This window comes from Gossypium hirsutum, chromosome A01 (assembly GCF_007990345.1).
Source record: "Gossypium hirsutum isolate 1008001.06 chromosome A01, Gossypium_hirsutum_v2.1, whole genome shotgun sequence".
Lineage (NCBI taxonomy): Eukaryota > Viridiplantae > Streptophyta > Magnoliopsida > Malvales > Malvaceae > Gossypium > Gossypium hirsutum.
The window spans coordinates 82927090-82999178 of record NC_053424.1 but is presented as its reverse complement, the minus strand read 5'-3'; the positions used below and the strand labels follow the sequence as shown (position 1 = coordinate 82999178).

At 33.6% G+C, this 72089-nt stretch overlaps 1 protein-coding gene, 1 long non-coding RNA gene and 1 pseudogene across 4 annotated transcripts in view; all 3 read right to left on the bottom strand.

Annotated features, from left to right (window-relative positions):
- The window catches only part of LOC121228795 (uncharacterized), a 5787-nt gene extending 1495 nt beyond the window's left edge, over positions 1-4292 (bottom strand). Inside the window, exons 1-5 of one of the 3 annotated variants that reach the window (XR_005926380.1) lie at positions 3999-4292; positions 3565-3764; positions 3371-3424; positions 2927-3288; positions 1-2294 (exon numbers count right to left, since the gene is read on the bottom strand). The exon at positions 1-2294 is cut by the window's left edge and continues 1495 nt beyond it. This is a non-coding gene — a long non-coding RNA (uncharacterized lncRNA). Of the gene's footprint in view, positions 3289-3370; positions 3425-3564; positions 3813-3998 lie in introns of all 3 variants that reach the window. The other 2 variants (XR_005926374.1, XR_005926386.1) reach the window with 2 other exon arrangements.
- Positions 4293-38121: 33829 nt separating this feature from the next.
- LOC107903727 (endoglucanase 8-like) lies at positions 38122-45690 on the bottom strand (annotated as a pseudogene).
- Positions 45691-70119: 24429 nt separating this feature from the next.
- LOC107902306 (translation initiation factor eIF-2B subunit gamma-like) lies at positions 70120-71214 on the bottom strand. The gene is made up of 4 exons (XM_016828517.1): positions 71159-71214; positions 70806-70872; positions 70427-70507; positions 70120-70344 (listed from the first exon to the last, which is right to left on the bottom strand). The coding sequence occupies exons 1-4, from the start codon at positions 71212-71214 to the stop codon at positions 70120-70122; spliced, it is 429 nt and encodes a 142-aa protein (XP_016684006.1).
- Positions 71215-72089: the final 875 nt, after the last annotated feature.

Here is a 72089-nt window from a genome sequence, read left to right as displayed (position 1 = left end):
GCTCAAATATAGGTACTAAAGGTTAATGAACAATGTTGGCTTTCTAGAAACACAAAAATATATGGACTTTTTCAGCTCTGTTTTAGCTTTAATTCATGCAGTTTTGTAGTAATTTTTTTCAAAATTTATACTTTAATTATAAAATAATTAAATTCCACTCAAATTAAGAACATATTAAAATTTATTTATTTTTATATTGAATTGACACAAATTTGATTTATTTTCGACAATTTTTGCACAAAGGGTAAAAATAGACTCAATAAGCACCTTGAAAAGCTTTAACTGTTAAGGCAATTTTTGTACCAAGCGACCTAAGAACATGGCCGGTTATTTTTTTCCAACCCCTCCTATTTTCATGCTTTCTATTTTTAGCCACAAGCTAAAAATAACAAGTTTGATTCAATCAAACCTACCACCTAGCATGGCCGACCATGGGAAGGGGGGCTGGCTACTATTTTTAGCTAATTTTAGCAGTCATCTCCCACTATAAACCCCTTCACTCCATTTCTTATCCTCATTTCACACATCTCTCTCTCTCACACATTTTCTGCCTTTCTCCCTTCTAGTTGCCTTTCAATTCCCTTCTTCCCTTGTCGATTTCCCCTCTTGAAAAAGAGCTTGCATGCATCTTGGAGTAGCAGCAATCGAGTGTTCGTGAAGGCACTGAACCAGTAGAACAAGCAGAGAAGAGAGGAACGTACTAGTCTGGCTTTGGAAAACCACCGAGATTTGTTCTTCTAGTTCCCTTCTCTTAATCTTTGTTTTAATTTTGTTTTGATCATGAATATGAATATTTTTGATATTGTTCTTCAATTAATTAAAATGACTTAAATTCCTTTCGTGTTAGATTAATTGCATTCTATCTGCTTAAATTATGAAAAATGTGTTTGGTGTTGTTATTATGTCATAGTAAATTGTTCAATTAAATAAAACCATACTTATGTTATGCTTGCATTTTAATTGTAAGGTAACAATTGAATTAATTATTTAAATGAATTGAAATTGTAATTAATTAACACAATATTTAATTGGTGCATGTTTAATCTTCTAAAGTAGCTAAGGGTTAAATTAACAACGATATTAAACAATACATTAGCCTTGCGTAACTTGCAAGATTATTGTGATTAAATTGTTTCAATATAGAGATATATTGTTGCTTCACTTAATCTTTTATTTTCTTATTAAAATTTGATTAACCATTTGAATTTACATAACGATATGGTCAAGAGGTTATTGGGTTTTAGTAGGTAAGTATGTGTATTAGTTAGCAAATTATCGAGTTGCCGTGAAATTATTCGTAACAACATGAACACAACTTTAATTATTCTAGGTTAAATAATACAATTAATCTAACACATTTATGTCATATTGATTAAAACTCATGTTTTAAAAATGAAATATTTTTGCTTTTAATTTTTTCTTAGTTAAATTACTTAGTTAATTTTTAGTTTTTATAAAACCTCTTCAAATCAATATATTTTCCAACACCAAATTGTTTAATTTTGCATTTCATAAATATTTTCTTGCACAATCCCGGTGGGTACAATAACTTGACATTACTTGTCACTTTATTACTTGTTGTGATTGTATACACTTGCACTTTATTACAACTTTAATCATTCTAGGTTAAAGAATACAATTAATCTAACACATTTATGTCATATTGATTAAAACTCATGTTTTAGAACAATTCCTAATCGTCTTCAAGTATTTATGGAAAAATATATTGACAGTGCTCAAAGTGCGTTTATTCCGGGAAGGCTAATATCTGATAATGTGCTAATAGCCTATGAAATTCTACATACTTTACGTCAAAAGAGAACGGAAAAAAGGGATTTATGGCAGTGAAACTAGACATGAGTAAAGCCTATGATAGAAGTAGAGGCAGGGTTTTCAAACCTACTGGAGGACTCAGACATGGTGATCCACTTAGTCCCTTTCTTTTTCTGATTTGTAGTGAGGGACTTTCATCCCTAACCAGGCTGACAATAAGAGAGGGCGAGCTAAAAGGAGTGAAGGCTAGCTAAAGAGGTCTGATGATTTCACACTTATTATTTGCGCGAAGCTACAAAGAAAGGAACAGAGACCTTAAAAAATATTTTGAAGGAGTATGAGAATTGTTCCGGCCAATATATGAACTTTATTAAATCCATGATTTTCTTCAACTCTAATATAACAGCAGGAATCAAAGAAACATCTCCAATGAAATGGGAGTGAGACAATCAACAAACATGGAAAAACATTTAGGCCTTCCAAATATGGTAGGAAAACGAAAGAAGGAATCTTTTCAAAACCTGAAAAATAGAATTAAACAGAAAATTGAAAACTGGAGTGCACAATTGCTATCTTAAGAGGGGAAAGAGGTTTTCATAAAATCAGTACTTCAAGCAATTCCAACTTATGCGATGACATGCTTTCTCTTACCAAAATCACTATGCGGAGAGTTTGAAAATACTTTTGCTCAATTCTGGTGGCACAAAGGCCAAGGAAGAAAAGGAATTCACTTGTGCCTATGGAAGGTCATGTGCAGCTCGAAAGAGGAGGGTGGTATGGGTTTTAGAAATATGGCCCAATTTAACATTTCTTTATTAGCCAAGCAAGGATAGAGGATTATAAATAATCAGAATGCTATTGTTACGCAAGTATTTAAAGCCAAGTATTTTTCGAATGATCATTTTTTAGAATCTCGTTTAAGTAATTCTGGTTCTTATATGTGGAAAAGTATATGGGCAGCGAAAGCTACATTGACAAAGGGGCTATGCTGGAGGGTTGGTACGGGTCTGAATATATCGATCAATGGTGATGCGTGGATTCCAAATACAGTTAATTTCAGATTATCTACTACGATTAATTATATGCGTAATGTTAAAGTTAATGAGCTGATTGATAGTAATAGATTGTGGAAAAAGGAGTTGATAAAGGATACCTTCGCAGAAGAAGACGCTGAAAGAATTCTCCGGATCCCCTTGGCACGAACACCTCATGATGACTTCCTTATCTGGGGGAGTGAATCGTCGAGTGGATTCTCGGTCCGAAGTGCCTATAAACTATTACAGAGTTCTGATGAAAACCCTAAAGCTTATGCTTTACAAACCATCTACAGGAATTTTTACAAAAAGCTTTGGACTTTGCATTTACCAACAAAAATAAAGATTACAATCTGGAGATTCTCATAGAATTATCTACCTACGAAAGTAAATATGCAGTACAGGAAGCTAGCAACCGATACAATTTGTCCCAGGTGTGGTGCAAGCGCTGAAACCATGGACCACTTATTTCGAGAATGCCCTGTTACAGTGGAAGCATGGACAGCGTTGTCATTACAGCATATTGTAAGAATACAAAACATGGACTTTGTACAGTGGCTTACCTGGGTGTTTAATCAGCTAACCCCTTGTCAATGCTGCCTCTTCTGCTGCGCACTCTGGGCCATATGGGGAGACCGAAATAAACGAATACATGAGAAAACAGTTAGTACTGGGAAGGACATTGCAAAGTTAATCAATAGTTTCATCAATGAACTTAATGTTTTCAAAAAAAGAAAGTTAGCAAAAACAACAGAACCTAGTAGATGGAGACACCCAACTGGCGAGTTCATAAAGATTAACTTCGATGGTGCCTATAATGAAGGTCAAAATTGTTTGGCTTCGGGTATCGTGGCTCGAGATGCAGATGGGACAGTTCTTCTATCCTACTTAGAAATCCACCAAGGTATTGCCTCTGCATTTGCTGCTGAAGCCATAGCCTGTTGGAAAGCGGTACAACTTGGAATCGAAAAGGGATGGCAGTCAATCATAGTCGAAGGAGACTCACTCACAATAATAAAGAAATACAACACAGAAGGTCAAGATCGGTCATTGATAGGAGCATATATATATGATATCAAACAGCAAATAAAGGAACCCATTAATATCACATTCAAGCACATATTGAGATCTGTTAATACTCTTGCACACATTCTGGCAACAGTAACTCTAAGAAGAAAGGAAGAAATATACCTGGAAAGGACAGTCCCTGAGTACGCTGAAGAACAGATGAGACGCGAATGGGAGCCTAACTAGATTAGGGAGTTTCTCAATGGAGCAGAAAGAAGAAAATGAAGCTTTAAAACAAAAGAAAATGAAACGTTCTGAGAGGAAAAAGCTTTCTGATGGAGTGAAATCGTCAAAAAAGAAATGAAATGATGGACTAATGGGATGATAGATTTTAGAGAACCTGATTGGGCATTGGTTCGGTGCAATAAATGCTATTCTAGACTATTCTATTATATTATCTAGATTTTTTTCTGGCCATTTGAATTCTTTAGGATCAGTTTTATAATAATTTTGAATTATTTAGGGGCCTACTGAATTAGTGCGCCGGTTAGGATAATAAGCTTGTATTTAGACTTTGTAGTTTGGTTTATTTTTTAATATGAGCCCAATCTGGAATAGTTTAAAAAAAAACTCATGTTTTAGAAATCGTGTATTGAAATATTTTTACTTATAATTTTTTCTTAGTTAAATTAGTTAGTTAATTTTTAGTTTTTTTATAAAACCTTTTCAGACCAATATATTTTCCAACATCAAATTCTTTAATTTGGCATTTCATAATTATTTTATTGCACAGTCCCTGTAGATACAATAACTTGACATTACTTGTCACTTTATTACTTGTTGCAATTGTGTACACTTGCACATTGTCGTCGTTCCACTTTCTAGCTTTATGTTTATACCAAAAATGCCTTAGGGCATCCCTAGGTATTTCAATATTCATGAATTTAACCGACTAAATAATCACAATTCTAGTCACCTATTATCCATACTAGCATGTGTGTTTCCCTATATTTTCTCTATCATTTGGTATACTGAATTACTTAATGTCTATTCATAGTGTAATATGTAGAACAAATTAGTCTAATAATTGATAATTTAAAATCATTCACCATGGCCGCCTCCGGACCTACTAATGTCTAGAGTGTCAATATTGCAACTAAAGATATGAAATTGAAGCGGTGTCTGCAAGTATATGGATCAGGTTGTAATATAGTTTATTTACAACGAAACACGTGATAAGCATTCCGAGGATCGTACCCAAGAGATAGTAGTTTGGAAAAAACTTCTATTAGGCCAATTAAAGAAAATAATTACTAATCTACTTGAGTCACGAATTAGTAATGTTAATCAATAATTAGGATGATAATAATAATGACCAAATAAATTGAATTAAACCTAAATCTATTCCCAAGGTCATGTATCGGCTTCTCTTATTCCTTATTTCCACTATTCGAGTTCCTTTAGCCTAGATTCAATTGTTTTATGTAATTAACCATTTATGTAGGATTCTAAATAGTTGGTTCCTAATTAACCTAGCAGGGCTTCTCAACCTTCTACTAACCTAACTAGTTGACAAGAACTACTCACCTCTCGATGACACAATTCAGGTCTGGTAGGGTAAGATTTTCATGTATAGGCAATACTAATTTCAAGTTAATTCCTACCAAAATGAATTCAATGGATCATCAATCCTTTAAGTTCTTCATTCCCTAACCGCAGATCTAATAAGTGATGCTTGGTAGCAATACAGATTTCGAGTTAATTCCTACCTAAATTGTAACGCCCCCTACCCGTATTCGCTGCTGGAATAGGGTACGAGGCATTACTGGAGTTTACAAATTAATTTTTTTTAACTCAATATAACCCCTTTATAGATATCTAACCTTCCCCGCAATTTTAAACCGAGACCAATCCACATCAACCAATCCAATTCAACATATTTTCAAGATAGATTCATGCATTTTTATAAGATAACCTCATCACATACCAAAACCAAGATTTGTTAGCCATACCAATGGCTAACCTTACATTCATTTCACATCAACATTTACTTTATTAGCTTATACATGCCATTGATTTCCAAAATAAAGTTTCTTTATATACCGATATCTTATGTTGATAGTGTGATGTGTCTCCGACCAAATCCGACCTCCGAGCTCTTAACACTACAAAACAGGGAAATAGGAAACAGGGTAAGCACTTTGTTCTTAGTAAGCTCATGTAACAGGAATTATACTCACCTAATATTTTCAATACAATGAAATAAACATTCATATATCTATTCAATGCATTATTACCCTAACATGCACAAACTCAACATTCAAGTTAGTCTAATTATTTCCATGTATCAATAATATATACCATGATTGATGAGTTCATCAATACTATGATTTCCATTCCCTTGTTATTTTTCCATATTTTTCCTGTTAAATTTCTCGTAATTTCGATGGATTTTTAGAGGTACACTTTTAGTGTACAATTCCAGGTCCGTCAATTCATTTTCATGTGCACACATTTTCATTTTAGAGAGCACACTTCTGTGAACCTCATTCTTATAGTGGGATTACCAGTCCAGGCTAAATCCCCTGTAATATAAACTCATTGAGTATTGTCGGGATTACCAGTCCAGGCTAAATCCCCTGCAACAACAATTACTCTAATGAGCTTGGATCTGAATTACAAGTCCAAGCTAAATTCAGACCCTAATTTGGATTACCCGTCCGGACTAAATCCATTTTACACATATTCTTTAAGAGGGCTATATTAGGATAGGATCACCTGTCCGGACTAGATCCTTTTTACCGTCAATTCCTTTTCAGAGATCCATCGAAATTTTCTTTTATTCAATTGGGACTTCTTCCCCTTTTTATCAAATATATCAATGTTTCATCAATTTTCATACAATGAACATTCCAATTATATTCACATCAATAACATACATTTCAAGCATTTAAGAATATAATTCAAGTTACACGAACTTACCTGGATACTTGTTCGTATACAAAAATATACTAATGTCGAACTTTTTTCTTTCCTCAATCTAGCTTCGTATTTGAATTTTTTGGATCTAAATAAATAAATTTAATTATCAATTTAATTCATTTCATGTTCATATGCAACATTCTCTATAATTCCACTATTATTTATAGTTCATTCAAAGTTTCCTACTTGAGTCATAGTCACTAAATTATTTTTATCTTGAGCTAAAGAACTCCAAATTAGAATCCGCTAATTTTCCCTGAAACTAGACTCACATATCTTCTTTCCATAAAAATTTCAGAACTTTTAGTTTATCCAATAAGTACAGTTTATTCTTTAAAGTCACCCCTGTTCTGTTGTCTGATAGTTCTAACCCTTCTTCACTAAAAATTAATTATCTCTTCATACAGGATTCGGATGATGTTCCTGTTTGTTTTTATTGAAAATAGAATCATTTAGGATTCTAAAAAAATAAATTTAATCCCATAATTATTTTTATTAAATTTTTTATGATTTTTCAAAGTTAGAACAGGGGAACCCGAATTCATTCTGAACTTGTCTCACAAATTTTATTATATCTCATGATTTACAATTTCATTGCTTACACAGTTTCTCCTATTAGAAACTAGACTCAATAAGCTTTAATTACATATTTTTTTCATCTTCTAGTTCGATTTCTAAAATTTATGGTGATTTTTCAAAGTTAGCCTCCTACTGCTATCTAAAACTGTTTTAGTGTAAGATGTTTATTACCATTTTCCCCCTAAGCTTTTAATAAATAATAATTTCATCCCTACTCAATTAGCCTCTCAATTGAGCTGATTTTTCTTAATTAACACTTTATTCTATCACTTTAAACTACTTTATAACCTTTGGGAATCAGAATTTCAGCACTAGACTTTAATTCCAAACATTTTCACAATTAGGTCCTAAAAATCAATTTCTATTGAAATTACCTAATAAAATCATCTCATAAACAAATTAAAGCTTCAATTTCATGCTATTTCATCATAAAATTATAGAACTAAACCATGGTGACTTTCAATTTCATCCATGAAATCAAAAACTAATGAATTTAATAGTAGGACCTAGTTGTAAAAGTCTTAGAAACACAAAAATTACAAGAAATAGGTAAGGATTAACTCACTTGGTGCAAAAAGTATGGAATACCAGCTTAAAGAACCTCTCCTATGGCGTTTTGGTTGATGAGAATGAAGAAAAATGAAGAGAAATCTAGATATTTCCTATTTAGTTCTATTTTTATTTAGTTAATTATGCAATATTCTAATTTTCCCCTTAAATCATCAATTTTCCTGCTAATTTCATGCCCTTGCCGTCGAGCCCAAATAAATTTTGGATCTAATTGCCTTTTAAATCCTTTCTCATTAGACACTTAAGCTATTTAATCATTCTAGCAACTTTTACACCTTTTCCAATTTAGTCCTTTTCATTTAATTGACTACCCAAACATTAAAATTTCCTAACGAAATTTTAATACCACACCACTAACATTTCATAATATTTAAAAAAATATTTTCGACTCGATTTTATGAGATCGATATATCGATACATTGTTTTTACCCAATTTCTTCAATAATTTCTTTTTCTAACTAACCACTAAATCGGTAAAATTTTTCTATCGATATTTTCATACGATTTTCCTATTATATTAATATTCATGTAATAATTTTTTAAAATAATTTCTCTTTAAATTGGATTTGTGGTTACGAAACCACTGTTCCGATAACTTTGAATTTAGGCCATTACATAAATGACTTCCTAAGGTCATCAATCCTAGGGTTTAATTGCACTCAATCAGATCTAACCAATCCAAATTAAACTCTATTGCACTCAATCAGATCTAACCAATCCAAATTAAACTCTATCTATCAATCAATTAATTAGATTTAAATAGTTGAAACATGTGAAATATGTATAAAGCCTAAATTGATTCTAATCTTTACACAAACATTCAATTAAAAATGTTAAAAAAAGAGATATAAAGAACAGAATAAGGAAAAAAGATCCTTATGGATTTATCGATAAAAGCATGGTTCCGAAAAAATCTCCACTCATGAAAGTCTCACTTCGGAATAGGATCTTTCGATTATAAGTATATAAAATAACCTAAGTAAAAACTAAGAATGAAATAAAAACCCTAATAACAATTGTTGCGTCCCTAAAATTGTGTTTTTAAACTGATTACAATGGCCTTTATATAGGCTAAACTCGAAATATTAAAGTGCCTAAACTATCTTTGAAGTCCTTACAGTTTGACTAGGACAAATACATCTAATTTCCTCAAAACGCAACTATAAGGGGTATGTCGTGACACAGCAGGGGGCATGCCGCGACATAGCAAGCAGTTTCGTTCTAGAATTTTATTTTATTTTTGCTTATGTCTTCAATGTTGTGACAACGGTGTTTTTGTCACGACATATGCATCAGTTTCGGCTCAAATATGCATCTTTAGCTCACGATTTGTCCTACAATACCATGTAACCTTATTTAGATATATAAAATGTACTAAAAACTACTAAAAAGCATAAATTACTACTTTATGCATGAAAACCAAAATATATTCTAAGATGCTTTAATTCAACTATTAAACAAGCTAAATTTAAGTGTAAAAATGATGTACATAAAAGTGTATTTCATGGTAGATCACTCCCTACACTTGTTGCTTGTCCTCAAGTAACCAAAACATGTATATGGGAAAAAAGAAAAGAAATAATATGAAAATGACTTGCTTTCTTTCTTTAAATAACCTTACATCTAAACTCCCACACACTTAACTTTTTGCTTACTTCAAGCAAACCAAGTCTAGACACTTAGCATGTAATAAGAAGATGTCCCTTGGATATTATTACTACTACGAACATGATTATCAAATATTAAAGGTATAAAAATTCTTATCACACATGTAACTTAATCTTGATAGTTCGATGCCTTGAAATTTTTTTAAAGTAAATTAGGACTAGTTTTCAAAGTTACATTATTAAAAAATTAGAAGCAATTCCCATGACCAAAATTTTAACAATATCACCATTAACATAAATGAAATAGATATATAGCAGAATCAATCATGTGAATCAAAAATATTCATTAAGTATAATTGTTAGCAATCTCGAAAGATTTTGCATAAGGAATGCTTAAGTCACATTGGTCTTCTAGGCTTGTAACGTTCTAAGGTGTATAATGGTACGGTTTAAAAGAAAGATATGGCTCAAAATGGTTCAAACAATAGAAATATTTAGGCACATGACATTATTCCCTCTCTTCCCCCTAAGCATCCCTTCCAAGCTCACCACCTTTTGTCTCCCTCTATAACCTTCCTTATCTCTGCATGTAGGAAGATACAATATAATACTAGCAACTATGGTCGACTTAACGAGTTTTGGTGCACTTATAACTGAGTTTTCTCTCAATTTCATGACTTTTTCGTTTCGTCACTTTGACTTTTTACTTTTTTCTCATTCACAATGCTTTTGTTTCCGTTCTATACTTTTTCTTCTCATTTTTACTTTTGACTTTTTTTGGAATTTTCTTTTTTGCACATTTTTGCCCAACTTGTAATTATTGTATCACATTGTTTCTTCTTTTTTATCCCTATTTTATTTTGAAACCACCTTGATGTATCTACCTAAGCCCTCAATGTTTATGGCCCGACGTCTATTTCATAATGTATTAAAGGACCAAGGACATGGAAGAGTTCAAGTTTCATGTGTGGTCTTTAGGTTTCAATTTTTTTGGTTCATAAAAAAGGGAGTTATCAAGCTCAAATAAGGAGACTAGGGATTCATAGCATCAAGGTTTGGTCATTTAAGAAATGGTTATTCAAACAATTCCTTAGGTCATCCTTAAGATCCCACCATACACAATTTCTTTCGTGCTTCGAATTAAACTGAATGAATAATAATCAATTCAAGCATTCATGTCTCTACAACTATCTATAAGACTTATATCTCATATGGCATCATAAAATATTCTTACTTAGATACTTCTAATCTATTATGCAATTTAACTTATGCAATTTAATTAAGTAACTTAATCAATTTCCCTTAAAAATAATAAAAGTATCTCATACCAATCAAAAAATTCATGCTTGAAAAAAATCATTACATGCTTTATTATTTTCAACCACTATTCAGAGTATTAATATACACCAAGCACCATGCAACAAAAAAATAATATATTTTTTTGGTAAATAATTATCAACTAAATCAAAGTAAACACACAAATGAAAGCACACAAAAACCAATCTTATGTACTATCCAACACAATTTTGAACATACATTGCCCTTAACGAAAAATAATTAAAGTGTAAACAAGAAAACTTTCCTCAGTAGGTCGTATCCTTGTTGTTATGATAATCTCGGGATTTGTGTGCTCCAAGCGGACAAAAAGGCACCTAAAAAATACTACAACAAGAAGTATGAAATATAATATAAAGAAAAAAAAGAAGCGTCGATAATGGAGAATAGAGCGTCTAAAAATATTCAGATGAACTTAGCTCTTCAATGTTGCAAGACGAGGTTCTATCTTAAGTGTCGCAAGATTAGGGTGCAATGTCATTACATCAAGCCCAATTTCTGGCTTCTTTATTTTTTTTTTCAATTCTGCCATTCCATGATATCTACACTTGATTTGGAAAAAAAAACTAAAAACAACTAAAATTAATAAAAAAAAGAATAAAAAATAAAATAAAATAACTAAACAAAATTTAAAGTAGGAAATAGAAGTTCTTTAAAAACTCGGATGACCCGTGTCACCACCATAGAAGAACTTCCAGCTAGTTCTTGACACTTTGATTTGACATTTGTTTCGCTATCGAGATATATGAATTAGCCCATTCGGTTGATTCCAATGATGTTTCCTGATTTTTGACCATCACGACATTTACATTACAAGCCATTTGGTATCAAATCCGAGCCAACCCTATATCATTTTCTAGGGTATTATTTCCTTAAGCTTCCTCCCTTCTATGTCGCATGAAGTATAGGTCAATTGAGCTTTGTTGCCCTTATTGGATGAGAATGAATAGAACTTATTGATTTCTTCGGTTGGTACCTTCTCTACTATGGCTAGAAAGTGTATTGGCTCTTCTACAGTTTCATTCAGAATTGGTTTAAGCTCTATGTTAGTGGTTACTTCTACTTTTACGTCAGCGACTACATCAATTATTATGTTTGACTATACGTCCATTGGATCGGAGATCGCTTCAACCATATTTAATTCATCCCCATGATCTCTGGTTCCAAACTCTTGTTGACTACTAATGTTTAATTCAGGGTAGTCAACGATAATACGGGGATCCTCTAGATACAACCTTTTCCCTTTGAATATTTCTTGTAGCATTTTCCTAATCTGTTCCATCATGTCTAACATGTTCAATAATATTTCAAAGTTGGATAGCTAAATAGTTTCACATAAAGGTACCTTATGAAAATCACAATAAGGTCATTAGAGTGTTTGGGCATATCGTAAAAAATTAGAATGTAAAAAATTAAACTAAAATATATATAATAAAAATAAAAATGGCTAAATTAATAAAAATAGAGTGTTCCTAATATTTTAGTCCCCGGCAACGGTGCCAAAAACTTGATGTGTGTTTTCCGTACTAACTAAAATTTATGACAAAGGCAAGCTCACCTATCGAACAATAGTATATCTAAGGTGAGTAGAGATATCGTATCTACGAGGACTAAAAATATTAGTAATTACCCTTTTCTTATTATTTAGCCGACAACTTGGAGTGATGAGTTTTAATCTAAAATTACTAAACTAATTTAACTAAGAACGCAACAGAGAATGAATCAGGAAAATAATCGAAAGATAACCAATGAGAGAGACAATATTTAGGAAAGAATCCACCTAGACTCCGTCTATTATTATTAATTTGATTTAAACGATTTATTCACTTGGTGTCTTGATCTGTAGAAATCCTTAAATTATGCTAATATCTCTTTCGAGAGTAGAAGCAACTGACTTTAGGTTGATTAATTAAAATCTCTTTCTAATTAAAACCCCTATTGTCGCATTAACTCGATCTATGGATTTCCCTATTAGATTTGACTTTAATCCGGTAGATTTATGTCATTCTATTTCTAGGATTGCATGCAAGTCCACTCAATAATGCTAGATCTACTCTTAAATAGGGACTTTTGCTCCACTGAATTAAGCAAATTAAATATGAATTAATATCCTGAAAATATTAAAACAAGAAATAAGCACACATAATTGAGAACAAGAAACAAAAAAAACTCATAAAACTTCAGAAGAAATTAAAATGAGGTATTCGATCTTGATGGAAATCTACTTCGGAAGTGGCTCCAATGGTGTTCCTTAAGTGTTTTCTTCGATCTTCTCTAATGGTCCCCATATCTCTTCTTCTATTTGGTATTTATAGACTTCAGAATGCTTACAAAGCCTAAAAATTATGTTTTTTCGTGTGTTTGGGAAGCAAGGTGCAAAATTGACACGAGCTAGCACATAGGCGTATGTCCAGCCTGTATGGCTCATATGAGTGTGTGCCCAACCTGTATGGCTCTTGAAATTTGCTCTTTTTCTCCAATTTTCACTCGTTTTTGGCTCATTCTGCTCCCAAATGCCCACCTAAGTATAAGAACATGAATTGAAAGGATTAGAAGCATCAAATTCACCAATTTACATAAATAATAATCCAAAAACACATTAAGAATGGGATTAAAATATGTTAGTTTTATCATTTTTCACTCACCTCTATCATGAATACTTTTTTATTCTCTATAATCTCCCATTCTTCATATACTCCTTCATCATATACTTTGTCATAAAAAATCATCTCATTGTTAAACCATATGTAATCAATTTCATCCATGATTAAATGATTTTGCCAAATTAGTCTCTATGGATCATTGACTAACTAGACAAGTGTTTCTCTCCTCTGAGGCGTACACTGAGATATACAAAGAAAAAGAAAGAAGTTAATAAGTTAAATAAGTTGGTAAAAATTAAAAATCATATCTATAATTTGAAAATTTTCCTAAATATCCTATTAAATGGAAAAATTAAAATTAATCAAATGGAGAAGCCTCCCCGACAACTACACTAACAACTTGACCGCCTCTCGACGTACCCAAGGGAGGCTAGACTTGTAATATAGATTTGTACAACGAAGTACTGGAAGTACTCCAAGGATCATACCCAAAGGAGGCTAGACTAAACCAATATTAACTTTTACAATAATGGGTCAAGCTAGTACTTAAATTAAATTATATTACGACTATTCCTAAGGTGGTGATAAAATATATTTTATAAAAGTAATAAAAACAATTGCAGAAATAGATTCTAGAATTTATCGAATTAAATGATAGAAGGCTATCTCGCTTCAATGTTCATAATTAACTCCTACTCCGGTTTTATTCAATCAACTAGTCATTAACTTGGCAAGGCCTCTCGGCCTTCTGCTAAACTAATGAGTTGGCAAGAACTACTTATCTGTCGCTGTCATAGATCAAACCGGATTGAGGTAAGGTTTTCATGGTAGGTAATACCGATTTCGAGTTCATTCCTACTTGCATAACTTCCTAGTGTCGACAAGCCTAGGGTTTTAAGTTCTTCCTTTCCCAACCAATTGATCCACTAAGAAATCCTACATAAGTATTAACTAATCCAGATCCACTCATTAATCTCCCTTATAAGATTAGTTCCCTATGGATCAACCACATGCAATATAATTTATTTGAAAGATAAACATTATGAACAGATCAAGAATAAAGATTATAAGAATCTTGATTTAAATATAACAACGTAATTAGTAATCCATGAAGAGTTGATCGATCTACAATCCAAATCTTGTGAAGAACAAAATAAACTAAAGTAAAAGTTACAGTTGAAAGAAATCTAAATTACAATTGAAAGTAAAATTAAAACTAAGTAAAAATTATCCTCTAAACTGTTCAAAACAATTTTACTTATAAGTCTAGGTTCAGCAATTGATCCTTGACCTAAAATTGTTGACTATTTCTCGTTAAATTTCATTGTGTAGATGGAAACACCCTTGGCCCATTAAGTGACCTCATCATGTCGGGTGGCGACACTTTTTGGCCTATGTCGTGACACTCATGGAAGTTTACTAGTTAGGGTGTATTTTCAAGTTTGTGTCGCAACACTGATGGTACATTGCTCCTTAGGTACTCTACTTGCTATATTGCAACATCGCAGGCAATCCACTGTCTTTGTGCCTTCGAATAATGTCTTGCACAACCACCAAACATATTAGTCTACCTTTAGGCCTACCTTGGCCCACAAGGTCATATAAATCACTGAATTTTCTCATTTTATTGCCTAAGTACTAAAAGTGAAAACTAAATGGAAACATAACAAAATTGCTTTCCTACGAGCTTGTTAAGTATAGAAACTATTTTAATCTGCTACAACGAATTGTTGCAAATCAGGAAAAGCAAAAACGATGTCACAGCAACATGATAGGGGACATCGCGATGTGGCAGCATGGCAACGTGTGATGCAATTTTTTCGATTTTTTATTTCAATTAAATTCTGATTATTTGTCTCAGTTGACCTATGATTAGTGTAGATTATTTTAATATTATTTTACCTACAAATTTATCCTATAAATAGGCCATTTTCTACACTAGAAAGGTTAACTCATAACACATTTAAGAATTAGCTTTTACAAGCTTTCAGGGAATTTTGTGTTAAAGTTTTGTGGGTTCTTATTTTTGGGTTCGGGGTTTAGTTTTTATCTCCATCTTTATACTCTTCATTTTTTTCGATTTAGTGAAATTATCTTTGTCCGTGGTTTTTTATCCTTTTCGGAGGGATTTTTCCACATAAAATTTGTGTTCGATCTTTTCAATTATTTTGTTATTTTTCTTGCTCGTTGCTTACACATATTTACTCCCAATAAAATATTTTTGTCTTTTTATATTTTTTAATAAAATAATAGATGATGATGATGATGAGATCATTGTATTAATATCATCTTTATTTATCACTTAATTCATTTGCTTTCCATAATTGGCCGATTGTACGGCTTGCCAATTGAATTTCAAGTTATGTATGTTTGTGATTGTCAAAATATGTTAATAAAAATTGTTACTATTCATGTTAGATCTTCATGAATAAGAATGAGAATCCAAAATAACTTGTAATAATTCTCTTTTATGTATTGTGTTTGCATGTTGGTATTTAGGTGAAATACTAAAAAAAAGAGAGGTTGGATTAAATTAATTATTTATTATTAAATGGATCAATTTAAATTTGCAAAATCATAAAAAAAAATTTTAAATGTGACTCTGTTAAATAGTAAATAACAATTTTTAAAAGGATTCATATATATCATGAAACCTAAAGTTGGCAACTTTTACTTACTTAGTATCTAAATCGGTATCTAAACTTGAAATATGTAAGTCAACTTGGTATTTTTTTTATAAGTATGCTGGTGTTGGTGTAGTGTGCGGAAGAAGACTTAAATGAGTTTGATTATTTTTAATATCACAAAGATTAAATTAATTTATTTAATAATAAAACTATTTTGAATTGAATCTTATTATAAAGGGATATGTTAGGTAAATTCACCTTCAGAATTACCATTGATATAATTTCTTATCCTGTTAGTGGTTATGAGCAATAAATTATTAAAAATTTAAAAATTTTAAAAATATTTAAAATTTTAAAAATTTTATAAAATCCTATTTAACTGATTTTTTAGTTAGGAATCTCAAGAATTGAGAAATTTATTCATACCTTGTTCATACATACTATACATATTTATACAGCAACTAATTACAACAACTTAGTAATTGCATTATACAGAAGCTAACTAAGATAGTTAGATTGTTATTCTAAGATTCCCCCTTCAGCATGTTGATAAAGAACATCTGCAGCAACAACACGCATGGGTCGGCGACAATGAGAAAAAGCACCCACCATTAACGGTTTAGTTAAGATATAAGCAACTTGATCACAACTAGGTACAAAACACACATGAAGCTGATCACTAAGAACCTTTTCACGAACAAAATGCAAATCTAATTCAACATGCTGGACTTTAGCATGTAGAACCGGATTTGCAGCCAAGGAAACAGTGCTAGCATTATCACACCAAATGACTTGTGGACCACTCAGCTTGACACTGATCTCATCCATGAACGAGCGAAACCATATCAACTCAGATATGGCATTTGCTAAACTCCGATATTCTGCCTCAAAAGTAGGCCGGGAGACAACACTTTGTTTCTTCGACACCCAACCAATAAGATTATCTCCAAGGTACAAACAAAACATGGAGGTAGACTTGCGATATTCTAGAGAGCTATCCCATTTAGCATCACAAAACCCAATTAAGCTCATACTCGACTCTTGAAACAACAACCCATAATCAATTGTTCCCCTAACATACCGAAGAATACGCTTTACTGCTGCCCAGTGCACATCATGTGGTTGATGCATGTATTGGTTGACTTTATTGACAACAAATGACAAGTCAAGCCTAGTCAAACACAAATATTGCATTCTCCCCACAACTTGTTGATAGAGAGTTCCATCGGAAAGAGGAGACCCGATTAAGGATGTAAGAGTGGGAGAATTCACCATAGGAGTGTCTACTGGTTTAGCATTTGACATATTGGCATGCTCCAACAACTCTTGAGCATATTTTTGTTGAGAAATATGCATACGACCCTGATGTCTCAAATTTTCAAGCCCAAGAAAATAATTCAGCTCGCCTAAGTCTTCAAGTGAGAACTGTTGATCAAGACAACAAATCACATCATCTAACTCAACACCATTATCACCTGTTACTATAATATCATCAATATACACCAAAAAATAAACACTTCCAGTGGAAATTTGTTTGAAAAACGATGACGGATCAGCTCGGGAAGTGTGAAACTTTTAACTGTTGAACTAGAAAATTTCTCAACCTGTTTGAAAAACAAAAGGCTACTCTTGGTTTGAGAAATTTTTTTAGTTGAAAAAATTAAAGCTTCAAAACAATAGTTTAATTTTTATTCTTACATTTGCACAAAATTTATAAAGTAGTAAATAGATAAATTCAGAATTGCAAGGAAAGCACAGCCAAACAGCTTGATGGGGCCCTTTGGGCTGGTATCCCCAACCTTATCTTTGACGCCTACACCTTTGTTATTAGGTGGTTTTGTATTTCTCTTTCCCTTAATGAATTCTTCTTATGAATATACCAGTATTTTTTAAATTTTATATAATAGGAATTATTAATATTATAAAAAAATTAAAAATTTTCAAATATAACATTTTTAGAAATCATATATAATCATAATCTAATATAACAATATTAGAATTTGATATATTGGTAGCATATTTTTTTATTTCACAAACAACATTAAAAAAATTGACATGTGTCTGTTTTTTTTATAAATATTTATTTGACATTAAAAAGATACTTGTTAATCTCGCATTACATATAATAAACTTAATAACAATTAAAAAGAAAACATATATATGAAAATACAAATTATTAAATGGCAAAACTCACCATGAAATAAAAATGAATAATTGTGTTGGTGATTAATACCTCAATCAATTTTGATTTCGAGAAAGATGTGTTATTTTCATAGACTAAATGATGTTTAAATTTGTAGATTTGAGAGTCAACCAGGTGATGCATAGTCAACTCTGTCTCTCTCTCTCTCTCTCTCTCAAACTGGCATGTGTCAGGGTCATTTTCATTCTGACTAGTTGAAAAAGGAAATGTCTTTGGGTAGCAATAGTTGTATTATGATTGAAAGACAATGTAAAGATGTATGCAGCAGGCCCAACCTAGGGGAAGATCTGTTACGTTTCTATATTTAATATTAAACGAATTGGTTTGTTTCTTCTCCCATGTAGGCACATTAGGAATACGTGCTCCATTTTCCTTACTTTTTATTTTATTTTATTTATTAAAATTTCATAAGCTTTGATTGTTTTTAATTATTTTGCTATGAAATTTGGTTAATATATTTTAAAAGTCTAAAAGATTGTATTTCTTTCAAAAAGGGGATCTAAAATCACTTATGGACTTGGTGGTTGCACATTTTTAACCTTTTTACTTTGCTCCTTACTACATTTTATTGCTAGGAATTCTATACTATGTTTCACACTAATTTTGTTTCCCTTGATAATGCATTTTTTATAAATACATATAATTAACTTGTGTATCGCACAAGAATACAAATTAATCATATATATATTGATTCAAACATGGAAAACATAATTCTAACTAAGTTAGGTTATTGCCAAGTGTCATCAATCAATAAGTGACATATAATTCTCTAAAATTTTTGTGATTACAATTTACTTAAGAAAAACTGACTTGAAAACTTATTTTTGATATAAATTAAAACCTAACTTTTTATCTAATATAAATTAATTAAAGCTTTAAAAATTATTATGGTACAATGAGAATATAAAACCAATTGGCAAAGTTGAGGTTACAAATAGTATATGTTATTGTGTTATTATGATTATGATCTAAGGAATATATATATATATATACACGGTTTTTTTCTACTTCATATTTGAATTAGATTATGTGCTTCAAAAGATATTAAGTTAGAGAAAGTGTATTCATTTTTTTTTATAATTGTTCTTTGCCTTGCTTTTAATTAAGTTTTCTCATTTTTGAAATATTATTTCTATATTTTAATTTTTTGTAAAATAATTATATTTTTGTGCAATGATAGCTGTTGTATATTTCAGTAAAAACTCTTTACTATTTTATGTCAATGTCATGTTGACTATATTTCTTTTAACATTTTAATGTGATACATAAAAACTTAAGATGGATGTGAATGATTTTTTATTTTAAAGCTAAATATGAAGAGTAATTACTATTAACCTAGTGTTAAATTTTTAAATATGAAATTGGATTGTTTGCTTCTAATTAAAGATAAAAGGAAGTCTATTTGAATAAATGGATGTATCGAATGTGAGATGGTTGTGTTTGACCTTTTAATAATAATTATTTTGAAATATCTATTAAATTATGTTATTCAATTTATTTCAAATTTCAAATTGTTATTAATACTAATTAATCTTACTTTAATTACTGCATTCAATTTACCATTTAATTATTTTTTTAATTTCAATATGTGAATGGCTATTTGGAAAATCAAATATTCTTAAATATTAAATATTTATTATAATAACTAATTTTTTTATTTTAAAATATTCAATATGAATTTTAAATTTAGTTATTACAGGCAACTTAGTAAAAAAAAGGTTATTTTGGCATCTGTTAGCTCGATAGTTCAACTTAAAATCACCAAGAGGAGGAGTGAATTGGCCTCTTAAAAAAAAATTTGTTGCTAAGAAAATGATAGAGGCAATGAACACTTCAATTTATAGTAGTTTGGCCCCAACTATCTACTTCACTACCTGAACTTTCTACAACTAAGGATTTTTTCCAAATTCACTAATTTGATAACCTTTAATGATAAGGTTTAACCTTACAAATTCCCTTAAGGTTTCTACCCAAACTTTAATATACAAACCCTCTCAAAGAAATACAAAGAAGCAAATAAAGAAATAATCCTTACAATATCAATGTATTTGCAAATTAAGCTCAATTACAATGAAAAACACTTGAGCAAAAAGAATAAAAATAAAGCTCACAAGTGGGCAAAAGAAAAGTTTGGAAATATTTGGCACAAATGTTATTTAATTGATCTTGTTACTTGAATATGTTTTCTTGTTGTTGTAGGATCTTTGGAAGCTAGGGTTGATACCCCTTGTAACTGTCGCGTGTGAATATAATATGCGAAATGTGCAAGTATACACATCAAATCAAGTAATGTAATGATCAGTAAGATCGTCTCCACAAGGATTGGTTAGGATTAATTTCGTTAAGTTGCTATAATAAAGTATGTGAATTATGCTAAGCCAAAACAATGATAGAAATGTAATGGTAATCAAAATAATGATGATGTGCGCAATATGTATACAAACAAATATTTAAAAATATGCTATAGTACCAAGACAAAAGTGAGAGGGTCTACGTTGTTGAATGGGAAGACTAGGATTACTACGAATCTACCCTTATAAACCAATAATGCCTCAACAAATTTTTAATCAACTTACTTCTTAGAATGTATTTGAAATGATCTTCTTCTTGAAAGAGCAAGGCCTTAAGATACCTCACCTAAGGAAATATATGCCTATTGACCTTAGATGTGATTCCCAGTACTGATTACTCTTCATTCTGTACAATCGCTGCTCTATGTCTAGAAACTATTATAGGCATTCTATCGAACACCCACTCGTATCACTCAATTGTGGTCCAACTAACCTAACATTTTCAGAATTAGATTATGTTTATAAGCATACTGTGCATTCATATATGTTTAGAGATTGCATGCATGCAATTCAAAAGAACAAATTGAATGAAACAGTAAAATAGATAAAATCCAAGCTTTAACATTAATGGAAAATTCAAGTATCATCCAGTAATCCCAACCCGATGAGATTTAACTCATGGGTTGGTGAATCAAATTAGAATTCAAAATATCATTCAACATCTTCAACAATTAATTTTGCAAAGAAGCAATTTAAGAAAATAAAGGAAGAACTTCAAGAAGCTTTCATCGATCCAGCCCTCAACTTCGGTGATGCGATGTTTTGCAAAGACCAGGTTGACTGTCTTCTTTTTCTCCCTCGTATTCTGCTCTCTTGCTCAGCCTCTACTTGTAACAGTCCGGTTTAGACCCTAGTCGAAATAATAGTTTTGAGACCATAAATTCGAGTCTGAAAAATATTTTAATATTATTTTCTATGCCTGTGATATATGAATTTACATCTATGAAATTTTTGTGATTTAATTTGTCTGTTTCTGTGCTTAATTATGAAAAAGGATTAAATAGCGTAAAGTGTAAAAGTTTAATGCTAGATGCTAAAGCACCTATTTGGCTTGGATTTTAAAATAAAGGTCCTTGCATGTCAAATTGACCATTTATATTAATGGTAGACAATGATGGACATTAGTGGTTGAAAATTTGATGATATATGCCAAGGGCAAAATAGGAAAATGATTATTAAAGTTATTAAATGAAAATAAACATGAAAATGAAGCCATTTTCATGCATGTATTGCCGAAAATACAAAAAAATAGAAAGAAGAAGACCATCCTAGGGTTCGGCCATTGATTTGGTTGATTAAGGTATGTGTTTTGGTCTGTTTTTGATAATTTCTATATTTTTGTGATCGTTGCTTCGTGTTCTACCAAGCCCATGTCTGAATTTCTGTTTTTGTTAAAGATTCCATGAAATGTCATTGTTGATATCATGAGTTTTGTGATGTTTTTGGATGAATTATGAAAGCTTGGTAGATGAGTTATAAGTTTTGTCTTTGAATTTTGATGAAATAGAGCTATTTGGGCTAATTTGTGAAAATGGGGTTTTGAAGTACTAAATTATGAATTAAGCATGTTGTATGGGCTTATATGGAAGCCATGTATATTTGGCCAAGCTATAGTATTGGTGAATTTTGCATATTTGTGATTTTGTGAAAAATGGACTAAATTGTTAAAGTGTGAAAATGTAAGGGTTAAAATGCAAAGTGCCCTAAATATGTGTATATGGATTAAATTGAATGAAATGAATGATTGAATGGTTGAATTTGTATTGAATTAGATCAAGAACAAAGAAAATCGGACTTAGATCGAGGAAAGTCCAAAATAGTTGAATAGTTGACTCATTTCATCCGAAATCTGTACGAGGTAAGTTAAATTACAATTGCATGTTAATTGAAATAAATTCTGCACATATAAACTGTAATCTATATTAGATGGCTTTGACTGACGGATGAATATATTTGGAGTAAAGTATGATGATAAGTTAGTATCTGAAAAGCTCTGTATGTATCTAAGAAAAGTTGACATCTGTCTGAGACATCGTGTAAGACCGTGTCTGGGACACAAGCCTCGATTAAGATTTACGTATAAAACCATGTCTGGGACATCGGCATCATAACTGATTTTGTATAAGACCATGTCTGGGACAGAGGCATCGATACTGAATTACATGTAAGACCACATTTGGGACGTCAGCATTGTACCTGTCTGTCAATGTCTACTCTGTTTCTAGATTGTTTGATGTTAAAGTATGAGATATGGAATGTATAATCTAATTAGGTACGTATGTATCGTACTAAATCTCTGAATATGAACGACTCTGTTCGGTGATACAATGAATGAGATGTATGTGAAAAATCATGAATTACTCTGTGAAATAACTCTAAAATCTTACAATTGACTTTTACATGTATGTTTTAATACATGGACTAGTTGTATTAACTTACTAAGCTCTTTGTAGCTTACTCTATGTGATTTCTGTCTGTTTTATAGTTATCGTAGCTACTGAAGGCTCGGGATAGTCGAGGATTGTCATCACACCACCAAATCTCATTTTGGTACTTTTGAAATGTACATATTCTTAAGTATGGTATGTAGAGGCTAGAATGGGTTAGTTGTAAGCCTAATATATGTATATATATATGTGTTATGCCAAATGAATTGGCTAACAAATAATGAGATTGAGTATAGTTTTGATGTATGTTTTGTAATGTGCCATGTTCTAATATGAATTAGTCATCTTTAAGCATGGAATTGGTTGAAAATGTTAGTATGAATGTTTTATATTGTTGCTTGTAGGATTAGACCCAAAAAAGGGTTAGCAAATTGGCTTAAATCAAGCCTGCATTGTGCTACACGGTCAGGGAACAAGGGCGTGCCTTGTGGCCGTGTGAAAAAGTTAGTAGCTAGCTAAATTTTACACGATCATGGCACGCGGCCGTGTTAAAAAGTCAGTATAGGACCTATTTTTGGCAGATTGGACCACATGAGTGTATCTTTTGCCCGTGTGAGTCACACGGCCTAGTCACACGGGCGTGTGACTTTGTCAGTTTTGAAAAGGTTGTTTAAGCTCTGAAAATTCTGAATGGGTTTGGTTTAGTTTCGATCCCTCCTGAATGTATGTTGTTGGTCTTGTAGACCATTTTATTGGATAAATTGTTGGTGAATGCATATGTATTAATGTTATATGACATATATATGATTCGGTATTGTTCTGGTAGGCTCTGTCTGTCTAGTAATGCCCCTTATCTATTCTGGCAACGGTTACGGGATAGGGGTGTTACATTTTATTGGTATCAGAGCATAGTTTAGTCGGTTCTAGGACTACCATAGCGTATGTAAGTCTAGCTGTACATGCCATATGTCTGAAATTATGATAGTGTGATGAATCCTGACATTGAAATGTGCTTTTATATAGTAATGGATCCCAATAGAGCCGCAGCTGACGATGTTGAGAGTAATGCGCCTACTCCCGCGCAAGGGACGGTGGAAGATGATTCTCTACCGACTACGAGTAGCCGTGATAGTGAGGCTAAGCAAGCCTTCTATTAGATGATGAATGATTGGTTCACTCAGTATATTAAAACCAATCCGACTGTTCAACAACCTCCACCCCCGGTTAATCCTTCTCAAATTCCTGTCATGACTTTCGTGAATCCAGTTCAGTCAAGTAGACCACCAGTTGACAAGATTAGGAAGTATGGGGCTGAAGAATTTCGAGCTACACCGAATGATGATGCTGAAAGAGCCGAATTTTGGTTAGAGAATACGATACAGGTGTTTGATGAAATGTCCCTAAATCCGGAGGAATGTGTTAAATGTGCCGTTTCACTTTTGAGAGATACAGCGTACCATTGGTGGAAAACTTTAATATCTGTGGTTTCAAGTGAGTGGGTTACTTGGGATTTCTTCCAAACCAAATTTTGAAAGAAATATATTAGTCAAAGATTCATTGATCAGAAACGTAAAGAGTTTCTCGAGCTTAAACAGGTCGTATGTCCGTTACTGAATACGAATGGGAATTTGTGAGATTGAGCCAGTATGTTCGGGAATGTGTATCCAATGAAGCAATAATGTGTACAAGGTTTGAGGATGAACTAAATGAAGATATTCGTCTGCTAGTTGGGATTTTGGATATTAAAGAAATGGTAGTGCTAGTTGAACAAGCATGTAAAGCTGAAGAATTAAGCAAAGAGAAAAGAAAAGCTGATTTTGAAACGAGAGATGTTAGAAAGAGATCTCTAACTAAATCCTTTCAGTCTGGATCAAAGAAATTCTGAGATGATCAGAACCGTTCAAATACTAATGCGGGCCATTCGAACCGAGACCGAGCTAGATCGTATTCAAACACTAGAGCTCCTATTACTTCTGTTACAAGTGTTGGAAATGTCCGATCTGAGAGACCTGAATGTAAACATTATGGTAAAAGACATTCGAGAAGTTGTAGATTGAATGACCGAGCCTGTTTCCGATGCGGATTTCTGGATCACTTTGTAAGATATTGTTCTGAACCCGCTGAGCAAGAAAATGTACAGAATTTGAGATTGAGTAATACCTCAGCTAGAGGTAGACCTTCCAGAAATTCAAGAAATGCAAGTGGTGGTCAAAGAGTTACTGGAGATACTACTGTTAGATCTGAGGCTAGAGCACCTGCCAGAGCCTATGCTATCCGAGCTCGTGAGGAAGCCTCATTACCAAACGTGATTACTAGTACTTTCTATCTTTATGATACTTCTGTGATTGCTTTGATAGACCCTGGATCAATGCATTCTTATATTTGTATGAATTTAGTGCACAATAAGACTTTGTCTGTAAAGTCTACTGAATTTATAGTTAAAGTATCAAACCCTTTAGGCAAAAGTGTTTTGGTTGATAAAGTCTGCAAGAACTGTCCGTTAATGATTCAAGATACCTATTTTCCTGCTGATTTGATGTTATTTCCTTTCGACGAATTTGATATCATTCTGGGAATGGATTGGTTAACTTTGCACGATGCTATTGTGAACTGCAAAAGAAAAGTTATTGACTTAAGATGTAATAATGATGAGATAATTCGAATTGAGTCTAGTGATCTGAATGGGCTACCAGCTGTGATATTTTCAATGAAAGTACAGAACTATGTAAAAAAAGGTTGTGAACCTTACTTAGCTTATGTATTAGACTCGAAAGTGGATAATAAGAAAATTGAATCAGTGCTCGTTGTCTGTGAATTTTCTGATGTGTTTCCTGAAGAACTACCTGGGTTGCCTCCGATTTGAGAAGTCGAGTTTGGTATTGAATTGGTACCTGGTACTACTTCGATATCGATAGCTCCGTACAAAATGGCTCCGACTGAACTAAAAGAATTGAAATCTCAGTTGCAAGAATTAACTGATAGGGGATTTGCTAGACCGAGTTTTTCACCTTGGGGTGCTCCTGTTCTGTTTGTGAAAAAGAAAGATGGCCCAATGAGAATGTGTATTGATTACAGGCAACTTAATAAAGTGACCGTAAGGAACAAATACCCACTACCTAGAATTGATGATTTATTCGATCAATTGAAAGGTGCTGCTATGTTTTCAAAGATAGATCTAAGATTGTGTTACTATCAGTTGCGGGTAAGGGACTCTGACATTCCAAAAACTGCTTTCAGAACGAGATACGGCCTTTATGAATTTTTAGTTATGCCTTTCGAATTGACTAATGCACCTACCATCTTTATGGATTTGATGAATAGAATTTTCAGACTATATTTAGATCAATTTGTTGTAGTTTTTATTGATGACATATTGATTTATTCACATGATGAATCTGAGCATGCCGAACATCTGAGAATAGTGCTACAAACTTTGCGAGATAAATAGTTGTATGGAAAGTTTAGTAAATGTGAATTCTGGTTGCGAGAAGTTGGTTTTCTGGGTCATATTGTATCAGCTTCCGGTATCCGAGTTGATCTGAGCAAGATTTCAGCTATTATGGATTGGAAGCCTCCGAGGAATGTATCTGAAGTCCGCAATTTTCTGGGACTTGCCGGTTACTATAGACAATTTGTAAAAGATTTCTCTGTGATAGCAACTCCGTTAACAAAATTGCTTCAGAAAGATGTGAAGTTTGAATGGTTTGAGAAATTTCAGAAAATTTTTGAGTGGTTAAAAGCTCTGTTAACTAAAGCTCCGGTATTGGCACAACCTGAGTCGGGTAAAGAATTCATTGTTTACAGCGATGCTTCGTTGAATGGACTCGGTTGTGTTTTAATGCAAGAAAGAAAAGTTGTTGCTTATGCTTCGAGATAGTTGAAGCCACATGAAAAGAACTATCCGATACACGATCTTGAGTTGGCTGCTATTGTGTTTGACTTAACAATCTGGCGTCACTATTTGTTTTGTGAGAAATGTCACGTGTTCTTTGATCATAAAAGTCTGAAGTATTTAATGACGCAAAAAGATTTGAATCTGTGACAGAGAAGATGGTTAGAACTGTTAAAATACTACAAGCTAGTTATTGATTATCATCCGGGAAAAGCAAATGTTGTTGTTGATGCTTTAAGTTAGAAATCGTTGTTTGCATTGCGTATAATGAACGCTCATTTGAATCTATCTGATGATGGTTCAGTTTTAGCAGAATTGAAAGCAAAACCCTTGTTTATACAACAGATCTGTGAAGCTCAGAAATCTGATAATGAATTGATAACTAAACGAACTCTGTGTGATTCTGAATTTTAGGTTGATGTTAATGATTGTTTGAGACTCAAAAATAGGCTTTGTGTTCCGAGAAATCCACAAGTTAATTCAGATGATTTTGAGTGAGGCTCACAGTAGTAGATTTTCTGTACATCCGGGGAGCACGAAAATGTATAACGACTTGAAACAACTATGCTGGTGGCCGGGAATGAAAAGAGATATTTCTGATTCAACAAGTTAAAGCGGAACATCAGGTGCCATCAAGTTTGTTGCAATCGATTATGATTCCGGAATGGAAATGGGATCGAGTGACCATGGATTTTGTTTCAGGTTTGCCCTTATCTCCGAGAAAGAAATATTCGATCTGGGTTGTAGTTGACAGATTAACGAAGTCAGCTCATTTTATTCCAGTACAATCTGATTTTTCACTTGATAAGTTAGCTGAGCTTTATATTTCTGATATTGTGAGACTGCATGGTATACCATTGTCGATTGTGTCAGATAGGGATTCGAGATTTACATCGCGATTCTGGAAGAAATTGCAAGATGCTCTGGGTACTAAATTGCATTTCAGCACTGCTTTTCATCCGCAAACAGATGGTCGATCTGAGCGGATTATTCAGATACTCTAGGATATGTTGAGATGTTGCATTCTTGAGTTTGAAGGTACGTGGGAACAATATCTACCTTTGGTTGAATTTGCTTATAATAATAGTTTTCAATCGAGTATTAAAATGGCACTGTACGAAAAATTATATGGTAGAAAGTGTAGAACTCTATTATACTGGTCTGAGCTCAATGAGAATAAGATTTATGGTGTTGATCTGATAAAAGAGACAGAACAGAAAGTGAAAATAATCCGAGATAGTCTGAAAGCTGCCTCTGATCGTCAAAAGTCTTATGCAGATTTGAAACGAAAAGATATTGAATATGAAATCGGTGATAAAGTGTTTCTGAAAGTATCTCCGTGGAAGAAACTGTTCCGATTTGGTAAAAAGGGCAAGCTGAGTCCGAGGTTCATCGGACCGTATGAAGTCATTGAGCAAGTTGGGTCGGTTGCTTATAGGTTAAGATTACCATCTGAGTTAGAAAAGATTCACAATGTATTTCACGTATCGATGCTTCGATGATACATATCTGATCCTTCGCATGTAATTTCTCCGTTTAATATTGAAATCAGTTCTGATATAACTTATGAAGAAAAACCGATTCGAATTCTGACTCGTGAAATTAAAGAATTACGTAATAAGAGAATTCCTTTAGTCAAAGTACTGTGGCATAGACACGGAGTAGAAGAGGCTATATGGGAGCCTGAAGATGCAATGAAACAGCAATATCTGAATCTATTTAACGGTAAGATTTTCGGGGATGAAAATCCCTAAGGGGGAGAATCGTAACAGTCTGGTTTAGACCCTAGTCGGAATAGTAGTTTCAGGACCACAAATTCGAGTCTGAAAAATATTTTAATATTATTTTCTGTGTCTGTGATATGTGAATTTACATCTGTGAAATTTCTGTGATTTAATTTATTTGTTTCTGTGCTTAATTATGAAAAAGGATTAAATCGCGTAAAGTGTAAAAGTTGAATGCTAGATGCTAAAGCATCTATTTGGCTTGGCTTTTAAAATAAAGGTCCTTGCATGTCAAATTGACCATTTATATTAATGGTAGACAATGATGGACATTAGTGGTTGAAAATTTGATGATATATGCCAAGGGCAAAATGGGAAAATGATTATTAAAGTTATTAAATGAAAATAAACATGAAAATGAAGCCATTTTCATGCATGTATTACCAAAAATACAAAGAAATAGAAAGAAGAAGATCATCCTAGGGTTCGGCCATTGATTTGGTTGATTAAGGTATGTATTTTAGTCTGTTTTTGATAATTTCTATGTTTCTGTGATCGTTGCTTCTTGTTCTACCAAGCCCATGCCTGAATTTCTGTTTCTGTTAAAGATTTTATGAAATGTCATTATTGATATTATGAGTTTTGTGATGTTTTGGATGAATTATGAAAGCTTGGTAGATGAGTTATAAGTTGTCTTTGAATTTTGATGACATAGAGCTATTTGGGCTAATTTGTGAAAATGGGGTTTTGAAGGACTAAATTATGAATTAAGCATGTTGTATGGGCTTATATGGAAGCCATGTATATTTGGCCAAGCTATAGTCTTGGTGAATTTTGCATATTTGTGATTTTGTGAAAAATGGACTAAATTGTTAAAGTGTGAAAATGTAAGGGCTAAAATGCAAAGTGCCCTAAGTATGTGTATATGGATTAAATTGAATGAAATGAATGATTGAATGGTTGAATTTGTATTGAATTAGATCAAGAACAAAGAAAATCAGACTTAGATCGAGGGAAGTCCAAAATAGTTGAATAGTTGACTCATTTCATCCGAAATCTGTACGAGGTAAGTTAAATTACAATTGCATGTTAATTGAAATAAATTCTGCACATATAAACTGTAATATGTATTGGATGACTTTGACTATCGGATGAATATATTTGGAGTAAAGTATGATGATAAGTTGTATCTGAAAAGCTCTGTATGTATCTAAAAAAAGTTGACATCTGTCTAAGAGATCGTGTAAGACCGTGTCTAGGACACAGGCCTCAATTGAAATTTACTTATAAAACCATGTCTGGGACATCGACATCATATCTGATTTTGTATAAGACCCTGTCTGGGATAGAGGCATCGATACTGAATTACATGTAAGACCACGTCTGGGACGTCGGCATTGTACCTGTCTGTGAATGTCTACTCTGTTTCTGGATTGTTTGATGTTAAAGTATGAGATATGGAATGCATAATCTAATCAGGTACGTATGTATCGTACTAAATCTCTGAATATGAAAGACTCTGTTCGGTGATACAATGAATGAGATGTATGTGCAAAATCATGAATTATTCTGTGAAATAACTCTGAAATCTTACAATTGACTTTTACTTGTATGTTTTAATAGATGGACTAGTTGTATTGACTTACTAAGCTCTTTATACTTTACTCTGTGTGATTTCTGTCTGTTTTACAGTTATCGTAGCTACTGAAGGCTCGGGATAGTCGAGGATTGTCATCACACCATCAAATCTCATTTTGGTACTTTTGAAATGTACACATTCTTAAGTATGGCATGTATAGGCTAGAATGGGTTAGTTGTAAGCCTAATATGTGTGTATATATATATGTGTGTTATGCCAAATGAATTGGCTAACAAATGATGAGATTGAGCATAGTTTTGATGTATGTTTTGTAATGTACCATGTTCTAATATGAATTAGTCATCTTTAAGCATGGAATTGGTTGAAAATGTTAGTATGAATGTTTTATATTGTTGCTTGTAGGATTTGACCCAAAAAGGGGTTGGAAAATTGGCTTAAATCAAGCCTGCATTGTGCTACATGGTCAGGGAACACGGGCGTGCCTTGTGGCCGTGTGAAAAAGTCAGTAGCTAGCTAAATTTTACACGGTCATGGCACACGGTCGTGTCTGTTGGCCGTGTTAAAAAGTCAATATAGGACCTATTTTTGGCACGGTTGGACCACATGAGTGTGTCTTTTGCCCGTGTGAGCCACACGACCTAGTCACACGGGCATGTGACTTTTTCAGTTTTGAAAAGCTTGTTTAAGCTCTGAAAATTTTGCATGGGTTCGGTTTAGTTTCGATCCCTCCTAAATATATGTTGTTGGTCTCGTAGACAATTTTATTGGATGAATTGTTGGTGAATGCATATGTATTAAAGTTATATAGCATATATGTGATTCGATATTGTTCTTGTAGGCTCTGTCTGTCTGGTAATGCCCCTTATCTATTCCGGCAACGGTTACGGGATAGGCGTGTTACACTACTGCTACCCTCTATTTCTGCTAAAGATCCTTCTTTTGAGAAAGGATTCTCCTTTTTTTTCTCTCATTTTTTCTCACTTTTTATAAGGTAGATCCTCATCTTAGTACACAATATTCCCTCCTTTTTTAGGAAGATCGTTCTGGTACAAGTACAGCTGGCTGAGAGTGGCATGAATTGAGTGCTGACTCAGTATTGCCATGGCATTAATGTTGGCAATTCATCTAACCTTTTGCCATGACAAAACTTCACTCATTCATTTCTTTTCCTTCATTTCCTTTCTCTCATTTTTTCCTCACTTTTTATAGAGTAGATCCCCCTCTCAGCATACAATTTTCCCTCCCTCTTTTTCAGGTAGATCTTTTTGGTACAAGTACTACTAGCTGAAAGTGCCAGAAATTGGGTGTTGAATCAGTGTCTTCTTAGAATTGCCATGGCATTAATGTTGGCAATCCATCTAACCTTTTGTCATGACAAAACTTCACTCCTTCATTTATTTTCCTCATTCTACACCTTCCATTCAAACACAAACAAATCTTTGCCATCCATAAGTAAAAGTAACATAATAACATTTAAGCACAATCCAAGCTTCATAATGTAATGTTTTAAAAATATTAATATAATATCCTAATATACAATACATCTACTTAAATACAAACAATTAACCAAGTTTAGAGGCTTGAAATATAACTATTTTCAAGAGTTATCACACTCCCAAACTTGAGTTATTGCTTATCCTCAAGTAAAATATGCATGAATGCATGAATTTCCACAATAACATAATTACCTTAGTAATGCCAAACCGTGTAAAGCATATTTTGTACTTCAGTTCTCAACAATATTTTATTTCTATAAATTTGCTCGAGTTTTATAAGCTTGTTTAGCAAAAGTAGTGCATAAAATATTACCCTAAAAGTAAAAAAAAAAATCTAATTACTCGTGCAATTTCGACTATAGCAAGTGTCTCTTAAATTACTTAGTTCATCTTTTATTTAAACTCAGTTTCCTTTTTAAATCTGGCCTTGCATAAACTTAATTACATATATTTTTACTAAGGGATTCACCTTATCACATGGTTTCTTTACTTGACAATCTCAGTGGAGCATACACTAAATTGTCATGTGTTTTATCATGTCACAATTTGAATGGAACTTACTCATGAAGCTAATGATTTTGACTTAGAAGATGGATGGAGCAAACAACTACCTCCTTAGCTATTCAGCCTGTTACTATAGTGGAGTGCCCCTAAACTACTTTCTTCTTTATTTTTCTTTTTTTTTACACACTCTTACTTAAACATGCTTTTCTAAACAACAACACAATGGAGCAAACAAAATGTTGCTGACCTATTCGACAATTTCGAGCATTGAAGTGTTGGAGTGTTTCATGGAATTTCTTTGATTTTTCTCTTGATTTTACTTAAAATTTTCCATTTTATTTATTATTGAGTATTGCCATTTCACTGAACTTAGCTTTAAGAATCTTTAAGTTTATTAAAAGAAACTTACTAGAAACTAACTGTAATTGGAATTAGGACATTCTGTCAATTTTCCAGCAACTATCTCAAGCTAAACTCACCTAATTCACTGTCACAATTTTTTAAGTTTAGTGAAGAATTAAGCTCCTCATTGAACATCATAAGCAAAAATATACTCATCACAGTCTAACAATCTTTGGCATTTATGTATGTTATGACAAAATGAACAAAAATACTAAAATGAACATACTTAACTAAATATCTAATGCACACAACACACCCCTAAACTTCAGGGATTCATTGTCCTCAATGTATGAACAAAGAAGAATAATAAATGCAAAAACATATATATATAAATATATATATAGAGAGAGAGAGAGAATGATATGACAAAAATAATGAATGCATGATGGAATGAAAAGAGAAACAAATGACATAAAAAATTAAATGCTTGGAGTGAAAAAAATTTTACTTTAATTGGAGCAAGAGGATTTGTGCGCAACATGCTTGTAACGCATCTTCTGTTTCAATGAATGGATTGGCACATCATCCTCTGCATCATCAAATTTGGTAAGGTCATCAATAATCCTGTTGATCTCACGATCTTTCTCTATCATTTGTTTAGTTGATGGAGGTGGGACAGCTGCAATGTCATCCGCAGGTGGTGCTAAAGTTGGTTTAGCTGCTTCTTCTCTTTCATTATCAGATACAATACCAACTGATTAAGTCTTGTCATCCTCCGCAGGTTCCTGTGCTTCTTATCCTTCAGTCACAGGGTGTGTAGGTACAGGTTTTTCTCACCGGCCTATGCATCACCTTCCTCTTCATCTACATTTGAGTGCAATTCACTAGGGAAGCTAGGAATTGCAGGCATAGGCCTAGTGATATTCTTTTGCAGGGACCTCTTTATTACAGCGTCTCTCCTTTCCACATAAGCGCAGAAGATGGCCATTTGTTCCTGTGCCCGTGCCAAGTCTGTAGCAATCGTCAATTCCTAGGTCTTAATTGTAAATAATATAATATTAACAAATAACCAACCAAAATAACATTTAATAAATATAAAATTTATACGAACTTACCTCAACCATAACGATTGTATCAACAAAAGTCGAGAATTAATCTGAGACTTTTGTTTTTCCTCGATTCAAGTCCGGTTGATTCTTTTATTGATCTAAATAATAATTTAACTCAATTAAATATTTCAATTAACTACAATTATCCTATTCAAACCTATAATACATATTAACGTGAAATTACAAAATTACCTCTAATATTTTAACTTTTATCGTTTAGCCCCTAAATCTAAATCTTATAATTTAACCAACAAAAGAAAATATCATAATACCCAAACATTCTTAAGGTTCCAAACAGCCCCTAACTTTCTCTAATTCACAACATTAACCATGACTTTTACTATTCTCACCACTAAGTCCTTAAACTTTAAATTCATCAAAAATTACTTAACAAAACATGTTTAGCTAACAATTAAACTTAATAATCTATCAAACAAATTCAAAAATATTATTAAATCATTCATGGAAAAACCTTAAAATTTTTATAACTTTACAATTCAATCCCCGAGCTAAGTAAGTTAAGCTAAAACAAGTTCAAAAACATAAAAATCATTAAAAACGGGGTTCAAAAACCTCACAATGCACCAAAGGAAACTTGGCTGAATTTTCTCAAGCTCAACAATGGTGATTTTCAACAAACACAAGAAAATGGAAATAGATGATAGCATTATTTTACTGGTACATCCTTTTATTTATTGTTTTACTGCTTTACCTTTTAATTAACACTTATAAAATAATCAACCCATGTCCATAATTGTCCACCACCAATATAAATGGCATAATTACATTATAGATCTACCAACTTTTGTACATTTTTCAATTTAGTCCTTTTTTTACCTAATTAACCATTTAAACTTGAAAATTTCTTAGCGAAAATTTAATAAAACTCTAATGTAACCCTATAAACAATAAATAAACATTAACATGTTTACTTAGTCGTCAGAATTGTGGTCCCAAATCCAATATTTCCGACACTACTGAAAACGGTTGTTACATAAATACCTTATATTGGTGGCATGAAAAAGATACCCTTGAATGGAATTAAATACAATTGTTTTCGTTCGTTTCATCCAATGTCTCTAGCTTTTTAGCTTACTACCAATTTCTTTCTTTTTCTTTCTTTTGGTTCAATTGCTTTATAAGTCATTTCTTCTTTTCACTTATCACCATTATACTTAAATCCACTTTTAAACCCCAATTAAGTATGATTAATTTCATGCTCAACTAAACCTCATTTAGCCTTAGGCCAGTTATCATTCCTATAAAAAATCATGAGATATGAACTCGCGCTAAAATCTTTCAACATGGTATTCATTATCTCTCCGAAATAAGGGATACTTGCAATAGTCCCTTAAAGTTAATCCAATTTAATTCAAAACGCATGCATTGGGTTGGAATTGTTTGGCGTACCGTTGGGAAAACGAGACAGTCATCTGTCGAGTTCGAATTCCCGTAAATAAATTGGCGTGTTCAATTGGAAAAAGCTAGTTGGATTCCGTCAAGAGAGATAATGATCAGATTTAAATGACCCACGCGATTGAGACTGCTGATTCTTGTTGGACTTTTCTAAATCGCAAGGTTGCCAAGATCCTAAATCGCGAACGCGTGTTACGTGGTTAGATAATTGGTAAGGGTTGGTTTACAAGTTGTACCGAAACCAACTATACAAGAAAGAGTTGACGGTTGGGGTGTCCTTGATCGCTATAACCAACTTATCGTTAAGAAAAAGGAAATCTATTTTCAAGGATTGGTTCGAGTTCGGAGCGTACTGAGGCTAAAGCTAAACATTAACACACTGATTTACTGACTTAATTTAAATTACTTAATTTTATTTTTGCAAATATCATTCTATTATTATTCATTTTATTTTATACTTATTTTTCTTTATCAACTAAACTCCCCCTTATTTATTTTACAGCTCTGTACGTACAGGTCGTGGGCATGACAGCTGCCTAGACTTAGGAATTTGGTCACGTAAACAGAAAAATTAGGAATCTCAGTCTCTGTGGGTGGACCCTACTACTCTGCACTACTATTTAATTCAATTAGAGCATAGAAAATTATATTTGATAGTTTCGACGCCCATCAAAAATCGTCTTAGCCTTTATTCATTTGTTAAAAACTTTTTTCATTAAGCTTTTAGGGATTTTCCTTTTTTTCTCTTTTCTTTCTTGTGTTTGTTATATGAGTTTATTTATTATGTTTTTTGGTGAAAAATATTTTTTGTTACTTTAAAGTTTAAAGTTGGTAAACTTTAACTTTTAATTTTAATCGTTAAAGTTTTTATAATTTTATAAAATATAAGAATTGATAATTTTATATTTTTTAACATATATTCCTGCACCAGTTGATGCACAATGTTTTAGTCAATACAAATGAAATGGGTGGAATAAACAAATGCAATTGATACAAGCTAAGATATTCACTAGTACAAAAAAAAAAAGAGTTGATTGTTCCATTTTTTTTAATGTGCTTAGGACGACCGAAACCGAAACTAACTACATTAGTTCAAAAAGTCCTTAAACTTTTTTGAAAAAATCAATTAGACCTTTTTTTTTTGCATCCAGTTGCACTCTTAACTAAGGAAACTACACTCAAGTAATCAATTTGGCCGTTAACTTTAACAATTTACTATTAATTATAACGATTATCCTTTTTGTGTTTTGTTTTTATCACATAGTATGTCATAGTTGTGCCACATGGCATTTATGGTTTTTTTTACTTTAAATTCTTTAAAATTAATTAAAATATAAATATATTAAAGAATTTTAAAATTGTAAAAATAATATTAAAATGTATAAAAATATAAAAAATTATTAAGAAATGTTTTTAAATCTAAAAGATATTAGAAATAATATATAAAAATATCTTACCTAAAGCGGGTCCTTTCCAGCAGTTGGGCTAATTTCGTAAAAGGCAAATGTGTGAGACTTGAAGAACAGATGAGATCTTATTTAAAAAGAATCAGACCATTTGGTACAGTGTCTAGATCATTGTGTTTGAAATAGATGTCAAATCTTTTGTTACAGCAGTTGAATAACTATTTTTTATAATTTTATAATTCTTTTTGTTTTTTAAATTTTTTAATAATTCATTTACTTTAAACGAAATAGATTAAATTAATCGAATAAAAAATTAATGATTTAATTAGTTCAATCATTAATCCAGTTTGTTAACAAATATTTTTGATATATTCGCATATTGTGCTGCATACAATAATTTCATCATTGTTGGAAAAATTAAAAAAGAAGAAAAATCAAAACCAGTAGCTTTCCTAGTCTCGTGCCCGGTTTTTTTTTTTTTTTTAAATAACAACAGCTGGATTTTATTGAAAATAACAAGGGAGTACAAACCAAATAAAGTCTTAAAGCCCAATAAATAACCTAAACTAAATCCAACAAACAATATGCTGGCCAGCTATTAATCAGAGATGCTTCCATCTCCATCTGTCTCCTGCCCAATTTTTAGATTCCCTATTTGTTGTAAATAATAATTGTTATATTTTTTACATTTGTAATAACTTTTATAATTTTTTATAACTTTCGACACAATCATAATATATCACATAAAAAAAACACCATTGATTACCATTAACTATCAAAGGGGCTACTTAAATGTATTTTCTCAAGAGAAGAACTGATTTTTTTAGAAAAAAAGTTTTGAGACTGAATTTATTATGGTGAAGAATGGAATTTTATTGTGGATGTGAATTGTGCAACATGGAAGAATTACCTGGAAAATGATGATGATGAGACGGTCAATGGTGGAGTGAAAAATGGAAAAGCTTAGAAAAAAAAAAAAAGAAAATTTCAGCCATGCACATGTATCAATAATAAGTGTTATGATGAATGGATACTGTGGTCAATTTCGATGCCTTTTTATAATTGCTAGGAATGTAGTTTCTTTCTTTATAAATCAATTTTTGGTTTTTCTACACTCCAAATTTTGTCAAGAGAAGCCTTTTTTTTTTCTTTGTAGGAAAATGACAAGTATCGAAACAATTGGAAAAATAGGCTACTATTCATGGTTTTGCTGGAGATATTTCCAATGGTGGTGGAAATGATCATGCTGGCAGAGTGTCAATAAAGGTAATGAATGTGATGGGGCATGTCATTCAGAGCAAAGGACCGAGGCTTGCTGAGGCAGATGAACAAGTTAATTGACCCACAAAAACAAATTAACTTCTCATGGAGGATCTAAGTGTTTTATCTAAGGCCGAATGATGGTTGTACCCGTCATAGAAACAAATCCATTGTAACTCATGTTTTGATCTATATATATCCCCTTACTGCCATTGAAGGGGAAATGAAGATGTTGATTGGTTAAATTTCTTTGTTGTTTTTTTGCAATCAATAATACTTGTGCCGGCAAAGAAAAAGGATGCAATCTTTAAAGTGTGGAAATGCAAGTGTTTTTGTTAATTGGGAACACTTGGAATCCTTTGATTTCACAATAATAGGGCAGGGTGACCATTTTCGCACACCACTCGGAATTGTCATCATCCTTTTACATTGTTGTTTTGGAGTGTAGAAATCAAGGGTGCGCTGAAAAGAATGCCAGGAGTCCCACAAGCGGTGCATTGATGTACGTTGTGGGCTCCGACTCTTGAAAATAAGGCCTTGAATCTGGAAAAGCATCCGACACGTTAGGCCCACCAACCACTGCTCCCAGCAATAAATTGGGGTTTGGGTTCGGACTTACGTAATAGCGAGACCCCGCTTTACAGCCGATGCGAGCCGGGTGGGCCGCCACCGATGGCAGTGAGCTTCCCCTGTGATGAATCCTCTGAGGAAAGCGTGAACCGTACCCAACCATGTAGGACATCCCTAGTGGATTATCTCCCAGAATGTAGTTCACCTATATTTTCCACAATGAACTACAATTATTAATTCTGCGGTCCATCTTTTTTTTTTCTATTTAGATAAGAAAATGACCCCAAAATCACGTGGGGGTGTGGTCTTTTAATGATCATGCAATATCAAACATTCCTAGATCAGACATAGTTACATATTCACCATAAAGACAAAATCTAGCCGTTCATTTTGTCTGATTTAGGATATGGTCCCCTGATTTTTAATGGTGATGTCTATAGCTAAATAACTTCACTTTATCGAGATATAACAACAAACAAACAAAGGGTGGTGAAAAAGGATAAAATTGTTACCTGGCGTTTAGCCAACTGTTTGAGAAGGGCAGGGGAGGCTGATCTTTCACCACATGGCACCGCCTTGTTAGCGTGGCTTAGATAATTAGAATAGGCCAGAAGTAGGAAAGACAGTGACGTTACATGCTGCATGTTACTCCCTCCTGCTTTGAAGATCAGCCCACCTTTTTTTTTTTCCATCAAGAGAAGAAAAGGGTTAGTTTCTTAATTACCAGAAAACCACATGGATTCTGCAAAAAAAGCACTTAATTACAAATACAGTTCATCCAGCCTTGTACCACATGTGACAAACCTAATCATTTGCTTTCCTTATTCTTATTTATAATAGGGTTACTTTTGTCCTTTTTCTCCAGAGATCCTGTGTTTTACGAAAGGAAGGTGAAAGTAAGCATTTTTACCAGGAGAGTATTGAACTTGAGGATGAGAAATCCCAGGCAATACAGAGCAAATAAAACCATCAGCATTTGCTTGAATGACTGGAAATAGTCAGCTCTTCCCATCAGCACTTCCTGCACACAGACAATACTAATTAACAACTATGTATCAGCTTCAATGTATGATATACTGAATCCCCTGATATATTACTGCAAAACCCGTAAATCCTAAAGTTATGCACAAAATATTAAATGCATGAATAGAAAGAAATCATGTACATGTTATCGGAATACTTTTTAAGAGTGAGAGGTCGTTAACGAAGGAGTCGTCATCAACTTTCAAGAAAAAGTTAAATGTGAAAGATAATGGGGTTAGCATGGTAGGGAACCGTTGCCCCAGACTTTAGGCACATGCATGTAGCAGTAGCTCGCAGAATGGGGACCCACGAGAAAACAGATCTCTAAACTAAGATGCTTAGACTTTGATGCCACCTCCAGTTGAGCACAAAATTCGGTTTATGATTGAGGAAACAAGACACCAACCTTGAATCCAGTCCATCAAAGCACAGTTTTAGCCTCTTTTGGCTCCAAATACTTGGTTCTTTAATTATTTTAATATTTAAAGAGAATGTCCAGATTGGGTTGTCAATGCACAAATTATGCTTCACATGGAAAGCCAAATTCTATGCTTAGATACATTTTATCATATACCCTTTTTTCCATGTCACATAATTATTGAGTCATTCCCCCATCTTATCTATTTTATATGTTAGAAATTGGTAGTAGCATTTATTTTATACAAAAAAGAGAATATCGCAATCTAACTTCTCCTTGGTTTAAAACCTGACCAAATGAAATCTAACTTTATTTTTTTTTCTAGTGACCTGGATTGATAATAAGTCCAAAACTTCACAGCTTGCAAACTGTTTTCAGTTGCTCTAAAAGAAATCTTAAAAAAGAAGAAGGGGGGTTTGAAAATGGGGAAGAAAACTCCTCCACAAGATGTGAGGTCTGTTGCGGAAGCGACGATAATATTAATAACAATATTATCAGAAATATTTAGATAATTATTATGCCAACAATTATACTAAGAAAATTCCCAGTTAAATTGGAGGGGTCACAATGGTCCCGCTTAAAACCCAACAACTAGACAGAACTCACTTAGATATTTATAGCAATAATAACTAAATAAATATAACCAACATAAAGCTATTAAATAAAAGCAAACAAATAAGAAATAAAATACCAGAGTTTTAACGAGGTTCGGCCAATTTAGCTTACGTCCTCGGACACTACCAAATTAATATTTCCTCTAGAAATATTACAAAGGAGAAGATTTTGGGATGATACAACCAAAGGGGGAGGGGTTCTATATATAACAAACCAAACCCCCTCCCTTTCTATCTTTTCCTAATGTGGGATATTGCCAATATTCAACAAATCTCCACCTTGGCGATATTCCACATCTTCGAACATCTTCTCATAACACTAACTTCAATAGTGTCTTCAAATTTGCAACCAATCGCCTTCTTCCCTTTTGGTAGTTGTGCCAGCTTCCACGTATTGTTTTTCTCTAGAGATTGCATTTCCTCTTCCATTGCACCTAACCATCTATTATTCTCTAAACTCTGAATGGCTTTGGTGTAAGTGGATGGAATATTATCAACAACTGGAAGTGCATAAGCTACCATGTCAGTGAAACGAGCTGGTTTCTGAATTTCTCGTCTCTGCCTTCTGACTGCAATTGGCTCTGATTGCTGTTGAGGTTCTTGGGTAGAAACCTCTTCCTCATCTGACTCTGCATCTGCCAATGAAGAATCACTAGTGGTACCTTCTGCTGGAATTACCACACTCTGCTCAAACTCCACCTGCTGCGGAGTACACTCCACCTGCTGCGAAGTACTACTCACTCCTTCTGGATTTACCTTATTCAACATGGCAGATTCATGAAAGGTAACATCCCTACTGATTATCGTCTTCTTTGCCTCTAGACACCACAAACGATATCCCTTAACACCAGCATTGAAGCCCATGAATAGAGCCTTCTTTGCTCTTGGATCTAACTTTGATTCTTTCACATGATAATATGCAATAGAACCAAAAATGCGCAAGGTGTCATAATCAGTAGCAGGTTTTCCATACCATTTCTCCAAAGGAGTCTTGCCATTTATAGCAGATGATGGCAAATGATTGATGAGATGTTGAGCGTACGTCACAGCCTCAGTCCAAAACTTTCTATCTAATCCAGCATTAGATAACATACATCGAACTTTCTCCACAAGCGTTCGATTCATACGCTCTGCCACCCCATTCTGTTGCGGTGTTCCACCTACGGTGAAGTGCCTTACTATGCCACAATCTTGGCATATCTTCAGGAAAGGATCGCTTTTATATTCTCCACCGTTGTCTGATCGGAGAACCTTAATCTTCCTTCCTGTCTGATTTTCAACTTTAGTTTTCCACTTAAGGAAAACTTCAAGCACCTCATCTTTGTTCTTCATAGGAAACACCCAAACTCGTCTAGAAAAATCATCAATAAAGGTGACAAAATAACGTCTTCCTCCAGGTGATGGAGTCTTGGACGGTCCCCATACATCAGAATGCACATAATCCAGAATACCTTTAGTATTGTGAATCCCAGTGCCAAATTTCACCCTTCGTTGTTTTCCCAGAACACAATGCTCGCAAAATTCAAGTTTGCAAGTCTTTGTACCTTTCAATAATCCTTGCTTGGCTAGAGTTTGCAAGGATTTTTCACCAGCATGGCCCAAACGCATATGCCACAGCTGTGTTGCCTCAGCGTCCTTCTTGGTACTCGTAATTGCTGCTGCTGTTGTCCCGACCACTGTACTACCTTGGTAGTAATACAGATTGTTCTTTCTTATGCCTTTCAACATCACCAATGCTCCTGAAGTTGCTTTAAGAACTCCATCTCGTATTGTCACAACTAGGCCTTTAGATTCTAACGACCCCAAAGAGATGAGATTCTTCTTCAACTTTGGGACATATCGTACATCCCGCAAAATTCTAGTAGATCCATCATGACTCCTCAGTTTAATTGAACCTATCCCGGCTATTTTACATGTGTTATCATTACCCATGTAAACAACCCCTTCATCTAGTTTTTGAAATTCAAAGAACCATTCCCGAATGGGACACATATGATAGGAACAACCAGAATCCATGATCCACTCATCTGCATATAATGTTGAAGATGTCATACTAAGAGAAAAGTCTGACTCTGCTTCACTATTGCATTCTGCAACATTTGCATCTTGCGGAGTCTTCCCTTTTTTCTTCAATTTTGGACAATCTTTCTTCCAATGTCCTTTTTCTTTGCAAAAAGAACATTCATCTTTGGCAACAGCTCGACCTTTGGACTTTCTTCTCTTCCCCTTAGACTGACTTTGCTGACGACCTCTTGTTACCAATGCTTCCACTGCTGCTTCACCTGAACCTTTCAACTTATCCTTTCGGCGTAGTTCATAGCTATACAATGCAGCAGTTACTTCATTGAAAGTTACTTCCGATTTTCCATGAAGTAGAGTAGTTTCAAGGTACTCAAACTCCTCAGGAAGCGATCCCAACAACATTAACGCCAAGTCTTCGTCTTCAAAAGTCACATCCAAATTCAACAAATCAGCCACCAGCTGATTAAAATTGGTAATGTGCTCGTTCATCGTGGTACCAGGAACATAATTGAAACGAAACAGTCTTTTCTTCATATGCAACTTATTTTGACTGTTCTTCTTCAAGAATTTCTCCTCCAATGCTTTCCACAATTTACTTGCAGAAGTCTCTTTACTGAATGTATACTTCTGCTCTCTGGAAAGACATGATCGAATTGTACCACATGCCAATCGGTTGATGGTCTTCCATTCTTTATCATCAACCCCTTCTGGTTTTTCTTCCTCAATGGCAATATCTAGACCCTGTTGAAAGAGGGCATCTAGAAGCTCACTTTGCCACATGCCAAAATGACCTGTTCCATCAAAAATTTCCACTACAAATCTCGTATTTGCAGTTCCAATCCTCGGCAAAATGTACGAAGTGGAAGTTGTTGATATGGATGGTTTTTCTTCTGTCATTTTTGCCATAGCTTCTACTTAATAGCCACCAAATGCAGAATACCCACAAGCTTTAGGAAATGTTTCTGATGTGTAAGATCAGACTAAGCTGCAAACACAGAGCATACTACAAAACCTTGGCTCTGATACCAATTGTTGCGGAAGCGACGATAATATTAATAACAATATTATCAGAAATATTTAGATAATTATTATGCCAACAATTATACTAAGAAAATTCCCAGTTAAATTGGAGGGGTCACAATGGTCCCGCTTAAAACCCAACAACTAGACAGAACTCACTTAGATATTTATAGCAATAATAACTAAATAAATATAACCAACATAAAGCTATTAAATAAAAGCAAACAAATAAGAAATAAAATACCAGAGTTTTAACGAGGTTCGGCCAATTTAGCTTACGTCCTCGGACACTACCAAATTAATATTTCCTCTAGAAATATTACAAAGGAGAAGATTTTGGGATGATACAACCAAAGGGGGAGGGGTTCTATATATAACAAACCAAACCCCCTCCCTTTCTATCTTTTCCTAATGTGGGATATTGCCAATATTCAACAAGGTCCACCAAGAAATATGATCAAAGTTATTCCCCAACCACGTGACACCGAGCCACATTTTCTATCAATTTTTTTCTTGCAAGTGAGAAAAACATCCCACATTCCCCAACAAAAAAACACAAGACAAGGAGAATAAAACACTGCAAGTAAATAAATCGATAGGCACACAAAAGAAAACAAACTCAATCCTAAATAATAATAAAAACATTCGTATCATTATAATCATTGAACCAAAACATATATAACCCAGGGATTAATTAAGAGCTTGGGTTTTTTTATTTGTTTAATTTATAGTTTTACCTTGGAAATGAGGACATTAATCCCAGCATGCTTGTTATCCCATCCAAACTCATTAATGGTATCTCCGGCTCTCAAGACCACCTCGTTTTTAACTATATATTCTCTGTATGCGCGCTTCCTTGAGGCCTTGTGCAACCAAGCCGCTGCCCAAAGCAATTCGTCCTACAAATATATTTTACCTTATCAGCCAGTCAAAGTGATAATCAAACGGTTCATATTATGTGTGAAAAAGAACTATCTCACCTGGTAGCCATTCACGTCGCAGTAAAAAGGGCAGACTGCAGCGTGCAGGCTGCTGCTGTAGGCACCCCGGTGCTTGTCAGCAAAGTTGAACACCTATAGTAAAATTCCATTTTACCATAAACCACGATAAAATCTATATTTTATTCTTTTGTAATCAAATTAAAAATGCCACCTAATTTCTCTACTGAAATATTACCATAACAACAACTAAAATTCATTATTACACTCACCATTCGAAATTGAGCAATTGACTAGAAGCATTCTTGACCCGTGACTCGGGTACATTTTCTTTTTCTTTTTTATTGCGACAAGGTTAGAAATAAAAAATGAACTTCAATATTTTAGTGTCGAATCTTCTAAAGTAAACATTTTTAGTAAAAATAATAAAAATATATAATTACTAGGGCGAGTGACAGCGACGTACCCTAACGGCTCGATTGAGGAGCAACCTCGAGTAAGCAGAGTCACGTGACCTAAACACAATGGAAGCAGCAGCCAATGCAGCGGCGGTTTCACCTGCCACATCAGAACCAGGGTGCGCATTGTCGATTTTGTACACCGTGCGAAGCGTGTCCATGTCCTCCGGCCTTTCCCAACAGCTATGATCCGAGTACGCATCTCCAACTTGTACATACACCACTCCAGGCTTTGCCGTTGCTTTCAACAGATAATCCGTCGACCACTTCACCGCTTTAACGGCGTTCTTTAACTCCGGTCCCATGTTCCTCCCAAAATCTATGATACTCCAAGCTAATAGAGTCGTGGTAAACGCCATTGGGAACCCAAACTTTATGTTATCTCCGGCGTCGTAGTAACCTCCCGTTAAGTCCACCTGAAAAACAAAATACACATCAAAAGGCATGAAAGATTTAACAGGACTTCCTAGTGTCGTAAAAAAGTAAAATGTAGGATGTGGGAGAAGAGTAGATACGCCAGCAGTGGAGCCGTCGCGCAATGCGGAGTCGCGGCGCCATTTGACGCGTTGGTCGGGTGGGAGTTTTCCGGATCTTTGGCCTTCGAAAAAGAGAATGCTCTTGCGGAGAGCGTCGTGGTAGTCATGGACGGCTATGATTGGAGTCGGTAATAGGAGTAAAGCAAGTGAGGCGGCGAGAAGTGCAGGGAAAATCCCCGGAAATGAGAACGATTTTGGCGCCATATTTTCCTTTGGGGAGGGGGTGGCTGGGCTAGCTTAGTTGGTTGCTCCTCGTAATGCTTAACTGATACTGCAAACCAAAGGTAAGGCCAACGTGGTATTTTATACTAAAAAAAGTGGCATCGGATTCCAGAGAGTGCACCATTAGGGATATGCCACGTGGAGAGACATGACTGCCAAAGTTGGGATTCCAGTGCTTGACCAAGTTTATTGCGGGTTGAGGTGATTCGGGTCCGGTAAAGCCCATGAGTTGGGCGGTGAAAATGTGAGGGAATAATGGAGGGCACATGTGGACACCACCGCCTTATTAATGATTGACACGTGGAAATAGGTAAGAGATTTGTGGAGATGGTGCAGCGAGTGAAATAGGGGAGATGTTTTTGCTGACGAATTGGGCATGTGACTTTCAGTTGGGTAGCGGCAGAGAGAGGAAAGGTGGGGGAGATAACAGAAAATAAACCAGAGAGTTGTTTTAATGTAGAGGTGAGTATCAAAGTTAAAACACTCACTTATTATAGGTGGCGATGATGTTGCATTAAGATATTGTGCAAACTATAAGCCAGTCAACTAGTGTGACATAGACCGTTCCGTTCAAACAAACGTGTGATTAAACTGGTAGCTAATATCTGACATAGACCTCTAAACTTGACAGCAAAAAGTAAAATCCTGGCATTTATTTGCTAGCGAGTGTATTAAGTCCTGTAGAAGGGTTATGAAATGTCCCTATAAGCAACTAAATAAATTTCAAAAAACATTGGCTGTGACTAATTTTAATTTCATAATTGCGTAAAGGCGAGCAAAAGCATTCAAAAAGTAAGAAAAGCAAACAAAGAAACCTGAAAACGCATTGTCCGCGATTGGAAATGTTCATCCCCAAGCCCCAAAGTTTAAAAACTAGAATACAACTTTCTTAGATTTTCTTTTAATAATATAAACACACCTCTTTTCTTTTTCTTCAAAATAAACACCGCTAAGACTCTAAAACAAAATAATCTTAAAAATGCAAAAAAAAAAAAAAAAACTTCTTGTATTAACTTCCCGCCACTATCCTTACCTAAATATTCAATTAAGCCCATCTTTTGTTTAAAATTTTGATAAACCAATCAAATGATGATATATTACAGCTTTTAGTTTAATAATGATTAAAAATTATAAAAAAATATTAAATATTTAAAATATTAAAATTGATGTAATCTTGTTAAAATAATAAAAACTTATAAAAATATATTAGAATTCACAAATATATTAAAAATATTAAAAATGATATAAATTTATAAAAATTTATTAGAATTCATAAAAATAATAAAAATATTAAATTTGATATAAACTTATAAAAATTATAAATAAAAAAATCATAAAAGCTTGAACTGGACTAATTAGCCCAAAATCGGTAAGGGTATTGATCCTATAGCACCTTATATTCAACCCTGTTGTCGGATTTGAGATACAATGTGTCACAATCTTTGCCGGAGCAATTAAAATCAAAATATTCAATTAATATTAATTAACATGAAAGTACAAGTACTATAAGCACATGATACGACATATAATCATTACAAGTACTATAAGCACATGATACGACATATAATCATTCTCAGTCTTATACGAGCTTGCAAAAGCTCTTGTAACATCCCGAAATAGGGCCTAAACGGAACAGTGGTTGCGAAACCACAAATTCGAGGTAGAAAAATTTATTTTATTATCATTTTAAGGTTTATGGCATGATTGCATGATTGTGTGAAAATTTCGTTTAGAAATTTTATCGATAGAGGGTCTAATTTGATATTTAGGACTATATTGCAAAAGTTGTAAAATGTGTGTTCTAGTTCACAAAGTTATTAAGTACTAGTGAGTAATGGGGTTTTAAAGTGGAGGTCCTTGGATAGTAATTAGACCATTATACTAGTTTGGACAAAAATACCTAAAGGAAAATAAAACACCATAGTTTTTAATTAAGGGCATTTTAGTCATTTAGTTATTAAAATGAATTAAAAACAAAATTAAAAGTCAATTTTTGTCCATCTTCTTCATTAGGCCGAAATTTCAAGGTTTCTCCATAGCTAGGGTTTGTTCCAAGCTTCCAAGCTCCATAGTAAGTGATTCCAAGCCCCGTTTTTAATGTTCTTTATGTTTTTGGAGTCCCGGTAACTTGATTAAGCTTATTCTAGTAATAATTCAACCTAGGGTTCATATTTGGAAAAATGCCCATAAGTGAAATTTGTGTATTTTGATGTTTTATGATAGAATATTAGGTTTTAAATTATGTTAGACAACTTGTGCTACTCGGTTTTAAGTGAAAACGAGTAGAAGGGCTTAATCGGTAAAATACCTAATAGTCATAAGTACATGTTAGAGTGAGAATTTGATGTTGTCATAGAAGGGAAAAATAATCAGCATGTCATAAAACATAAGAAAATAGGATGAAGTTTAATTTCCGAGCCTTGGGGAAAAAGTGTAAATATGTAAAAGTTTAAGGGCAAAAATGTAATTTTACCAAAGTTTGGATCAAGGACTGTTTTAATAAATGTGAGTATTAAATAAGCTAAATTTTTTTATTATAGATCAAGAAGAACAAAATCCAAACTTAGACCGGGGAAAGAAAATGATAGTGGACTAAATCGATATAGTTGATCGTATTTTGTTTCGAGGTAAGTTTGCGGTAAATAAATGCAATTTTCTATTATTTTATGTTAATTTTGTTAATTTCCAGCATGTGTATATTTATTTTATGAAATTATTCAAAGAAGACTCAAGCATGAATTGACGGAGAAGTAATTTTAGAAAGTCCTAGTTGAACTTTAGAAATGTGTAGGACACAAATGTCATGACATTAGGGTTTAAGGATATCATGTAAGACCATGCCAAGGCATGGCAATTGGTAAGGTTTCTAAGGCAAGGAAATCATGTAAGACCATGTCAAGACATGGCATTGATAAGTTACTATAAGGCAAAGGTCCCATGTAAGACCATGCCAAGGCATGGCATTGGTGAGTTCATAAGGCAAGGATACCATGTAAGACCATGTCAACACATGGCAATGGTAAGTTTCAAAAGGATACCACGTAAGACCATGACAAGTCATGGCAATGGTAAGGTACCCGCGTATCCTTAGTATTCCAAGTGGTTCAACGGGAAAATTTAAAGAGAATATCAAGGTAAGGTAAGATAAGATAAGACGAGTTATACTAAAAAGGTAAGACAAGTTCATGCTAGAAGAGCAAAGGTAAGTACATAATGTTCATGTATGCTTGATAAGGAAAAAAGTAAGTAAAATGTATTAATAAATTTGATTAAGTAAGTAAGTATTTAAGTAAGTGAAGAAGTATAAAATATGTCTATGACAATTAATGAAGTTGCATTAAGTAGTATCATGCCAAGTAGTAAGATAATTCTTATGAATGTTGTTATTTATTTGCATGCAAACTTACTAAGCTTAATGCTTACCCCCTTTATTTTCCTTCTTTTTATAGTTTTGTCAAGCTAACTCGAGAATCGTAAAGTACGTCGGAGGTCCGGGCACACTATCACGAGGATTATTTTGGTATAGCTAGACGTTTCATTTTGAGTATGGCATGTATAGCATCGTAGCCATTTTGTGTGTATGATCTTATGATATGGCTGATGAATGGTATGTAAATGCTTGATAATGATTAGCTGTTGGAATGGCTAATCAAGGACATGTTTAGTGTTATGTATGCCTAAATGCTAGTTATTCCATGGAAATCATGAAAAAGGTGAAATTAGCTTTAAAATAGTATCGGACAGCAATAATGACATGAAATTGGAAAATCACTAAAAATAGTAGAAATGGATTTAGATAGTGAATGAGATATAGAATTAAAACTTGATGAGTCTATTTTCATATGGATGGAACAAAATAGGTATATGAGTGATATTTTATGAGATATTTAAGTTTTTGTGAAATAGGGCCAGAGCAATTTCTGGATCCCCTGTTCTGACTTTAGAAATTCACCAAAAATTGTACAAAGATAATTAGAAGTCATGATTTACATGTACAGATTTCTTATTGAGTTTAGTTTTATAAGAAACAAACAGAATAATAATTGAAACTCTGTACAGGTAGATATTTAATTCGTAATACACAGGGGTCAGAGTAGTCGAACCCTGAAACAGGGGAGACTTTAACTAATAAATTGTACTAGTTGGCCCAACCAAAAATTCTAGAAAAAAATTTAGTTGATAGATATATGAGTCTAGTTTCAGGGAAAATTTACAGAATTGGATTTCGAGTTTTGTAACTCGAGATATGAATTTTTAAGCTACTGTGACGCAGTTTGCCAGCCTGTCTGGAAGTTCTAAAATAAATTGTTTGAGCTGTTTAATTAATGAATTAAGTCCGTTAACACTCGTGCTCGACTCTGGCGAAGGTCTCGGGTTCGGGGCGTTACAACTCTAATGCTAACTTGGGACTAAATTGTACTTTCATGTCAAAGACTTTCAATTACATGGAATCATGCTTATACCAAACTTACATCTACTCATGTTATAGGTGCCATTACTACTTAATTTGATTAAGTTCATTACATGCTACAATCACCAAGTAGGTACCATTGCAATGCTATTTGTGCTATTCAACAATAAGTGTACCATTTCTTTCTTAACAACATACCAATGGATAACATAACATCTACATTACATATACATATTCAAATTCAAATTCATACATTATTTTTAGCTATTTCCGAGCCCATTAGCTCTTTCATTCACACTCGACCCCTAGGGCTCGTTTTCAATTCTTTTTGCATATTATAATTCAATTTCATATATCACTTCACATAACATTTAAACAATTCATTTGTTTGTAACCCTATTAACCAACATGGACTTGGAATGGATACTGTAACACTCCTCATCCAGCTTGATTGCCAGACCTAAGAACAGGTTGCTATAGTAGAAAAAAGACATTTACATACAAAACCATCAAAGAAATATATTATTATTGTTGCTGTTGGTATTATTATTAAAGGTGTTAAAATACAATTCGAAAACTTTTAAACAAAACATGCCATTAGAAAAATGTTCGTCTACAATCTATCCGTCAAATGACTAACCACCCAAATAGTCCGCATTTATAAGTCCGTCAGTTATCCAAAATAAGTTAATTACCCGACTCATTTACTAGATTTGAACATAAGGTATCATATTGCTGAATGTACCTCTCATTTATTAAAATTCCTTCATAAAATAATAAGTTTGAATAATACATTTATCGATTGTCATAGAACTTTCAAAGGTAAATTAAAATCTAACATCAATCCACTTAAATAAATAAACATGTTGTGGCGGGAACTACTATTTGTAATTGGAAACATGTTTTCTTTTAAAAAGGGTTTCTCTGTATGCATAATATTGCCCTCGATCTAACACCATGGTGCATCCCTAGCTTGGTCCCTCCTGGTGTATAGGTTCCACTCATAAACCTGCAACCCAAAACATGTATATAAGTTTCCAAGGAACTTTGTGAGTCTCACTCATATTTACCTTTTTTCGAAAATGTAGATTCCTTTGACTCCATGAGCTGGGTTTCCCTCTTAGACTATGGCAGATACAATTCTAATTTTTGATTGGCGGATAACCATAAGTCAATTTTTGCACTTAAACATCTTATACTCCTTTCACGTTAACTATTTTACACAAGTCCCTTGCGATTGTACTTAGATGTGCTTCTTAGACAACTACCAAGCATATTCTATTATTAGAAGATTCATTACATACTCTCGCAATTACCAGAATACCTATCACTTTTATACCTTTGAACCAACCCATACAAACAAATTTAATGGGGGAAACATTACACTTTAATTCTTGTAATATAAATTCCAAATAGCTTTTGTATAGGATTCAATAGTTCTCAGGTATGGCAGGCTTTTACACTACCAACATTCCAAATGTCACAAGTTCTTTGTCATGGCAGATCATTATGGCGGATTCCACAATTGGTTACTTTGTTGAGTATTCTACTAAAAAATGCCTTGCCGTCATATTCAAACATCACACATGGCAGACTAGCATCTCTCTACTTGATCATTACATAATTCATTCCATTGATTTTCAAGATAACACACCACAAAGGCTTCTAGAAAGAGGTAGCCACATAGGCTTTCCAAAGAATTCGCCACAAAGGCTTTTTAGAGAATTTGTGTTTATTGTCCCGGAAGACACTTTCGGTGGATGCCATGGGTTTTTCCCACATGGTCTTATACCTTCTTTCCCTCTTGGCATATTATCATATGATGCCATGGCCATGGATTTCCACAGATTTATCTCGTGATCTGCTAGTCCGGTTAGATTATAGTTGTCAAATCGGAACACAATAAATCTCTTTCTCATCTTTTTACATAACTCAGAAATTATCAGGCGTTGAACTTATATAACATTGAAGTATAAAACAAGAACTACACACACGTTGGTAATAATACCATATAGTACACAACTCTATACCATGTTGTACATTATTCACCTCAATTTACATATTTGTAGATATCTCTCAGAGACATGCATTCACGTAATTACATTAATTTCAATCCATATTATCATGGTTTTGTATGTAGTTTTGTGGTTTATTTTGTCCACATTTTTCATGGTTTTTGTTTTGTCTTTTGGCATATATGTAAGATTTTTCAATATAAGGGTGCCACCAAATTTATTAAGAACCGTCCTTAAAGGGCTTTATCATGATAGATTACAGTGATGGTGATAGATTCAAGATGGAGACGAGGATAAGCCATTTAAGACTTGGCCTTTTGTGCATCAGTGATACTGGAGGTCTTTTGGGGCTCTTGTCAATTTTTTATTGATTGATCGATGTTCATCGTTAGGTTGATTTGATGATGGCGAGGTTAGGATGCAAATTTTAACAATTTGATCAAGTTGATTCATCTCTAATTGAATTATGCTATTAAATTTGTCGATTTTTGTCCTTAGTCAAATGGTAGCAATTAAATTTGTTTGGTTAAGTTTTACTATTTGTCTTATACTATATGTAAAGTTGTTGATTGTTTATATTCTCATATTCTTTGTCCCTATATTTTTCAAATTTTAAAATTTCATTTTTGATGTGAACAACAATCATTAAATCCATTAATTTTTTTTCAGTATTATAAAGAAATCACAAGTTGACACAGTATTATACATGTGATAATATATTTTTTTAACAAGATTTTTAGAAACAACAAAATTATTTTAATGAATTTAGTTACAATAATTTGATCAGGACTGAAATTTTAAAAATTTAAAAAAGTATAATGCTCATATTAAAATATACAAACTAAACCCAAAAATTATGCATAGAGACTAATAACAAAATTTAACTAAAAATAACTTTTTTTTATTTATCAAAAAAGCTAAAAGAAGTTAAATTAAATTATAAATATGTCGGAGTAGAAGTGTTCATGGGCCGGGCCGGGCTCAACTAAAAAATCATGCCCATTTATTGGGCTCGGGCCGGACCGGGCCTAAAATTTTGTCCAAGCCCGATCCGGATAAAAATACTAAAACCCGAGCCCGGCTCAGCCTGTCCGTATTAATTTTTTATATTATTTTTAAATATATATAATACATCAAAAATACAAAAAATATCAAAATAAATATTTCTCAACAAATTAAAAATAAATTTTAAAAAATATGTAGACTTAAATAACACTAAGATAAATGCAACTTAACAAGCAAATGCTTCTAAAATAATAAAAAAAATTAACAAATACCTTTAAAATAATAAGAAAATTAATAATAAAATAAATTTTATACAATATCCAAACAATAACAACAAAATAATAGCAACATAATAGTAAAATGGTAGCAAAATAGGGAGAAAACAACAAGAAAATAACATTCAAAAATAAAAAAAAAGCAGATTTTTTTATCTTTTAGTGATTTGGGCCAGGCCGGGCCCAGACCCGGGCTAAAAATACTTTACTGAGGCCTGACCCATTTTTTAAACAAGCCTTATTTTTTTGTCCAAGCTCATTCGGGCCTATATTTTTGCCCAAACCCTCCCACATTTCGGGGGGGCCTTCGGACCGGGCCGGGTAGCTCGGCCCATGCACACCTCTATGTCGGAGGGGCTAAAAGTAAAATTTATTTATTTAATCAACAGCCAAAAACCTGCCTGGCATTGTCGCTCGTTGGCAAATGATCAGCAATTAAAATCATGGTAGAAGTCCGAAGGAATTTGAGAAACATTATTAGGTCGTTTGACTTTTGTATGCAATGCCACATGTAATCTCCATTACATGTTCCTCGGCTAAGCTTAACACAACATTTTGGTACCTACTTTATACCCTTTATTTAATATTATTTTTTCTGAAATTCTTTCTGTTAAGAGTTTAACACAGATTTCCTGATAATTGGCCATTATTATTGAATGTAAATCAATATTCTATTGGAATAGAATAGTGAAAGAAATTGATATCACCAAAAAACAGAATTTTAATAATATTCAAACAATTTTTTATTTTTTAAAAAAAATAATATTTAATGTACTGTCGGTGCATAAGTCTAAAACATTATTAATTAAAAAAGAGTGGAGGACCTATAAATTAGTAACTTTTTTAAACTTTATTTAAATATAATTAAATAATAATTCATTATAAATAAATATTAATAACTCTCGAATTTAAAATCTTGAGATTGAAGATTTTGAATCTCAACTTTAAGGTATAGATTTTAATAGTTATGTATGATTAATTATGTTTAAATAAATTATTAATATTTATTTATAAATCCTCTATTATTTTTTATTTAATAATGAAATGTCATGTTAATAATACATCAAATCTTATTTTTTTTAGAATTATCTAATTAAAATTAAATTAAATTATAAAGATACAGAATATGTAATAATAATAATTTATATGTGTTTAAAAATTTATAGTGAGATATTTTCATAATTAAGATGTAACTAGTCCTCGATTCAACAAAAAGGGCAAGCATGGAAACCAAGGTAAGTCGTGCTGAAATTATGTCAGCTTTGGGTAATTAAAGATAACGTCAATCTTGAATGTTGATGAATTTAGGTGGCAATCTTAGGTCATAATCCCCGCTAATTCAGAAGCAATCTTGTCACTAGGGTTAAAAGATGAGTTTTGGGTATCAACATGGTCAAAGATCCAATAATGGCAAAACTTTAGAGGTCACCAAAAAAAAAAAAAGCCAATAATGAAGGCACTTAAACTCAGAAAAGAAAGAAAAGGGCAGGGCAAGTATTTCGGTAATCAATCAGTGATGCCATGTGCCTCATCTTTGGGCATTATCCAATCCAAAAAAAAACCATGGAGTGGGAGTTGGAGTGGGAGTGGGGGGACCTATTTGGTTTTGTCGATAAGGCTTTTCATCTTTTAAGCAAATTATTTTTGCTTCTATTGAAGATAAGATATGGGGCTGGATGACAATGGCAATAACGTGATTCCATTGCTTCTGCCTCGTGGGAACGTGATTCTAACCAAATAACCCAAAGATTTGATTCTTACCACCAAAACAACAACCTTGGAATAACCTAAAAAAGCACATCCTTCTTTGGTATGCTTCATCGATATGATTAACATGAAAAATCACACATAATTTTCCACCTTAAAACTCTTAAAACACAAACTATAAATGAAATCACCTCATCTCATTCATCTTTATACTATTAAATAAGATGAAATAAAGTTAATTTTTTATGAACAAAAAATTAAATTTTTAAATTTTAGAGATTTAAATTCGAATTTCACTATCTACAATTATAATATATAAATACCACGTGATTAAAATTTAAAAAGAAAAAAAAAACTCAAAACTTGTAACATATAAAAAACACAACTTATGCTTTTCAAATTTCACCCTTCTGATTTCAACCTTGGAATATGTAAAATTAATTATTAATATCTTGATATAAAGGATAAAGGCATCATAACCTGGAATGAATAGAGTTAACCTTGGAATATGTAAATTTAATCCATAATATTTTTTATTTTTATTTTTATTCCCTCTCCATCCATTCAGAGAAAGAAAATAGTTTCCTCCAAGATTAAAAATATTTAATGCCCTGCAAACTCTTTGAGCCAATTTCTCTTCTTACAAATATTTTCCATCTTGCTTCATCGTATTTCTTTTTTCAATTTTCGAAAACTCAGATGGAGAAAGACAATTTTAGTCCACTTTCAACAGTGCAATTCTATCTTTTTTACCAATTTGGGGAGACAAATGAGCAGAGAAATCAACAATTGAGTTTTACAATCAGTTGAGATTGTTTTAAAAACAAAATCATTCCTCTAAACAGCAATATGGATGGGCGAGAAGATGCTACAATACTTCTGGAAAGATTTATTTAGAAAAAAACATATTAGTTGGCAATGACATTGATAAATTTTGTTTTAAGTACTTATATAAAACCATGCCTGATTTGGTACCTAATAATTTCTCCTCATTTTTTTTATGGCAATAACCAAATAAACCAAAATTTAAAGACTAACCAAACCGAAATAACCCAACTCAACTTCATCTGTTCCATTAAGTTTATTTACATGGTTTAATACAAACAGTCCAAAACTGGTAAAAAAAAAACATGTCCAGAAATAGCAATTCTGAATTATACTCATCAAATAAACTTTGCAACCCAAGAGAATCCCTCTTTGCTCTAATCCCTAGAGGGAACTAACAACCAATAACTGTATAATATTGCTAAAATCTAAAATATTACAACCAACAACTTGATTTGTCTATTTACAAACGTGAATTACAGAAAAATCAACAAATTTATCCATTAAAAAAAAACCACTATCATGGTTCAGGACCCCTTCCATTTCTAACAAACAATAAATTCTCAATCCTAGCAATAAAAAGAGCTTAGACACATGTATGATTAAGCATGAAAGCTTCCATCCATTCTGTACATATTGAAGATGACAAATAATAAAAGCTACTATGAGTATGATTGCACTCATACTTAGAACAATTCAATGGCATAGGAAAACAGTGTCATGAACCAATTTGAATCATTTTAGTAAATAATTCAGAGTTAGCACCAATAGTAGTGCAAAGATAGGCAAAATGCTCATCCTAATTACTCAAGCAGTCCAAAGAAAAAACAAAAACAACAGTTTAATATCAGCAACATGTCAAAAACAACAATGTAGCACAAACAATCCAAAAAAAAAAACAACTAATAACATTTTTAACTACACATGCAGTTCAAAAAACCAAATACTGGCACTTTACAAGTATTCCAAATAGAAAAACAACAACTAGCAACAGTTTACACTAGTTCGAAAAACAACAAATTGATAACCATAAACACTCCAAAACTTCCAAAGCAACTAGCAATTCCAACAAAGGCGCAAAGATGCACATCCTAATCATGATCAACTGTAATCCTGGACAAATCTGAAAATGTCCAAAAACAACAAATAAGATAACAAGCTTAAAATATAACTAAGTCTAAATTGTTCAACAACTAAGATAATTACCAATACCAAATTTGTCGTGTAATGTCACTTCTTCTTGGAGAGTATTCGGGTCCAATTGTTCAATTGCATAACCAATCTTGAGTACAAAAATGGGCTTGCACAAGCTTAGGAGTCAAAAAACTCTTACTAGATTGTCCACTTTTTTCAACATGCTCAACTTGGTGGTGCGACAATGGCTTATATTCATTAAAAAAATCTGCCAATGCCACATTCAACTTTTTCAACAAAGTGTTGGTTTGGTCACGAGAGTACATTTTCAAGAATGCAAATTGCTCATATCTAATTTTCCTCCTAGGATCAAACATAGAAGCAACATATTCATTCTTTCAACATTACCCCAATACTCATAAAATTTATCTTGCATTCTTTTTTATCATCGAATTGAACTCAACATTAGGATTTTTTTGTCATTCTCGTAATTCAGTATCAACACCACAAATTTCATTAAGAAATTCATTTCCAGTGACATAAGAAGACCTTGAAACTTTCAAAGTGAGGTTATAAAATCTTTTCAAAAAACGACAAAACCTTTTAGCATTTTTCCAATCCCTCTGATTCGACACTCCATCTACCATCAAGAGCTCACCTTTATAATACAGCTCAACATTATCAAATGCTTCAAAAGATCTTTCAAACTTTTGAGCTTGTTCTAACATCAAGTAGGTAGAATTCGACCTAGTGCTAACATCAAGACACAACAAGCTCTTACTTTCAATATGTGCATTTTTAATACGTTTTTTAAACTTTGCCAACCTAGAGTGACATTGTCTTATATATTTCACTGCCTCTATAACACGAGCTACCAAATCATTCATTTCTTTTAACCCTTCATTAACTATAACATTAATGACAACATTAATGATATGTGCAATACATCTCATATGAAGATATTTGCCTTCAACAACAACAGTTAGATTGTATTTTTTTCTTTAAAAATGACATGGCAATATCATTTAAACTAGCATTATTGATAACATATTAATTTGCATGTATTTTGTGTTTAATTCGGTTTATTTCTACATTGATCCCTGCTAATTTTTAATCTTGTCATGGATGCAATTGGAACGTCAAGAGACAAAAACGTGCAGAAAAGGACCAAATTGAAACACAATCAATAAAAATTAGGCAGAATAAAAAACGTGGAGAAAAGCCAAGAACTCATCAGAATTTTTGACTTTGTAAAAGCCAAAAATAGGAAAAAATCTTATTTTATTTTTATTTTGATTTTATGTTAAATTAGTTAAGGCAAAAAATAGCAAACTCTATTTATATAAATAAGGCCTTAACGTCTTTTGGAAAGGCATCTCTTAATTCTACATTCCTACTCCAATTTGAAATTGAATAGAATTAAATTGTTTCTTTCTTTTCTTTCAATTTGGACGTGGATATTCTATTGTTCCATTTACATTTCTTTGTTCTTTTAAAATTGGCCTAATTGCTTTCCAAGTACTTTTTTTTCCTAACTTCCACCATCTTTCATACAAATTCAATCACCTTCCACAAACCTACAAGCATGATTAAATCTATGCTACACTAAATTCCATCTTAGCTTTAGGCCGGTGTTCTTTCCGGTTGGGAATCATGAGATAAATATTCGTGCTAAAAATCATTCCAATCGGTATTCATATTTTTCCTAAGTATCGAGATTGACAACTCATCCCTTAAGGTTAACTCAATTTCAAGTCAAAAAGTGCACATTGGATTGAAGTCGTGTTTGCTGAAATTTGGAGAAACGAGTTGGCCGTGTTGTATTCGAATCTTCGAGAACAAACCAAGGAAGAAGTGTTCAGGTTTAAACGACCCACGCAGTTGAGGCCATTAATTCGGGTTGGGTCTTCAAAGCGCAAGGCTGTCGAAATCTTGAATCAGGAACACGTGTATCTCGGTTAGATAATTGGTAAGGGTTGGTTTGCATGTTGTATCGAGACCAGCTACTAGAGGAAGAATTGGTGGTTAGGACATTCTTAACTTCTATAACTAGCTTACTGTTTGGAGGAGAAGATTAATTTTTCGAGGATCAATTCTTAACACGGAATTTATCGAATCTAAGGGTAAGGTTTATTATTTTTGTTTTGCAAAATTCTGAATTTATTTCCAATTTACATTTATTTTCAATATTAATCAATTGTTTATTTCAACTGATTAGATTATTTACTTTCTTAAACATTCTCAAACCCCCGATTTACTTTTTATTTTTGTTGCAGGTACGTTTGGAGTCGTGGGCATGACTCGTGACACAGCCCTTGACGCAACGAATATTTTGTTCATAAGTGAACACGAAAGTTGATTAAGACATCCAATCCTGTGGACTCGACCCTACTACCACTCTTTACTACTATTTAGAGTTATTTTAGTAGGAATTATTTATGGTGGTTTCGATGCACATCAAATTTTGACGTCGTTGTTGGGGATATGAGATATTATTCTAATTTTTGTTTGTTTACCTTATGACTATATCAGAACTTGGAACTCTAAAGTTTGAATCAGATATTAAAAAATTGGCTCTACAACTACGAAGAGAAGCCATACGACGTGATAAATGGCCAAATCTGGATTCGAAACCATATCACACACCAAAGAGATTTTCTCTTTTGACAAACCAAACGAGATGGCTGAGTAGATGATACGCCAGCTTGCGGCATCTCCGGATGAACAACAACCTTTATATTATAAACTATCTGGCAGAAGGAACTCCGTTTGAGTTAAAATCTAGTTTGATTCATTTACTACCCACCTTCTGTGGACTGCAAAATGAAAACTCGTACACCTACCTTAAGGAATTCCATATGGTGCGCATAAGCATGAAGCCTCAGGGAGTAACTGAAGACCAAATCAAACTTCATGCTTTTCCTTTCTCACTAGTCGACTCTGCTAAAGAGTGGCTATTTTATTTACCTTCGGGATCTATTAATACATGGTCTGACATGTCTCATTTGTTTCTTGATAGGTTTTCCCCTGTAACTCGAGCGGCTGAACTAAGGAGAGACATTGTGGGAATACGTCAGAAAGAGACTGAATCACTTTACAATTATTGGGAGCGATACAAAAAGTTGTGTGCAAGTTGCCCACAACATGGACTGATTGAACAGTCACTCTTGCAATATTTCTATGAGTGATTGCTCCCGATGGAAATGAAATAATAGATGCTGAAAGTGGGGGGCACTCGTTAATATGACGAATCAAAGTGCGAGAGAGTTGATTTCAATAATGGCTGCTAACTTTCAACAATTCTGATCGGCTATAGAACCCACGAGACGAGTTCAAGGGTTAAGTTCTCTATCTCTTAAAGATAAAATCGATAAACTAACTAACGTTGTTCAAACTTTGCTTGCAGATGAAACAGGCCCAACACGGTTGTGTAGAATTTGCGCTAAGCCAGACCATCCGTCACTCATGTCCGATTCTACATGAGGATTCGACAGAACAAGTGAATGTTGTCGAGAACATTCTAGGATCGTCCCAGAGACAGTGTGACCCCTACTCAAACTCATATAATGTGGGTGGAAAGATCACCCGAATCTCAGTTATGGGTCGAATCTGCGGTTCAGTCAACCGTACCAACAAAGGCTAACTTAGAATCAATAGTTACCACCCCCAAAGTCTTCTTTGAAAGCCATAGTGGAAAGACTAGCCAATAGTACTGAGAAACTCCAATAAAAAACTGACATGCATTAACAAGAGTTGGATAAGCAAATGAGTAAACTCGCTCTCACGGTTAGCCGCTTGGAGTCTCAAGGTAAGCTGCCATTCCAAACTGATCCAAATTCTCGACACAATGCAAGCGCTTTGACATTGAGGAGTGGGAAGGTTTTGGAGATTATACCTAACACGAGTCGCGCCCATGACACTAGTCAAGATAGGGAGAAACTTGACATGGAAGTTCCAGTAGAATCAGCACCATAAAAATCATTTGCAGTATCACATCCATTTCCTGGAAGACTTTTCCAGTGCAAGAAGGAGTGAGAAGAGAAGGAGATCCTCGACACCTTTCGAAAGGTAGAAATCAACATACCTCTTCTCGATGCGATTAAGCAGATTCCACGATATGCAAAATTCTTAAAAGAATTATGCACGAATAAAAGGAAACTCTTGGGTAATGAAAAGGTAAGTATCGAAGAAAATGTCTCTGTCATTTTGCAAAGGAAAATAGCGCCAAAATGTAAGGACCAAGACATGTTTTTCATATCTTGTAAAATATGTAGTGTCAATATTAAAAAAAAAACAATGTGTGACTTAGGCGTATCAATTAATGTTATGCCTTTGTCAATTTATAAACTACTTAATGGGGGTCCTTTAAAGGAAACATGTGTAATTATTCAGCCTGTAGATAGATCTATGGTGCATCCAGAGGGAGTATTAGAGGACGTTCTTGTCAAGGTAAACGAGCTAATATTTCCTGTAGACTTCTACATTATCGACATAGAGGATGACAATTCAGCTAATTCGTCTGACATACTTCTCGGAAGGCCATTTTTGAGTACTACACAAATAAAGATTTACGTACAAAGTGGGATACTCACTATGGAATTTGATGGGAAAGTAGTGAAATTCAATGTCTATGAGGCCATGAACCACCCTAGCATGATTTTTAATGTTTCTAACATTGATATAATCGAACCTTTAACTGAATTACATTTAGAATATCATGACGAGGATGAATTACGAGTTGTACTTTGCAGAATTTCAGACTTTGATGCCATGGAAGAACTAGAGGAGTGGATAACCTTTGAAGAGTCTGTTCACAAAATAGTGGCTCATATGGAGGCGTCGCAATTATGGAAAAATTTAGGTAAAATTTTTGAATTATCTCCTTCACAAACCAAACTTGTACCATCTATTTTGCAGTCCCCAGAATTGGAACTCGAACCACTTCCAAAGCATTTGATGTACGCTTTTCTCGGGAAAGGAAATACCTTGTCGGTAATAATCTCGAGTAAACTCTTGAAGGTAGAAGAGGAAATTGGTACAAGTTCTTAGAGACTATAAATAGGTAATTCGATGGATAATAATCGAAATAAAGGGGTTGAGCCCCTCGACTTGCATGCATAAAATTCAAGTGGTGGATAATGCTATTCCCAAAAGAGAGGCTCAAAGGCGTCTCAATCCGCCCATGATGGAGGTGGTAAGGAAAGAAGTCCAAAAGTTGCTTGATGCTGGGATGATCTATCCCATTTCTAACAGTAATTGGGTCAGCCCAGTCCATGTAGTACTGAAAAAGACCGGTGTAACTGTAATTAAAAATGTGGTAGGTGAGATGGTTCCTATTCGGGTCCAAAACGGATGGAGAGTCTGCATCGATTATAGGAAGTTGAATTCCTTAACTCAGAAAGATCATTTTCCACTTCCTTTTATTGACTAGATGTTAGAACGTTTAGCTAGAAAGTCTCATTATTGTTGGCTTGATAGTTACTCAGGGTTTTTCCAGATTCCAGTGGCACCGAAAGATCAAGAGAAGATGACGTTTACGTGTCTATTTGGCACGTTCACTTACAGATGGATGCCGTTCGGACTATGCAATGCACCAGCCATGTTTCATAGGTGAATGGTTAGTATATTTTTCGACTACGTCGAAAAAATAATTGAGGTGTTCATGGACGACTTTCTGTGTATGGTGAGTCTTTTAAGGTATGTTTATTAAATCTTGCAAAAATCTTGGAAAGATGCTTAGAATTTAGTCTTGTTCTAAATTATGAAAAATGTCATTTTATGGTAGAGAAAGGATTAGTTTTAGGTTATACCATCTCTGCTAAGGGAATTTTAGTCGATAAAGCAAAAATAAACATCATTAACTCATTGCCATACCTCAAAACTGTGAGGGAGATTCATTTTTTCCTTGGCCGTACAGGTTTCTACAGGCGGTTCATTAAAGACTTTTCAAAAATTACGCAACTGCTTTACAATCTATTACAGAAGGACAAGGAGTTTGAGTTTGACCAATCATGCAGAGATACGTTTGACACGCTCAAACATAAGCTCATTTCGGCACCTATTGTTCAACCACCAAACTGGAATTATCCTTTTGAGATAATGTGCGACGCAAGTGACCATAGCGTGGGAGCAGTCCTTGGGCAAAGAATCGAGAAAGAACCACACGTTATCTCTTATGCTTCTAAGACTTTGGATGCTGCCAAAGCAATTACTCGACTACTAAAAAAGAGTTTCTAGTTATAGTTATTGCTTTGGAAATTTTTTTCGTATTTGTTAGGGACTAAGATTGTCGTTTTTTCTAATCATACAGCTCTTAAATATCTGATCAAGAAAAAAGAAGCAAAATCGAGGCTTATTAGGTGGATATTACTTTTCCAAGAATTCGATCTCGAAACAAAGGATAAGAAAGGTCGTGAAAATTTTGTAGCTGACCATCTAAGCTGAATATCTCCATCAAAGGATGTCACACCACTTAAAGACAATTTTCCAGATGAAAGCCTGCTTGCTACTTAGAAAGTTTTCCCCTGGTATGCAGATATGGTGAATTACCTTGCTACATGTATAGTCTCTTTTAACTTATCATGGTCTAAAAAAGACAAGATCAAACGTGAATCACGATACTATGTTTGGGATGATCTCTACCTTTGGAAATGTTGTTCCGATCATGTAATTCGAGGATGTGTTGCAGAAATTGAGGTAAACTCAATTTTATCTTTTTGTTATTCTTATGCATGTGGTGGACATTTTACCTTAAATGGACTGCGCATAAAGTACTTAAATGTGGACTATATTGGCCACATATTTTTCGAGATGCATATTTATTCTATAAAACATGTGAAAAGTGTCAAAGGGTAGGAAACTTTAGCCGAAAAAATGAAATGTCCCTAACACCTGTACGTTTTTGTGAAATATTTGATATATGAGCCATAGATTTTATGGGAGCTTTTGTCTCTTCATACGGTAATGTCTATATTTTACTTGTAGTGGACTATGTGTCAAAGTGGGTGGAAGAAAAAACCACTCGTCATGCTGATGCCAAAACGGTAGTCGATTTTCTAAAAAGCAATATTTTTTTTTTTAGATTTGGCATACTATGAGCATTGATCAGTGATCGTGGAACGCATTTTTGTAATAAAGTAATCAACACACTTTTGAAAAAATACGGGGTAGTACAACAATCAAAGCTTTTCTACGAGAATTTTCAAGTTCACGTAGTTGAAGAGTTAGTCCTCAAATAGCCGATTAAATAAATTTCCAGGTCGTCGAGCTAACGACGTTAAACAAAAGCGCTTTTTGGGAGGCAACCCAAGTTTATTTTCATTTATTTAATTTTGAATTGTAGTAAGATTTAGGTTGTAAATAAATAAATTCTTATTTAATCCAGTGAATTTGCTGTTTTCAGGAACGTAATGTAGGTTATGAATTTTTCCAAAAGTTGGGTAATGATGGTGGCGTGCCCACGCCATGCTAAATGCTTACAATTATTTCTCAATGCTGACAACATCGTTAGAAACACATAGGGAGTATTCTTAACCCTTCTCTTTGCTTGTTGTTTGAGTTACTGAACTTTATTGCATTTAAAACATGCTTGAGGACAAGCATAGAGTAAGTAGGGGGATTGAAAATTGTAAGTATGCATGCATGATTTTTGCTACATGTCTCTCTTTTTTATATGTTCAATCTTATACTAGAATTATTCGATAGTTTATTCCGACGTTGAGTGTAACAGCCCAATTTTGGGCTAAGTCGAAACTACCAATCCGAAGTCAAAGAAATTATTTTATTATTATATTAGAGTTATAGCATGTTTATATAGGTGCATGAAAAATTTGGTGAATTAATTTTAGTATTTGGAAGCTTAATTTTGAAAAAGGACTAACTCGCATAAAGGGTAAAAGTTCTATTTTACTTGATAGATATACTAAATAGCTAGAGAGCCATAATTGAAGGCCTTTTCATAAACTGTAATTTATACATATTTTTATCCCATACTTAGCACATTTATGGATGGTTTCTCCTTAGAATTGGTGAATTCGATGCTCCTAATCCTTTAATTTCATGTTTTATACTTAGGCGAGCATAGGAGAGTAGAAAGAGCGAGAAACGGGCTGAAAACGGAGAAAATGGACCCACGTGGGAAATCAACATGGCCTGGACCCTTTGGCAGGATCGAAACACGACTTACACGGGTAGACTACATGCCCGTGCCTATTCAACAGCCTTGACCACAGGCTAGAGTAATCGCACACGGGCGTGTCCCTGCCGAGCCTAAGTATAGTCCTATTCGAAAAAGGCCAATTTTTAGGGTTCTTAGGCATCCAAAAGCCTATTTAAACACCTGAGGAGGCACTTAAGAGGGGGCGCAAAGTAGGAATCAAGGAATTACTCAAGGAAAGCCGATTGATCCATCTCAGAAGCCGGATTCATCATCAAGACTGAAGATCTCCCTTCAAGTTCCTTCAGGATTTTTTGGGTTTTCTTATGTTTTGTTATCTTTATGCTTTTGAGATGTTTTCTTTCATAAGTATGAACTAAACCCCCTAAATACTTAGGGGGAATGAAACTTAAGACAGATCTTGTTATTATTATCTAAATTGTATGATAAATATTTGATTTGTTCTTAATTATGTGTTCTTAATTCTTGTTTTAATATTCCAGGATATTGATTCAAGTTAACACTCTTATTCATAAGAGGAATAGACCCTGTCTAAGAGTAAATTTGTCGTAATTAGGCGGAGTTGATTGCGCGCCTAGAGATAGGGTGACAAGATTTTGTCGGATTAAGGTGAAACCTAATAGAGGAATCCATAGATCGAGTTAATACAATTTTAGGGTGTTAATTAGAAAAAGATTTCAATTATTCAACCTAGGGTTAAACGTTGTTAGTCTCGAGAGAGATAATAATATAACTTAGGGATTTCTACGGATCATGTCAAATGAAAAAATCGTCTGATTCAGAGTCAAATAACAAGTGAAGTCTAGGTGGATTTTTCCTTAGGTATTGTCTTAATCAATCGAATTTTCCCAAAAGTATTTTCCCAAATTTTCTTTCTGTGCATTCTTAATTTAGTAATTAGTTTAGATAACCAAACCTCTTAATTTTTAGGCTAGATAATAAAAAGGAAGTAAATACTAATACTCGTGGTTCCTTTGGGTTCGACAATCCAGTCTTGCTGAACTATACTACTGTTCAATAGGTACACTTGCCTTAATCGTGATAATAAGTTAGTCTCAAGAACGATTCATTTATAAATTTTTAAAACCTGTTACGAATATCGCGCATCAAGTTTTTGGCGCCGTTGCTGGGGAACTAGGATATTAGGAACACTCGATTTTTATTACTTTAGCCATTTTACTTTTATTGCAATTTAAATTTTTATTTTCTTTTCTAATTGTTCATTTATTTTCTTCTGACAGGTTTTTCTAGTTTATGACCAGAAGAAACCCGTCAGGACCACTACTTTTTGACGGTGAGATCGACCGCACAGTTCACAAAAACTGAAAAGAAAGAAGGTGAAGCCTAAGATACACAGAGGCCGAGCAAGAGGACGACATTTCAACGACAACCGAGGAGATGGCTGAAAACCAAGGAAGTTCGCTACCTTCTACGATTGCTGCTGATTCAGTAAATCAGAATCCTTCTCCACGCATTATGTATGACTATGCTAAAGCTAATTTAACAGGAACTGAATCGAGCATAGTTAGGCCTGCTATTGTTGCAAATAATTTTAAATTGAAACCTAACACCATTCAAATGATCCAACAATTTGTTCAGTTTGATGGTTTGTACTGCAGGAAAACAGACTTTTAGCGGCGTTTTTTTTGCCTTTAGTAAGCGCCGCAAAAACGTCGCTATATGTAACGCCGCTAAAATTAGCGGCGTTTTGTTGAAAAAAATGCCGCTAAAGACCAGGACTTATAGCGGCGCTTATATAAAAAATGCCGCTAAAGACCAGGACTTTAGCGTGCTTTTTAAAAAATGCCGCTAGTGACCAGGACTTTTAGCGACGCTTTTTTAAAAAATGCTGCTAAAAGTCCTGTTCTTTAGTGGCATTTTTTAAAAAAGCGCCGCTAAAGTCCTGGTCTTTAGCAGCACTTTTTTAAAAAATGCCGCTAATTTGCCCAGTTTTGCAATATGTATTTTGCACCTATATCCAACCCTCCTGCAAGAAATTCAACCAAAAACAGCAAATATACTATGAAATCCAACCAAAACCCGCAAATTTAAATAATACAAAATTATACGAGAAATATATTATATAAATTGTAAATGAATATTCAAAATATTCTTACAATAATGTTAAAAGTTACAAGAAAACAAATGTCTAAGATGGCGGATTTTGAAATTGCTGGAACATAGTCATCATAGACTGAAGCTGTGGCTGGAGTTCATTGTATTTTCTGTTTTGCTCCGCCTCCCTCGCTGCTGCCTCCGCTTTAAGTTGAGAAATTTGCTCATCTGTGCTAGCTTGTATCTGAACTATCTGATCTTTTAGCCTCTGAACTTCAGCTTGACTTTGACTCCTAGAAGGCATGTATTAGTGCGAGGTGGATCCAAAATATTGGGTCGGGTTAACACCAGATCTTTGAAATCTAACCTGACCATACCTTTCAGGACCCAAAACTTCATTAATAATTCTGTTATCAATATCCTCAAAATTAACAGAACTATCAGTCGAAGCAGTCGCTTCATACTCTGCCTTCTTATCTTTTAGTTTCTCCTAATAAATCAGTCAAAGAGTTAGAAATGAAATATACAATAAAAAGGAATACAACATAACATTATTTAAAATTAAACTAATAAAAACGACGAATTAAAACATTATAATTAAATATTATAAATATTTATAATGAATCAAATTTTATTAAGTAAATATACCATAATTTTTGCAGCCTCAGATGTCATCGGAGTTCCATCTTTTTTCCTGTGCGTAATGTCAAAAAGCTGAAGGCGTCCAACTTTTTGACCAGACGAGGTTTCCTACAATATAGTAGTAAAAATATTATTTAATAGTAAAAAGTCATTAATACTTGATAGAATTAATAAATCCATAGTACCGCGGCCTGAGCTACACAAACAAAACTTCTCGATCTTGCCGTGTGCGTAAATTTTTGTTTTTGCCTGCTGCTTGTTCCAACTTGCTCACAGTCCTACATAATGAAATTATTATTACGTATATAGTAAATACTATAAATCGAAAAATTTATAAGAGTTTGCAAGTACATAATACCTCTCATTTCTTCGAATTCCAAAATCGAACCGCATCTTTCCATTGGTACCTCAGCATTCCCGGTGGGACATTTTGCAATTTTTCTTCGAGGCTTATGGGTTTTTTAAAATATTCTTTTTTCAAACTGCTTTTATGGTCTCTCCATTTTTTACCCAATGCCTTCTTGATATAGGCATCAGAGACCTCTAAAGTAAACCTCTCCTAAAAAACACAAGTTTAGGAATTAAATATAAATGAAACTTAAACCAAAGTATTATAAATTACATTAACGTTTTGTTACCTTAATATTAGAGAGAGCTTGATTTTTATTGTTATCAGGCATGTTATGCCATGATTCGTAGTTGATGGGCAACATATTGGCATTTCGTGCTATAATGCCCAAATAGCCTGCTAAAAGTCGAGCTTCTTGTCCAACAGGCTGACCATGGCTGTTTCTAGTTACTTTGACATGCTCGACAGAATTTAAGTTATATAAATCTGTTAGGAGCGTACGTCCTCGACCTCTGCGCGTCCCACCATTTTCAGCTGAAAAATAATATATTATTACTATATTGAAATTTAAAAATAAATCAGTAATAAAATTTAATACAATTTGTAAAATAAACTTAACATTACTTTGAAATTCCACAGACTCGTCAAATGTCTCCGGTACGCTTGAAGATCCAACAACTGTCTGCTGTTCAGTACTTCTTCCGAATTTGTAGTATTCTGTACAATACTAAGATCTCTTAATCTTCTTCTAGGCATTTTTCCTGCAACACATAAAATAGTTAAAATTTTAGTAAGAAATAACAACAATAGTAAATATAAAATAGTTAAATTATATAATACGACCAATGTTAAAATTATAACATTACATGTAAAAAAAAATCATAAAATCTTACTACATCATAAATCGTAAATATCTTCGTCCACATCTTGACGAACCCATTAAAATTGTGTACTAGTACTAGGGATATTTTCATTTAAGTTTTGTTCTGGAAAAGGAAAAGTTTCTGATCTTTCAACGATGTCATCTCTACTTCCATTCCCCATGTCAAACAAGTCTCTAGGGGTGTTTCGGAGTACAACGTACCAACCCTCATCAATTGGATCTTTCGAGTAAAAAACTTGTTTAACTTGAGAAGAAAATACATATGGCTCGTCTATCAAATGTTCTCTAGTGTGAATTAATCGAGAGAAATTCACCATTGTAAAACCAAACTGATCATTTTTAATTCCGCGAGCAGTATTAGCACCAAACAAGAAATAAATGAGATGAACATATTATTTCGTTCTTGATTTTTACCATATTAATTATCAATACGATACCCTTGAATTGTCACCAAAATAATTTTCAATTAATCACAAATTTAATCACCAAATACTCTTCAAATAATGTTTAGGCGAAAAATTCTCTATCTTATTAGCCATGACACTTGTTATATGCTTATCATAATCCATCAGAGTAGGTTTGACCCGTTAGGATTGTGTGCATTGAAGCCTTTACTATCCTCAAATTACATCTTAAGAATTATCAGATAAATCATTGTAATGTTGCTGTCAACTAAATTGAATGATATACTATGTCAGAATTGCCAACCTTTCAAAGCGGCGTTTAAATTTAGGCCAAACTACCATAAAGACTTGAAGACAAAAATCATTAGAACTCATTGTCAAAGAAATTGTCCAAATTTCTGTCCCAAAGGGTTTAAATTTAGGCCACCCTACCAAGTATTAAAATTTGAAGACTAATTCTGTTTACACAGTATGCAATACTTGGCCTACTGCATGGAGAAGGTGCTTCTGAAGTCGTGTATCTTAATTTCTGCTCCTAGAATGCATTCAAAGATTCTATTTAAGACTCCAGCCCAATGAAAATGCTAAATAAATTAGAACATTAGAAGTCTAACCTATTGCTATGTGTAATAAAAACTGTTTGCAAGGGTCCAGTCCAATGATGTTGTATCGTCCTGGTTTTTTGGTTTTGTCTTTCCCACCAGAGGACCCTAATTCTGAAGACCGACTAATGGGAACACTGCAAAGTGTTGCAGTCACTACAGCATCATGTCGCCTGTGGGTGGCAGCAATTGCACCAAGAGAAACATCAGAAACAAGATCACCACTCACAACCTGTAGGAACATGAAGAGGGCTGTAAGGAAAGAAGCTAGTTTGTTTGGGAACTCAAACACAATTAATGAAAAAAACTCTAACCAAAATGTCTTTTGTAGTGAGGTAGTGTGAGATTGCCCTAAGTGCCCCAGCCGTTCCAATATCCTCAGGGACTACAGCAATCTGCAACATCAGATAAAAGGAAACCAGTTAGTTATTAAACTAGGAAAAGAAGAGTATCTCACTACAAACAAATATGATTCATAGTCACAAGAATGGCATGCAACCTTACAACCTTAAAGAACATATTTATGAAAACAGAAATGAAGTGAAGCATGTATGCATGCATGGTCATCTTAGATATAGTTTTTTGGAACTAAAGAAAGAAAAAAGGAAAATCTTACACTAATAGACTGAACATATGTGATTAAGGGATTCCACATGTGCAAACAAATGGAGTTATGTAAAGTACATGCATAACCTGATTAGGAAGCTTCAGAATAATGATAATAACAAATTCTGACACTGAACAGTACTGATTGCAAAAACTGAGAACAGAAATAGTTAACATCATGGAGAAAGAGAAAGTATAAAAGGGAAAATACTAAAGCACTTTCAAGTCTACTTTTTGACCAAGGATATCTCTTGATGACAACAAATCATAACAGGACAGTTCACTTCGAAGCTGTATAATGTGGTTCTCAAGATGCCAAAATAATGAATTTTACCTTGTTTTTTCAAGTACTAGATAACATAAGACTACAGTGTAAAGAGGAAAGACATGAAACGCATAAGATTCTATAAAATGAGCAAAGCCCTAATGGATGAAATTACCATCTTAAGCAACCTCGACTGTTAAAATGCCACAACAAGAAAATTACTGCTTCCATTCCTGCATCGATTAGTTCTATGTTCTAACAATCAAAATCAATGGAATTTGGTAAAATTATGGTTAATAATCAGATACCAATGGGCAACGGCGAATGGGGGAGATGAGCAAGCAACTTGGGTTTTCTATGTTGAGATTTGAGAGTGAGGGTTTTCAATCTCTTGTTTGAGTAAATCCCAAGCAATAATTCATTGATAACGATTAAAATTCTTTCCATGAATCAAAGGTTTATATACAGAAACATATGTGTATATATATTTTTCCTTTCCATGAATCCTTATGGCATGAATGATGATTAAAGAAAAATACTTACTGATTAGTGGCGGTAGAGGACGGCGACGCAGTAGAGGGGACACTCGACGGCACAGGGCGAAGGCGACGGAGGAGATGGGGAAATTGGGGATTTCAGAATTTAGAGAAATTGGGGATTTAAGAATTTAGGGAAATTGGGGATTTCAGAATCGAGGCAAACAAGCTGATGAAAATGTTTAAGTTAAAAGTTTAATTTGTTTGTAAGGAAACGACGCCGTTAAATTCGAATTTGGGATGCAACTTTGCGGCGTTTATATCACAAACGCCACTAAAAGTTTAATTGCGTGTAGTGAAACGACGTCGTACAAGGCTAATAGGTATTTCACTTTTGCGGCGTTTAACAAAAACGCCACTAAAACTTAATTCCCTGACTCAAAACGACGTCGCAGTTTGCAATTTGGTATTGAATTTTGTGGCGTTTGTGAAAGTGCCACTAAAAATTTGTTCTGAAACGTAATCGTTTAAGACAAATGCTAATGTAATTTGGCGGCATTTTTCGGAAACGCCACTAAATATAAACTGAAACTGCATCGTTTTTGTGGAATAAAAAACATATTTGTGGCG

Bases quoted from the DNA above. Each gene is read 5' to 3' on its own strand.
- LOC107902306 (XM_016828517.1), bottom strand. From the start codon at position 71,214: ATGGAAGCAGTAATTTTCTTGTTGTGGCATTTTAACAGTCGAGGTTGC. The intron at 70,508-70,805 runs GTTATGCATGTA...CTGATGTTGCAG, and splicing joins TTCTGAAGCTTCCTAATCAG to ATTGCTGTAGTCCCTGAGGA. The intron at 70,345-70,426 runs GTTAGAGTTTTT...ATGTTCCTACAG, and splicing joins TCACTACAAAAGACATTTTG to GTTGTGAGTGGTGATCTTGT.